This window comes from Bidens hawaiensis, unplaced genomic scaffold (assembly GCF_021521415.1).
Source record: "Bidens hawaiensis isolate Kalapana, Puna unplaced genomic scaffold, B.hawaiensis_p1.1 tig00006295_1, whole genome shotgun sequence".
Lineage (NCBI taxonomy): Eukaryota > Viridiplantae > Streptophyta > Magnoliopsida > Asterales > Asteraceae > Bidens > Bidens hawaiensis.
In genome coordinates, this window is record NW_027491420.1 from 1,128,669 (window position 1) to 1,200,757 (window position 72,089).

The window sequence follows — 72,089 nt, forward strand, 5'->3', positions numbered from 1 at the left end:
TTTATTTTTATAAAACAAAGTCATAGTCATATTAAAGATAAAAGAAACGTTTGTTACCATGGTGAACTTTTCTTTTTAAAAAATGACGAACGAAAAAGTTAAAGACATTTTAAAATGATGTGTGAATTCACATATGTCTTGCATGTGACTAGAGAAATATGTTTTTTTTTTCTTTCTTGTCCTTCTTCCTTTGGTCCCCACTTGACACATGACAATAAATTATAACTTCTTATTCTTCTCATTTTTGTTACCCTTTATAGAATAACTCAACCTCTCTCTCTCTCTCTCTATATATATATATATATATATATATGTATATTATAAAAATATGTTTTTTTATATTTAAACTCAATTACCCAATTCATTTAAACACATTTTTATGAAAGCAAATTTCACAAATTAATAAGCTAATTTAAAATTTTTAATTGTTTTAACTTTCTTGTTTAATACCCAAATTATTTCTCACCTTTGGCCCAAACATTTATAATTAACGATTCTTGAGGATGGCCCCGGATGTTCTCTCTTCTTAATGGTACACACCTGGTGGAATTAAATCGAGACCCCAGGGGTAAAGTTTGTGCCACATACGTGGTTCAAACCCTACTACATCCCCGTCATATGGCAAGGATTTTATTAAAACTTACTAGAAAGCCCCGTTGGTTCCAATAACTGCATGCCACTAATTTGGGAGAATACAATTTTTATATAAATGTCTTTTTTTTATTATTATTAAAACCATCACAAACAGGTCAAATAACAACAAAACAATTACAACATCTAACTATATTATTAAAACAACACAATTTTTACACTTGTCTTTAAACAAAACAATTACAACATCTAACTATATTATTAAAACAACACAATTTTTTCACTTGTCTTTTAATTAGACCTTCTAGGCTCCAAGTGTATAAGATTCCATTTTTACAATTTTCCATTCATGAATGATAAAATAAAAAATTATGTTATTGGTGGGAATTGAACTCACTACATTGCTTTTAAAATATTTATGGCTTACCATCTCAACCAAGATGAATTGATGTTAGTCTTCTCTTTTTCTTAATTAGTATAGAATAAGAAGCCTGAATGGTTAAGAGAACTCTGAACCAGTTAACTCTGTTTGATTGAACCTCTGAATAACTGTGCAAAATGACTATCTTAATACTATAAACTATTTCGTGTTGAATGAAATGAATCTGTCTGGTTAGAACTCTAAATGATAAATAATTATAAAAACAAACAACAGAGCATGAGAGAAAATCCAAGTACACATTATTACTTCAAAATCTATAGAATCATATTAAAAAATCCAAATAGAAATTAATAGTTTTATTCATGGAAACATATTGTTCAAATAAAGAAATAATATAAACTATCATTAGGAATAAAAAATAATAGAAGCTATAACTAGTTATTACTCACGCAATGCGGCGGGCCGAGTTAGTTCCATGTTCTCTACACATTAGAGAGTGTATCCTTTGCTAACTTTGAACCACAAAGCTTGTTTTATACACAATAAGGTAAAGGAAACAATAACAATACAATAAGAATACATTCGATGCATATTCGTCGAATTGGAATATGATTACATAGAATTGCTTGATTATGACAACAAAAAAAAATTAAAAATTAAATTCAGTCATATATTGTTAGACATGGAATATATGTCGAATTGGAATATGATTACATAGAACTAACCCTTCTTTAAAGATTTTAGAAACAGAGTGGTACACATGAGCCTTAAAAATTTCTTCTTCCAAGTGCGTAAAGTTTGTTCAAGATCGAACAAAGAAACTCGAGTAAAATTTTTATGATCAGGTTGTCAAATCTATCTTTATGACAATCAAATTGCTTGATTATGACAAAAAAATTCATTATAAAAAAAGTTTCGCAACAATATCCAACATCTAAAATGAGCCAGTACAAGAATTCATCAAGATTCAAGAACTTTGTTAGTATGTAAGTACAAAAATTCAACAAAGTCAAGAACTTTTAGCATGTAAGTGCCAGAATTCAACAAGTTCAAGAACTTTAAACATGTAAGCCCTAATCTCAAAAACATAAGAAAGAAAATAGAATAAGCGCTAATCTCTAACAATTATGACCAGTCATGTGCGTAGCAATGGGAGAACAAAGAATGAACCAAGCGGTTCATCAGTTTCAGATAACATTCGCAAATTGCTATTGGAGAAAAGAAATTACCTGGGTAGCAGATGAGATCGAAGGGTTTCTTGCTTCAAAGGACTGGTAGCAAGAGCATGATGTGCAAATGAGGGCTGGCAGCAACATCGATCGTGATTTGGGAGGGAGGAAGCAACGTTATTAGGCTAGGGTATTGTGACATTTATCAAATTTCATTATTAGTTGTATCCGTTTAATGAACCCGTTTTGTAATCAGACCTCCTTATTTATTAAGCACGTCAAAGTATTAATTATGTGTCTCGGTTTTGTCCTTATTGTGTTTTTACGCGTTAATAAATCATTAAAGAATCGAATATATGCGCTTTTAAACCTACATTATAATTTTTACCATATTTGCCCATCAACATAAGACCACGGACCTATTAGCATATATTTTTTGAAAAATACTATTTTTTTTATCTTTTCTTCTTTCCCCCGTTGATCTCACCGGCGACCCCCCCCCCCCCACCCCCACCCCCATTCCGTTTGGATGCAATTAACCTCATTGTAAAATTGATTATTTCGTAACCTATGCAAATCATAATCATAATTAACATCAAGTAATAGTCGGGTAATTAAGCTATTATAATCAAATTCACGAGAACCTTGTCCGCGGACCGTTTTGGTCTTGTTAGCCTATTTATACCAGTCAAAAATTCAATTAACATGCGCTACACCATCAGCTCATCATCGCAAAAAAAAAAAAAAAAAAAAAAAAAAAACCCTAACCTAATTGCATCATTGTATCAGTTCTTGGCCTCGTCTGAATTCATTTTTAGGCCAAAACCCTAACTCGTCGTACTCGTATAAATCCTAACCCTTCCAGGTAATTGAAATATCCTTATTGATTGCGATTCCATCCTATTCAAAACCCCTCTGTCAATTTTAATTGGCAAAGGTTGTAAGATCCTAAATTGATTCTAGGGTTCATATGGTTTAGGGGTTTATTGGGATTATAGGTTATATATTTTCAAGTTCTGTTATCTTAACGAGTTAGCCATTGCCCAGTTGGCTAGTGCACACCACGTTAAAACCAATCCCGACCAGGGGCGCAGGTTCAAACCCCCTGGTCCTGTTTTTATCCTTTTTTTTTTATTTACTTTGTTTTTCTTGTTTTATAAAAACTATATTCACTAGATTTTTCATTTATATTAAAACCCTATATTGTTTATACTTGTTTAAACGAACCAAACCCCGATAAGTTTCTAAAACAAACTCGTATGTATATATATATATGTGTGTGTGTGTGTGTGTATTTAGATACGTATATAATCAATTATAAATCTATATATTTTTACCTAAATAGTGATAATAATAATAATAATAACAACAACAACAACAATAATATAATAAATGTTTTCTTATCTGTCTTTTCTTGTTTAACAAGATTGAACCCAGTTAAACTATTAAAATAGATTACATAAAATGTTTTTCATATGTACATATAGATAAGTTGGTATTTATATTATAATGGTTTTTTTAATAATCAAATATGACTTTTCGTTCTTTTTCTAATATTTAATAAAACTTAATTACACTTTTATCAATATTCTGTAAAATATAACTATTACGTTAACGACCCCAAATCCGTTACCCATCCCTTGTGTCTTGTTCGTTTATCTCGTTTAAGTATTTATTTTATCTACGCTTTAATAATTAGGACAAATTGTCGAGAATTCTCATGGGACCAACCACTAATAATCTTCACTGTCTTCTCGTTACCATTCCAAGTGAGTTTTTCATAACCCCATTTTAACGTTTTATAATATTATGGAGTGTAGCATGTCACAAGTTTTCTTACGATAGTTATGCGCTTGTTTACAAACTGATTCGCTATTATCGTGCATGTTAATATTTTTCGTGCATATTGTTTATGATTATACGCGAACTTGCTTGTAATGTGTTTATTGTCTTTATAGTGGAAGTTTCGCAAACGCAAACGCGTACACATAGCCGGAGACCAACGGGACGTACCTGCACCGTCTAACGTTACGACTATGGTTGTTTACTTAAGGTGGTTCTCATTTCCCCAACTTCTACGGCTTCGGATGAATGAACGGGAGGAAGACAATATTTGATTTCATTAACATTATGTTTGAATATTTATTGCATGACGATCATTGAATCGCGTTTTTAATATATATAGTTATAAACGCAAAAATTTATGAAAACTCACCAACTTAATTGGTGACAAATATATTATTTTCAACATGCTACAGGTTAAATCGATGATGTGGTAAAGATGAAGATCATTAGTATACCTTAGGTCACTTGAATAAAGAACTTATTTACTTTTCGATGAGGTGTTAATGTTTTATTTTTATGAACAATTTGTGTACTTGTGATGATATGAAATTAATTAAATATAATGATTGTCGCTTTAATAGCATTACGAGATTATGAGTGATTTGTATGTTACACCCGGGCGTATTCCGCTTAAAGCCAGGGTGTTACAGATTGGTATCAAAGTCGTAACTATAATATAGGTTGTTAGACGTATCCGCCTAGTATAGTTATAGTTTATTTTAGGGCCTAAACTGCATGTATACTCTATGTGCTATGTGCCCGCACTTATATTAAAAAGTTCATTCGTACGCTTGAATTTATATTTATAATATTTTATAACGTCTCCTATACGCATATTCACATACAAACTCCAAGGCTTAGGCCTAAAACAAATATTTTCAAAACATTTTTCAATCGATTTTATGTCGGTTTTCCGATATTTCTTCTTCTTAAATATGGTTCTACGTGGAGGGTATGTAAAAACTGGAAGTGGGACGTGCTTGCTTTCTAAACTCTTGACACTAAGGTTATTGAAACCTAAGGATAAGCAATGCACACAAATCCTAGTCAGACGCGGGACCTGGTTGCTTACCTGGAGAGTTCAGAAAGGACATGAAACCTATTAGGCCAAAACGTACCACACCAAACGCCATACGAATCACAACTTTAAGCTTACAAACATGACCATGTCCTCTTTATGCATGGGGTATGGTTACACTCCTATGGATGTCATACAAGTCATGATGGTTCATGCGACGTATCATTCCTAAGTCTCAATTGTTTTATTATGGGTTTTAATTGAAAGGTTCAACAAGTCATGGTGATACATGAACACTTGAATTTTTCAATTCGATTTCTTTATGAATATTATGTTGGATTAGAAAAATCATGGTGATACATGAATATTCTAATTTCAATTTAATATAGTTTTTCATGCGATTTTAGTATTATGAAATTTTCTAATATGCATTTCAAATGGTTTAAGTATTTTACATATGAACGGCCCTCACACGATAACTCATACTCGTATTATTCTTATGTTATTCAGCATGTATGCTCCTTTCCCTCGTCACCCAGCAAGAAACTCCAGCAGCAAGATGACAGCCCAGATCACTAAGCAACTGGCTGCTATGCTTCCGGAGATGGTGGCTCAAATGCATCAAACCATTGCTTCCAATTCGAACGCAACTACTTTGGGTTCAAACTCCAACTCTTGTCTCTATAAGACCTTTACTGATGTGAAACCTCCTAAGTTTGATGGCTCCGAAGGTGCCACTGCTCTACTGCAATGGTACCAAAGTATGGAGAGTACTTTCCTCCATATCAAATGTCCTAAGGACATGAAGACCCACTTTTCTTCGAGTGTCTTCGAAAAAAGAGCCTTAACATGGTGGGTGTAAGAAAAATCCACCCATGGTGCTGAGGTAGCAGTAGCCATGGCCCTGCCATGGGAAGAACTTAAGGTAATCATGACCGCCGAGTTCTTTCCGCCCAATGAGCTCATGAATCTTGAGGTTAAATTTCGGAATCTCAAACAAGATGGTGGTGATAACGTTACTTACACCGCTCGCTTCGACGAGCTTAGCCTCTTGGTGCCACATCTTGTCATTCCTCTCTCTCTCTCTCTCTCTCTCTCGTGAGATTGGCAAGTATATTCGGGGTCTACCAAGGCAAATCCAAGACTCAGTTCAAATTAGTTCTCCTAAAACTCTTCACGAGGCTATTGTTCTTGCTGCATCCTTGTCTGACAACCATGTCAAGGAAAGAACCCTCAAATGCAGAAAGAAGGCTATTGAGAAACCAAGGCCAAACCCTCCAAAGAGGTCAAGGCCAAAGTCACACCCAAACCAAACCGCAACAGCAACAACCACTCCAAGAAGCGAAAGCAAAAATATGCCTTAACCCAACCAAACCCACCACAACTCCAATACCAACAAACCCAAACCCAAAACCTTCAAACTCCACCTCCATAGAAACCTTATCACGGTCCCCACCTATTTTGCCAAATCTGCCAACGACACCATCAACTCGGCATCCCTTGCCGACAATGCACCCATTTTGGCCATTTTGGACACCTTCTAGGCGCATGTTTCGAATACATGCGTACTCAACTAACCCTTACCAAACCACCCCGTACTTCCCACACCTTCAACCAAAACCATGTCTTAACTCAAGCTCAACCTATCTCTCAAGCTTACCCCACCCCTCGAGCCTGTTTCAATTGTGGAGATCCTAGTCATTTCCGCAATGCCTGTGCTCGACTCGCATATTAGGTCCAAATGGTCGCTCCGACTATGTATTATGCTCAAGCCTATAAAGTTCAGGCTTATCAACCCCCAGTTCTGCAGATTATGGCGAATCAAGCTGTTTAACCGGTTCAAGCCAACTAAGCCTCAACTTCTTAAGTTGCACCAACCGTCCCCAATGCTCGTAGGAGGGCATTCGTGATCAATTCAAATCAAGCTCAGCATAACCACGATGTGGTGAATGGTATGCTCTTGGTTAATAACGTTTATGCATCCATTTTATTTGATACCGGTGTGGATATGAGTTTTATGTCGTTCGATTTTGAGCATATGCTTTCTTCGTCTCGTTCTAAGCTTGAAAATTCCTTTACGGTTGAAGTCGCAAACGGTAAAACTATCTCGATTGACTCAGTGATTCGTGGTTGCACCCTGAATCTCAATGACTCTGATTTCTCCATCGATATCATTCCTATGCAACTCGGGAGTTTTGATATCATAGTAGGCATGGATTTGTTAGCTCAACACCGTGCCGAAATCGTGTGCTCTGAAAAGTATATTCGAATTCCACTTAATGACGATCGGATTTTGCGTATTTTCGGTGAAAAGCCTTCCAAAGGGCTCAAGCTTATGTCGTGTACCCAAGCCCAAAAATACTTACGTAAAACATATGTGGCTTTCCTTGCCAACGTTGTGGAAAAGAAACCAGAAAAGAAAAAAATAAAAGGCATTCCATTGGTTCGTGATTTTCCTGAAGTTTTCCCTGACGACGTTTCTGGTTTACCTCCTACTCCTGAAGTGGAGTTTCGTATTGATCTCATGCCTGGTGAGAATCCCGTCGCCAAAGCTCCCTATCGGCTCGCACCTACGGAAATGAAAGAACTGCCGAGTCAACTGCAAGAACTCTCCAGCAAGGGTTTCATTCGCCCAAGTTCGTCATCTTGGGACGCACCTGTTCTTTTCGTTAAAAAGAACGATGGTTTCTTTCGAATGTGTTTCGAATATCGTGAACTCAACAAACTCATGATTAAGAACCGTTACCTTTTTCCTAGAATTGACAACCTTTTAGATCATCTTCAAGGCGCGTCTTGCTTTTCGAAAATCGATATTCGCTCTGGTTGTCACCAATTGCGTGTTCATGAGGATGATATACCTAAAACAGATTTTCGAACTCGCTACGGTCATTAAGAATTTATGGTTATGCCTTTCGGCTTAAACAATGCACCTGCGGTATTTATGAATCTCATGAACCGCGTATGCAAGCCTTATCTTGATAAATTCGTGATAGTGTTCATCGACGACATTCTCATTTACTCGAAATCTAAAGTTGATCATGAAAAGCATCTGCATGATATCCTCGAATTATTGAAGAAAGAGCAACATTTTTCCAAGTTTTCCAAGTGCGAGTTCTGGTTAAACGAAGTCCAATTCCTTGGTCACATCGTTAACGAAAATGGCATTTATGTCGACCCCGTTAAAATGGAAGCTGTTAAAAACTGGAAGACCCCGACTTCACCCACTGAAGTTCGATCCTTTCTTGGTCTTTCTGGTTATTACCGTCGTTTCATTCTAAACTTTTCCAAGATTTCTTTGCCTCTCACCGCCTTAACTCATAAGGGTAAACCTTATGGGGGGGGGGGGGGGCGCTAAGCAAGATGAAGCTTTTCAAACCTTAAAGCGTATGCTTTACGACGCTCCTATCCTAGCTCTTCCCGAATGTAACGAGGATTTTGTTGTCTATTGTGTTGCCTCGAATCAAGGTCTCGGTTGCGTTTTCATGCAACGAGGCAAGGTTATCGCCTATGCATCACGACAACTTAAGGTTCACGAAAAGAATTATACGACACACGACCTTGAGCTTGGTGCTGTTGTATTAACGTTGAAAATATGGAGACACTATTTGTATGGAACGAAATGCATGGTATTCACCGACCACTAGAGCCTCCAACATATTTTCGTCCAAAAAGATCTAAATATGAGGCAATGCCAAACTCCTTAGCGACTACCATTGCAAAATACGTTACCATCTCGATAAAGCACACATAGTGGCTGATGCCCTTAGTCGCAAAACCCATGTTAAGAGCATTCTTATCCAGATCGTTGTTATTCCAACCGACCTTCAGCTAGGCGTCTTTGAGGCCCAACACATCTCGGTCACCGAAGGCAATATGTACAAAGAGATGTTGTGTGGTGCTAAACTCCAACTCGAAACCAAGCGTGATGGTTTGCTTTATTTTCTTAATCGTCTCTGGGTCCCAGATCATGACAATCTTCACACAATTATCATGGACGAAGCTCACAAGTCACGATATTCTGTCTATCCAGGTGTAGATAAGATGTACTTCGACCTTCGAACTACTTTCTGGTGGTCCGACTTGAAGAAAGATATCACTATCTACGTTGGGAAATGTCTAGCCTGTGCTAAAGTAAAATCCGAGCATCAAAAGCCTTCTGGTTTACTCATGCAACCTATTATTCCGGTTTGGAAGTGGGAGAACATTACGATGGACTTCGTCACAAAACTTCCAACCACAAAATGGCAGCATGATATTATTTGGCCGAGCATCAAAAGCCTTCTGGTTTACTCATGCAACCTATTATTCCGGTTTGGAAGTGGGAGAACATTACGATGGACTTCGTCACAAAACTTCCAACCACAAAATGGCAGCATGATAGCATTTGGTTCATCATCGATCGATTAACCAAGTCTGCCCATTTCATTCCCATTCGAGAGAAACTTCCAATCAATCAGCTCGCTCAAATTTATGTCAACGAGATTGTTTGTCACCATGGTATACCTTTGAGTATCATTTCTAACCGTGATGGTCGTTTGGTGTCCCACTTTTGGAAATCGCTTCAGAGCGCTTTATGAACCCATTTAGATCTTAGCACTGCCTATCATCCTTAAATGGATGGTCAATCCGAACGAACCATTCAAACCCTTATGGATATGCTAAGAACTTGTGTACTTGACTTTTGTGGTAATTGGGACACTCATCTCCCGTTGGTTGAGTTTTAGTACAATAATAGTTACCAATCGAGCATCAAAATGGCTCCATTCGAAGCACTCTACGGCCGCAAATGTTGTTCTCCTATTTGTTGGAACGAGATCGGTGAATCTCAGCTCAACGGACCCAAAATGGTACAAGAGACCACCGATAAAATTGTTCAAATCCGTAATAACCTGCTCTCTGCTAGAAGTCGCCAAAAGTCTTACGCCGATAAGCGACGACGACCCTTGGAATTCGCAGTTGGTGACCTTGTCCTCAAAGTTTGACCTTGGAAAGGAGTGGTCCGTTTCGGAATGAAGGGTAAACTAGCACCTCGTTTTGTTAGCCCATTTAAGATTCTTGAACGAATCGAAGATGTAGCCTATCGCCTCGAGCTTCCGCAAGAACTTCAGGGCATTCATCCCGTGTTTCATGTTCCCAACCTTCGAAAGTGTTTACCCGATGAGAACCTTCATATTCCTCTTGACGAAGTGCGCATCGATAAGACAATGCACTTCGTTGAGAGACCGGTGGAAATAATGGATCGAATGGATAAGGAAACCAAGCGTAGACGAATCTCTTTGGTCAAGGTTCGTTGGGAATCTAAGCGCGGTGTAGAATTCACTTGGGAACGTGAAGACCAAATAAAGACCAGCTATCCGCATCTTTTTTCGACGGATGTTAATTCCTAATTTCGGGACGAAATTTCATTAAAATTGGGAATGCTGTGACATTTGTCAAATTTCGTTATTATTTGTATCCTTTTAATGAACCAGCTTTGTAATTAGGCCTCCTTATTTATTAAAGAAGTCTAAGTATTAATTATGTCTCTCGGTTTTGTCCTTATTGTGTTTTTACGTGTTAATAGATCGTTTAAGAATTGAATATATGGGCTTTTAACCCTACACTATAATTTTTACCACATTTGCCCATCAACATAAGACCAGGGACCTATTAGCAAATTTTTTTTGGAAAATATTATTTTTTTCTCTTTTCTTCTTTCCCAGTCGATCTCGCCGGTGACACCCCCCCCCCCCCTCAATTCCGTTTGGATGCAATTAACCCGTAAATCATGGTAAAATTGATTATGTCATAACATATGCAAATCGTAATCATAATTAACATTGAGTAGCAGCCGGGTAATGAAGCTATTATAATCAAATCCGCGAGAACCTTGTCCGTGGATCGTTTTGATCTTATTAGCCTATATATAGCAGTCAAAAATTCGAGCTCATCATCGCAAAACAAAACCCTAACCTAATTGCATCATTGTTTCAGTTCTTGGCCTCGTTTGATTTCACCTTTAGGCCGAAACCCTAACTCGTCGTACTCGTGCAAATCCTAACCCTTCCAAGTAATTGAAGCATGCTTATTGATCGCGATTGCATCCTCTTCAAAACCCCTCCGTCAATTTAATTTACAGAGTGTGTAAGATCCTATATTGATTCTAGGGTTCATACGGTTTAGGGATTTACCGGGATTACGTGTTATATATTTTCAAGTTCTGTCTTATCGAGTTAGCCACTGGCCCAGTTGGCCAGTGCACACCACGTAGACACCAACCCTGGCCAGGGGCGCAGGTTCGAACCCCCTAGTCCATTTTTTATACTTTTTTAGTTACGTTGTTTTTCTTGTTTTATAAAAACTATATTAACTAGATTTTTCATCATCATCATCATCATCGTACTCAGTATATCCCACCAATAGCAAAGCTATAGTAGGGTCTGAGGAGGGTAAGATGTAGACAGCCTTACCTCTACCCCATAAGGATAGAGAGGCTGCTTCCGGTGAGACCCCCGGCTCGATAGTAGTTTTGCATCAAGCCTTGGACATAAGGCACATAGCACTCAATCATCGGGACACCGGCTGATCGGTGCATGTACCGTTGTCTTTCGGCTATCAACGCCACTACATGATGCCTGATTAACCGTCCGTCACTTTTAACGTTATTTTCACGAGATTAGTAAAATAACGTCAAAATTAGTGCAATTTCACTTTTGCCCACCCGAGGGTTCACACATATATACATCATATGTGCGCACCGCAAGCAGGGCTTATTAACTAGATTTTTCATTTATATTAAAACCCTATGTTGTTTACACTTGTTTAAACGAACCAAACCCCGATAAGTTTCTAAAACAAACTCGTATGTGTGTATATATGTATATAATCAATTATAAATCTATATATTTTTAACTAAATAATAATAATAATAATAATAATAATAATAAATGCTTTCTTATCTTTCTTTTCTTGTTTAACTAGATTGAACCTCGTTAAACTATTAAAATAAATTACATAAAATATTTTCATATGTACATATAGATAAGTCGGTATTTATATTATAAATGGTTTTCTTTAATAACCAAATATGAATTTTCTGTTTTTTTTCTAATAATTAATAAAACTTAATACACTTATATCAATATTCTATAAAATATAACTAATGCGTTAAAGACCCCAAATCCATCATAACCCATCCCTTGTGTCTTGTTCGTTTATCTTGTTTAAGTATTTATTTTATTTACGTTTTAATAATTAGGAAAAATTGTCGGGAATTCTCACGAGACTAACTAGTTGCTCTAATCTTCAACGTCTTCTCGATACCTTTCCAAGTGAGTTTTTCACAAAATCATTTTAACGTTTTATGATATATTGGAGTGTAGCATGTCACAAGTTTTCTTTCGTTAGTTATGCGCTTGTTTACAAACCGATTCGCTATTATCGTACATGTTAATATTATTCGTGCATATTGTTTATGATTATACGTGAACTTGCTTGAAATATGTTTATTGTCTTTTTGGTGGAAGTTACGCAAACGCAAACACATACACATAGCGGGAGGGTCCGACGAGACGTACCTGCATCGTCTAACGTTACGACTACGATTGTTTATATAAGGTGGTTCTCATTTCCTCGACTTCTACGGCTTCGGCTAAATGAACGGGAGGACAACACTATTTGATTTAATTTACATTATGTTTGAATATTTATTGCATGACGATCTTTGAGTCGCGCTTTATATTATATATATATATATATATATAGGGTGGGGTTATAATAACAAGTGGAGTATGTCTAAAAAGCATAGGAAGAAATCTGGTGCATTAGATTGGATGATCTAAGGGCCTAGATGAAAAGTGGGTTTTTTGATGGTGTGTTTTATCTTATAACTTGTTTTTTAAGTCTTATTTTTTATATTATATGTTCATTGTTCTCGCTCAAGCTCAACCTATCGTCTCGTTTTTTATATTATATATGGAAACAGCTATGAACCTATCATTATCATGTTTAATACAAATTTAAAACATAATACAAAGAACATCCTTGAAAAACATTATGAACTAAAACAATATAATTTAAATATGAAGAACTAAAACATACTATCTTGAGCATTATAAACTATATCTCGGTGTGCTTTTGATCCAAGAACAATGAACATAATTATATAAAAAAAACATAACTATTCAAGAACTAAAACACACTATATTGAACATCATAATTTTTTTGAATATAATTACAATAAACAAAAATATAATAACAATGAACAAAAACACTATAATTCATCTAACAATAATGAACAAAAACACTACAACTATGAACTAAAACACTATACAAAATCATTGACATGTTGATGACCTAAAACACACTCGCTCGCTCCGAGATTTGTGATTGTGTTTCACGAAACAATAACCAGATCTAGAGAAGAATAAAGCTTTATGTGAGAACACTTCATCCACTTCAACTACATCAACCAGAAAACCAATGTAAAGTTAACAGAATATATGAAAACACTAAATTTACTAAAATATAAAAAAAACACGGTATAAATATTATATGTTTAATTTCACTTTCAAATTGATTTACTCATTGAGAACATTCACGATATCATATATGATTACAATGAGTCAATGATAGATTCTACATGATATCATAGTTAAAAACAAACTCACAATACTTTATTCAATAAAAAAGAGTTATATATAATAGCTTCCAAATCAATAATGCTCACCACAAAGATTGTAACAAACCCTAAGACTCTACACCACCGATTGCTATCTCAACGTTCACAGACCGATGCCGGTTGAGGTCTCGATGTTCATAGAGCGCTCGATTGCGACTCCGATGACAGCCCTGGTTGAAATTCGATAGAATTAACAGGTGGAGTACTTGTAGACATGGTTCTAGGGGGCGAGGGAGAAGACACAGTTCATCCCGTAGGAGACGCTTAAGTGTTCTTGGAGTCGGTAGCGGCAGGAATGAGTCAAAGTTTTAATATATATGTGATATATTTATAATTGTGAATGCCAACAACCTCGTGCTTATTTCAAAGACAATTGATGATGATATTTGATAAATGTGATATTGTTTTAGTAAATATTGTTATTGATTTGCAAAATATTATAGATAACACAAAAGATTGTAACTGATTATTATAATTAAATTATATAGTTATTTACATAATTAAAAGGAATTGTTGTTTACAATCTTGCCTTTATAAAAAGATTTAGATCTAATGATTCAAAACACTTCTTAGGAAAAATCTACTTCATATTATAACATTGCTCTCTCTCTCTCTCTCTCTATATATATATTAGGTTAAAATAAAAACCCAATTGAGTTGTGAAAATTCTAGAAACTCATTCTCAACCACATGTTTTTAATTAAAGTTTGAATCTTATGATCCACAATTAAAGTTAATAAAAAATGTAAACATAAATAAAACGTCTTCTATCTCCTGAAAACATATATAAAAATTAGTAAAAAAATGTTAAAAAATAGCAAAACATTTTTTTTTTATTTTTTGATGTTTGTATTAAATGTAACAACATATATTACATGTGCAAAAAAAAAAACAAAAAAAAACGATGTTACATAGGGTTTTCACAACTCAAATGGGTTTTCATTCTATACTTCCCATATATATAATATATACACAAAACTTATGAAAACTCACCAACTTAATTGCTAACAAATATGTTATTTTCAACATGATACAGGTTAAATCGATGGTGTGCTAAGGATGAAGATCATTAGTATTTCTTAGTTTACTTGAATAATAAAGAACTTATTTACTTTTCGATGAGGTGTTAATGTTTTCTTTTATGAACAATTTGTGTACTTGTGATGATATAAAATGAATTAAATATAAATATTGTCGCTTTACTAGCGTTACGAGTTTATTAGTGATCTGTACGTTACGCTCGGGCATATTCCACTTAAAGCCGGGGTGTTGCAGGTATTTTGGTCCTCTTTCTCATTCAGACTTATTTTGTGTCTGACCGATTAAGAGGTTAGAAAAATTATTCAGAGGCAAATTTTAAACTAGCCAAACACACTTAATCTGACCGAATCAGATGTAGACGTCTGAATGGTTCCATTAAGTTCTAAACAAACGGCCCCTAAGAAGACGAGTCCACTAGATGCCTATGTTTGTATTCAAGATTTTTAAAATTTTGAATGTTTCTTCTGTATTTAACAAATACAACAATGATTATTTACAAGTGTGATTAGAAAACTTATTCCACTATTGTTCCTTTGTTTTTAGATTAATGAAAATTGAAAATAAATAATCTCATCTTTTATATATTGACCGATAATAATTTTATCTTTAAAACTCACCACCAACAGTTCAAATATTTTTTTTGTCTCAACGGACCTCCACTAAAAACGCTTATCATCGTTAAGTTTTTTTCCAAGTTTCAAAACGATGTTTTAGGGATTTTGATCGGAAGAAGGGTACGAGTCGACTTATGTAAAACTTATCTCGAAACAGTGATCCAAACGACGAAAAAATGTTTCAATTCGGGTGTTTGAATTTCCAATTAACAAAAATCAAGTCATTTGAATCACCGTTTCGAGATAAGTTTTACATCAGTCGGCTCATATTCTTCTTCCGATCAAAAGCCCTAAAACATCGTTAGAAACTCAGAAAAAAACTTAATGACGTTAAGTGTTTTTTTAACGGAGATCCACTGAGACAAAAAATAGTTGAATGGTTGGACTGTTGATAGTGATTTTTAAAGATAAGATTATTATCAGTCAATACACAAAAGATGCGGTTAGTTATTTACAATTTGCCATAGATTAATAATGTTTTTTTTAGTCACGCTGCATATTGATGCTTGTGTAATATCGTTATGTGCGTAAGCTTATTAATTAAGTGAAGAAGTGGATATGACAATTCAAAAAATATTGTTTACATAGAAGTTAGATTTAGGTACTAATAGTATTGTTAGTTTTTCGATCGTAAGTATTTGATTCGAAGAATATTACTTTTTATTATTCCCCGTTATGTACGTATTCAAGGCACAAGAAACAATTTATTATTGCAAAAGAAAACTGACTCAAAATTTCATTACATTAATTCTTTATTGATCATATATCCAAAGAATTTACGCTCGTCTTATATAGATATATTTAAAACTAACTTGGTAACCAAGATGTTACCACATTAATCATATTACAATTAAGAAATTATACCAATTTAACAAACTTATTAAATTGTGTTATAATCAACTTGTGAGTGTCTAGTATTACTACACACACTCCTACAACACAACAATTGGATAACCTGTGATGAAGATAGGAACAAATGGTAATCTGTCACTAAAAGTCATTGGAAGCTGGCGTGAGTAAAGAAACCTAGACGAGTATTCAAATCTACCAAACATAGGCATCTCACACTAGTTAATACTGAAGAAACACTTTTCACCCCTCAGTTTAATTACTTAGTCTTTGGGGTTGAGATCAAGTATATCTCATAGGGGTTAGATATAATATGGCCAATTTGAGTGTAACCACCTATAAAAGAAAACATCGTGAGCTCGTTACGAGGAGATTAGGGATCTTCTCGTAACCACTCTCCGGTGCGAGAATCAGCATGGAAGACTAAGTAAATAATAGATACAAGTTATCGCGGAGCACTAGTGAGTGTTCTCGTCAAGAAGTTCTCCCATTTTTACCGTCGGGGTTTGAGTGATATTTATAGCCGGATTGGAGGAGAGAATGTGTAGGTCGTCCGTCATGCCAGGAATTCCACCAATCAGAGAGTTCCCACATACGCCTAGAAGGTTGGTGGATAAATCAGTTGACTGATGGTGATGTTTGTACTATGTAGTACTACTGATTATGTGTTGTCACTTCCCTTGGTGCGCTTTGACGCTTGGGTGGGCTTGACACCCTACCTCTTCTGATGTAACACAATGTTTAAAGGTGCCCTTTGACGTTTGGATTGGTTTGACACCCTACCTCTTCAAATACCATAACCTTAAATTAGTAAAACAAACACTCTAGCCGCATTCAATGTAATGTGCTCGAAAGGTTCAGTTTGTGGTGCGATGACAAATGCAAATATAACACAAGCATGAAAATAAATTCATATACCACATTATCTCCACCGGGTTCGGCCGAACCTGGTATTTTTTTCAGTTTTATATATAACATATATTGTCAAATTAACGAGCGAAATCATTCTTTTTCGATGAGCAAAGGTTTCGTTTTAAAAAAATATATTCGAGCCTATTGGCTGTGAAAAATTTTGTTATATTTTTAGTAATGGATATTTCTTTTATAAAATTTAAAAAGCTTTTAAAAACCATAAAAATTATTAACAAACACCATATATAGGTCAATAATAACCCATATATAAATTATTAAAAAGCCCAAAATTACTTATAGAATGGTCAATAAGCCCAACCCAACTAACATTTTTAAACATAATATCAAAATAAATAAATAAACAAAAACATTGGCCAACGCCTCAGAAACCGATCAGCTTCTTTCTGTTACCAGACGACCGTTGCCTCATCGCCTTTGTTGGTTCGACTCAAGGTTTCAACGATCGCCAACAACCATGTATGTTGGTCTCTATCGGTTGTGAAATGTTTTTCTTCAATAAAGAATATGAAGACGGGTTTATGTAATTATTTGGGTAATATGATGCTTATACTTATTACACACACACACATATATATATATATTAAAAAATGAGTTATTTTTGAACATATCATTTTCAAAACATGAAAAATCGTATCTTTCGACTTACTATGACTTTGTTTTTTTTATTGATTGTTAATGATATATTTTTGTTACGATAGTGATATTGCATTTTATTAATCTGATCCAATGATTGACCCGGCCAGACCCATTTGCGTCCGAAACTTTTTCGCCGGAAAAATAACTCAAGCACCAGAAAATCCCAAACTCATAAGGAAAAATTCTGGCTCCGCCACTGATCTTACCACTTCAACAAATAAGTGAAAATAAATACTTTCATGAGTAATAATATTAATATATAGACATAATATATTAAATTCAACAATATTGAATTTTGTCACATGTTTTAACCATATTTTCAGACCTATTAGTATTTTCGTATTACATAAACAAATATGTGTACAAGTTCCAAGCATAATAATAATAATCCAAAACAAAATAAAGTTTAAATATTTTTATTTTTAATGTTTAAAGTCTCTCTATGTGTTCTTCACCTTAGCTTCAAATCAACTGACAACCTGCATATGCGTACAAAATAAACAAAGATTTGTCAACAACACATGTTGATTGAAATAATCACCAGTTTTCACACTAATATAATAAATGATAAATGCGCAAACAAAATAATGTGAGTAGTAATTAATCAAACCGTAAGCAAATAATGTGTCAGTTGACCGTTGCCTTGCGAATTGAGCATTGGCTACTATGACTAGCATACAAATGTGAGTGTCGGTTGACCATCGCCATGCGAATCGGGCTTTGGCTACTGAGACATATGATCATACTTTAATGTGATTATGATGGACCTCTCCGAATGCCATAAAATAAAAACTTAGTAGCAATTAGTATTTAACTGAAATACACACGATATTTATGTTTGCTAGTTTGCGTATATAGATAATATAAAAATATGTGTTAGTACACATATGTCCTCAAAAGTCATTAAAATTAGTAAAATAAAGAGCAATGATATATCTCACCTTATTGTTTAGGCGAGTGTACGAGAAATAAGAATAAAAACACGATTAAACGAGCGAACCGTCCTTTAACGTGCTGACTGAGATAAACCAAACATACCTGAAAATTAGAGATAATAAACTATGATTAAACCGAGAACATAGCCACTGGAATCGATCCAAACGAATGTCTAGAACTTCGGTTATGAGATAATTAACATTTGAGTGAGCTAGTACTGACCAGAATTCGAACAGCGGTTGGAAGTCGGGTTTTGGTCAGTAGCCTTAAAATCTCAAAAAAAAAATAAAACTCTTCTGGACCGAAAGTCGGTTCCGACCAGAAGTGTTAGAAATCAATTGGTCAACTTTGTTGACCAAATTACCCTTAAACGGGCCGGAGTACAATTGACCCGTTAAATCCCCTCAATCTTAGAAACTGATTGAGGCTTATTGTTCTTTGAATAGATATGAGTGACTTTACAGAAGAAAACTTACCCAGAAAGTGCTTGAATCGATGGGAAAAAGAAATCATGTGTACGATGAAAGTGACGGCTGAGAGTTAATATTTCAGTAACATTCTAGGATTTGGAGGTGTGGTTTGTTTAAATAACCAGTACTTCAACTTGTAGAATAAGAAATCGACTCGTTGAATAATATATTGATGACGAAATCGGGTCTTGTGATCTCCAATATATCGATCAAATCACAAGGAATGAACCTAGACACTTCTCAAAAGCAGATTAATTAACTTGTAGCTTAATTTTCGTGATTCATGGCCGTTTAGGGAAAGGTTTAGCATTAAACAAGAATCGTAAACGATTTTGGCTGAACAGACCTTCCTTCGCGCCGCGCGAAGGATCCAAGGTACTTCCTTCACGCCGCGTGAGGCGGGGGGGGGGGGTTATAAGCTTTTGATTTTTGGCAGTTTTAGTCCCTGAAGTTCCAAAAATGCATTTTAAGCGATTTTAAGAGTTTCTAAGGGCTATTTGGCATATTGAAAGTTATAAAATTATAAACTAAATTAAAAATAATTAACTACTAATAAATGCATAATTTTATCTTGTACGAAAGATCCGAATTACATTCCCGAATCTGGTAAACAAATACAAATACGAAAAATTCGAGATGTTACACACTGTGTTGTAATTTTTTATTTTGAAATAATAAAATTTCTCTCTCCTTCATTTCATTTTCCTTTCGTGTTATTATTTTATAAGATTACATGGTATCAGAGCGTGGTTATTAGACTTGCTCTTCGTTATAAACGGGGTTTTCATCATTTCTCCAATTTTTCTCTCTTCATAAGCCAATTTTTTTCTTGTTTCTTGATCCTTTGATCTTCATCTTTTCTTTCATCATGTGTTTCAACTAATATTCATCTTGTTTCTTCCTTCAAATCTTCTTTTCATTATTTTCAGAGTTTTTATCCGTCAAAACTCTTTCAAATTCTCTTAATATGTCATTTTCTTGTTTCTGAATCTTTCCTCAAAGTTTTAGACCTTTTCTCATTCATTTTCTCTTATTTTCTCTAATTTTTCTCTTTGATTGCACTTATATGCTGCATAAGTCTTTGACTTACACGGCGCATAAGTTTCTTTACTCTGTCATATACGTCGCTTAACTTACACGGCACATAAGTTCATTTTTACTTATACGCCGCTTATCTTTCGCGGTACATAAGTCCTTTCCAGCGCATAAGTTCTTTTCTCAACGTTTGAAGTTCGTTTTTCCGTGTTTTCCCATGGAATCCCAGAATAATTCTTTTGTTCAAAACATGACCATTAGTTCCTCGAATCCTCCGTATCTCCATCCGTCTGATCACCCTAGCATGATTCTTGTTTCAAAATTCTTTGACGGAAGTGGTTTTGGAGCATGGAAACGAGCAATGACTATTGCTCTTTTAGCTAAGAACAAACTAGGCTTCATCAATAACACCGTCACCATGCCAACTAATCAACCATATCTTGCTTATTGGCGATGATGGAATGATATGGTGATATCATGGATCCTCAACACTCTCAATTATGATATTCGTGATATCGTTTTGTATGCTGACACATCTCAAATCCTTTGGAATGAGCTTAACTCTCGATATGGACAGGAAAACGGTGCTAAAATTTTTCAATTACAAAAGAACATGTGACAAATTAATCAAGGTAGTAATGGCATTGCTACTTATTTTGCTAAGATAAAATTGAAATGGGACGAGTTGAATTCTATCAATACCATTCCTTCATACACGTGTGGGGCTGCTCATGCGTTTGCTAAAAGAGAAGAGGATCAAAGACTAATTCAGTTCCTTGTTGGACTAAATCCGAGTTATGATATGATCAGAAACAATATTCTGATGATGCAGCCTCTTCCCTCCGTTGATCGTGCTTATGGGATTCTCATACAAGATGAGAAGCAAAAATAAATCCACACCACCACCACTGATATCACTGCATCCTCTGCATCGATGCATGCAAGCAGTGGAGGACCTGTCAGTGGTGGAACATGAGAGAAAAGGAGGATTTTGGTGTGCACCCATTGTAAAAGGAACGGGCATTCAGTGAATAAGTGCAACAAATTGATTTGTTTCCCAAAAGACTACAGGTTCACTAAAGCAAAGAAATTTGCTAATCTTGCTGAGGAACAAGGAAAAGGTGATCAAACTCAATCTGATCAGCAAGGAATCACTTAGCAACAATATCAAGACTTGATGGTTTTGTTGCAACAGAACAAAATTCAAACTGGCCCTTCAAATACCTATGCTGCTAATAATGCTACAACCATCAATCATGATTCTTTTCGAGGTATAATATCTTGCAAATCTTCTAAATTTTCTTCCAAAAGGATCATTGACACTGGTGCTAACGATCATATGTGTCATGATCAAAATTTGTTTTCAAGTGTTTATTTTCTCAAAAATCCGATTTTCATCACTCTTCCTAATGGCACAAGCGTTACTGTTAATCAGTATGGGATTATTCCTTTAACTGATAAAATTTCTTTGTCAAAAGTTCTTTTGGTACCACATTTTAGAAATAATCTTTTTTCTGTATCAAGGTTATGTTCTGATACAGATGGTATTGTTCTTTTCTCTAAAAACAATTGTGTTTTACAGGCCCCTTTTCTGAAGAGCCCCCAAGTTCTTGGTGAAATGCTGAATGATCTCTATCTTCTTGAGGCAACTAAGCAGTTTATTGATACTTCTTTTGTTTCCAATAAAGTTTGTAATTCTGTAAATAGTGAAACTTGGCACAATCGTCTAGGACATCTGCCAATTTACAAACTAAAATAATTACCTTTCATTTCTACTGCTTTTTTCATATCTATCGAGCATTGTGACATTTGTCCTAAGGCAAGACAACATAAATTGCCGTTTCCAATTAGCAATATATAACAAACCATAATAAAGAATAAAATAATCAAAGAAAGAAATGAAGAAACGAGAAAGAAAAGAGAAGAAGTAAAAGGAAGAATGGAAAATATAAAGGAAAATTCCATCCCACATTGGTGGAGGAAAGAAAATGGAAGGCTTTCACCATGGTATAAATAGGATTTCTAACTCTTGTCCCACGTCGCTAGATTACAAAACTTGTAAGCTCTTTATAAGGAAGAGAGTTTACATGATAATATTCTTATGTGCCAAATCACGCCCAGTAGTCCTAGCGGAGGGTGCGAAGCACCCGAGACGCACGGGCTCGGGCGAAGTGCGATGGGCGCAATGTGGTGCTTTGATGGCGCACTTCGCACGCTCGCATCGCTGCTTAAGGGCCGCCTTAGTGTTTTTGCACCTTCGCGATACGTGAAGGAGTATGCTTAAGCTTCTTCGCGATACGCGAAGATGTGACGTGAAAGCTACGCAACATTGACACGTAGCCTGACACGTGTCGAGCCACGTGGCATAGCTAGGGCTGACTCGGCAACCCTATTGCAGCTTTGCGATACGCGAAGATGCTCAATTTCGAGTATAAATAGGGAGGCTTATTGGACTGCATAAATCGTTCAAAAACTTTTAATCTCTCTAAAATTTTCTTATATAAGGCTAGTATTATACCAAGTAATTGTAACGGTACCTCTCCGATTGAAAGGAACTTTTATAACAAGAATCCAAAAGCTCTACCTAACCAAGGTATGACATTGTGCTATCGTGTAAAGTTTCATGTCTCGTGATTATCGTTATGATTATGGGTCTACATTGTGTTTAATCTTGGTGCTTAACACCAGAAGGCTTGTTAAATATAAACTTGCAAGGTGAGACATTCGAAATTTTTGCATAACTCACATTTGCGTGAGACAATTGATTTTCCAACACTATCATGATGCTTTTCCAAAACCATCAAACTCATGACGGATAGTTTAAATATTTTCAAAGGATTTAAACTACATTACAGTGATTAAGTCTCTATAGACTTACGGGATTGTTACTACTGGTATTGTGGGGTTTTGTATACAAGGCTTGCCTACTGGGCTATTACACGTTACTTATTGGACAAGTGTTAGCCAATAAGTATTATGACCACAGTCACAGATACGGTCGAGTGAAAAGTACCTTTCGGTAATTTGTAAGCAGGCAGATGTAAAAACATCTTAATGCTGTAACTGTAAAATGTGTCATTTAATAATGAATGTACTCACCAGTATTTCCTGCTCATCAAATATTTTTAAACATGTTTCAGGTGACTTGTTAGAGACAAAGGAATGATGCATGCGGGCTTCCAGCTTAAATAAGTGGCTTGTCACCAGAATAAATAAACGTGTTTTGTAAATTAGGGATTATCCCTATAAAACTTATGTTTGTATAAAAATGGGTTTTTATCCCAGTTTATGAAATAAGAATTATGGATTTTTATAACTCTGATTAATTTTCCTAACTATGATTCTAATTAAATATTCCGCTGCAAATTATTTTAATAAACATCGATACCACCACTCAACGTTCACGGCTCCCCTCCTGGGGAATAGGGGTCGGGGGCTGTGATAGCTGAAGTGGTATCAGAGCCACTGGTTTAAGCAATATAGGTATTTTAATAATACCTAAGTAAGTGTTAGGAAATAAATGTATTAACCTATGTGTTAACTTATGTGTTAACTTTATGGATGAAATTTTAACTACACATAAATATAAATAATATGATTTTCTTTAGAGGTCGTTGTTTCATTGTTTTTGATTAAATAGTATGAGTGAGCATATAGAGGCTTTTGAGAACGTATCGGTCAGTACGGAAGAGATGGAGACAGTAAACCCAACAACTGAAGAAAAACCAAATGAATCAATGATATTCACTGCCCAATCCTCGACTTCAACCCCAAATCAACCAAAAAGAAGAAAACGATATATGGACCGGAGAAAAGGAATGAGAAAACAAAAAAGATGTTGGGACTTATATTTTAGATCAACGCATTGAATTATTATTATTATGGGTAAAAAATAATTAATATTTTTGGTCTCAACCAAGGGTGGATGGCTTAAAGACCAAGTCATGCTAGACTAGTATAAATAGATGTATTTGTTAATTTGTCCAGCATGAGTGTATTGTGTATTGTGTGAGATCTAGGGTTTTATCTCTTAGAGAGAGCCGCCACCTCCAGGATGAGCTCTCCTGGAAGTGGCTGATCTTTACTATATGTATGTGTATATGTATGAGTTCTTTGTATGACAATCTTTTGACTAATGAAATCATACTACCACTTCTTTATTTGTGTTTCGATTACCTATATTTGTTCATCCAGTTTATTGTTCATTGTAATCGATTCAGGCTCTCTCCCAAACACCATTCATCCGACCAAAACACCTTTCAAGAGTGAATACGATTCGATCCTAGCTCAGATCCGAGCTCCACCATTAATAACGACCATTATTCACGCTTCCGCACCGAGGCTCGGGTCTTGTCAGTTGGTATCAGAGCAGGGTTGCCGAATCGTTCAGACTAACCGCTGAATCTGAATCATCTCGCTCTTGAATCCACCATGTACGTTAAACCGATGAGGTTTATTGAAAAATTTTTAGGGTTTTGAAATTATTTGATGATTTGGGTAAAATTTATGTGGATTGATGTTTGGGTTGATGAATCGTTCGGAGATTCAACATCAATTTCATGTTTATTTGGTCATATCGGTCCAGATCTGCTGTAACAGTGTTTTTAGCTCGTTTTGGGGCAAAACTGTTATTGAAGATGATTTTCAGGTTTGTAACGGCTGTTGATAGATTGAAGATAGATGGTTGATATCGAGATGACTGGGATATTGCTACAACGATTAATTTCAGCTGAAGAAGCTTTGTTATTGATCTGAAAATTAGGGTTTTATGTGCTCATAATTGTTTCTGATATGAGTCTGCTGCTTGAACAGTAAAGGGAATATTGAAGAACATTGCTGCTGGTACAATCTAATATGTAGAAGTCAAGAATGAACAGGTACTAGGAGCAATCTAATCATTGTTCGTAGCAGCAGATGGAAAATGTAGAGGGAATATTCAAGCAGGTTATGTATTGGAAAATCATTGATTGATGATGCAGAAGAAAGGTCTATTGTTCGATATGTGTACCCGAAAGGTATCTTATCTATTGCTCGAGCATAATGGACAAGACTGTCATGAAGTATTACGAGCACAAGGAAATGTTTCTGCTGTTCGAGCGTCGATATGTTTACCCGAAAGGTATCTTATCTATTGCTCGAGCACAGTGGACAAGTCCTGAACTTTCATGAAGTCTTTCGAGCACAACGGAATGATTCTGCTGTTCGAGCATCGATATGTTTACTCGAAAGGTAGCTTATCGATTGCTCGAGCATGAAAAGTCGAGCACATCAAGTTTGGATTCGAGCACATGAACCCCGAGCACATCCTTATTTATCTCAACAATCTATCTTTTGGTTTCGAGCACACTTTTTTCTACTTGAGCAAACCTTCTTCGAGCACACTTTGGCTCCTGAGCATGCCCATGAAAAGAGAAAAAATTACAAGTGTTTTCGAGCACACTTTTGCTTTTGAGCATGATCAGGAAAAGACAGAAAGAGACTATTTTCGAGCAAGGTCTCGAGCATGGTCTCGAGCATACTCGATGACAGATAGAACAAGACTAAGTATTTTCAAGCAAGGTCTCGAGCATGCTCGAGTAAAGACGAGCATGCTCGAGTAATGACACAAAAATACAAGTGTTTTCTCGAGCAAGGTTTCGAGCAAGCCCTCGAGCAAGCTCTCCAGCATGCTCGATGAAAGAAAAACACAAGTGTTTTCGAGCAAGCCCTCGAGCAAGCTCCCCAGCATGCTCAATGAAAGACAAAAAAAAACACAAGTGTTTTCAAGCATGCTTGAGTAAAAACTGAGTATGCTCGTGAAGGGACTTTGACTTATGTGTGCTCATGGACTGAATCCATGCTTGTAAATGAATTACACTTGAGATTTTTGGTGTCGTTGACCATTTGACCAAGCTGACCTTTACGGAAGATATATACCAGGGGTATTTTGGTAAATTTTATCCAATCATCAACAAGCAAAAGGAAATCAAAGCCTTATCAATTTTTCACAAACTTCATCAAAGAGCTTTACAAGAACAAGTATTGACCAAGCTTACGGATTTAATCACTTATGAGTGTCAACCAACATAATGTTTTGTTTATCTTTGTTTATTACAGAATCAACAATGTTGATAAAGATGGTCAAGGTTGTTTCACCCATACTTAATTTGAAGACACAATTTTCAAAGACAATTGCAACGAAATTGGGGGAGTAAAAATTCTTGAATTTCATTGCAAATTGCTTGCTTCAAATCAAGTGAAAAGACTCAAGTTAAGGAAAAGTTGATCAAGATCGATAATCCAAGATTCTTTAGAGATGTTTCAATGTTTGTGAGTTTTCAAATTTCCTAGTACGGTTGAGAAGATAGAATCATCACTAGTAACATGGTGAACGGATGATCAGTAGAGTTTAACCTCCTATGAAAACAGTCACTTGAAAATCAAGAACGGGTTATGGTTGACTTGAATGCTATCTTGATTCAGGGAATGGTTTGAAGACAATTTACAAGGGAAGAAACAGATTTGAAGAATGGAAGATTATTTGATGATCACATTGAGTTTATTTCTTTTTGTGATGACCTTGTTACTTGAAGTTGATCTTTGAATTTCAAAGCCTCGTTCATATGCCCATACAAATGTATCCGAATGTGATATAGGAGAAATGATCTAAAATGAACAACGGGAGAAGCTTAACGTGAGGGAGGGAATTTCAATGAAAGACAAAGAGCTTTTTAGGTGATCATGGAAGAAATTCGATGGCATCGGTCTAAGGGGGAGATTGTTGGGACTTATATTTTAGACCGACGCATCGAATTATTATTATTATGGGTGAAAAATAATTAATATTTTTTATCTCAACCAAGGGTGGATGGCTTAAAGACCAAGTCATGCTAGACTAGTATAAATAGATGTATTTGTTAATTTGTCCAGCATGAGTATATTGTGTATTGTGTGAGATCTAGGGTTTATCTCTTAGAGAGAGCCGCTAGGATGAGCTCTCCTGGAGGTGGCTGATCTATACTGTGTGTATGTGTGTATGTATGAGTGCTCTGTATGACAATCTTTTGACTAATGAAATCATACTACCACTTCTTTATTTGTGTTTCGATTACATATATTTGTTCATCCAGTCTATTGTTCATTGTAATCGATTCAGGCTCTCTCCCAAACACCACTCATCCGTCCAAAAAACCTTTCAAGAGTGAATACGATTCGATCCTAGCTCAGATCCGAGCTCCACTGTTAATAACGACCATTATTCACGCTTCCGCACCGGGGCTCGGGTCTTGTCAGTTTTTTTCAAAGAAAACGATTCACTGTATTAAATGATTCATTAATGAAATAGTGAAAGGAATGTCTAGGGTTTCGTGTGACGGCGGCGGCGGATGTACGAGAAAACAAAGAGAATATTCTTTGGAATGTTTTTCTTATTCAGTGTGTGCCAGCCTGTAATTCCGTTTGGAAATCCGTGTCCTAAAAGGTATCCTAGGACCCCTATTTATAGACCCTGACATTCCTTCTAAAAGTTCCTAATCATTACATAATGAAATACAAAATAATACAAGTGTTGAGTCCTCGAGCAAGATAATAATCTTGCTCGAGCAAGCTCACTATGCTAGGTATGCTCGACGAGTGTCCTCGAGCATACTTTACTTAGAATATCTTCAGTGAAGATATTCCCTTCCAACAGACTTCATCCTTCTTGACTAGTCCATGCTTTGCTCGAACTCGTCCATCGAGCAAGCTCATTCTTCTTGATGTCTCCAGCTTTTCTTATTCAGCAATCTTTAGCATGCTCGGATGTAAATCTTGCTCGAGAATTGAGCTGTGCTCGAAGTCCTTGCTTTGATCACGTGACATCTTCTTATTGCATCCATGCTTGTCCCCATGTGCTCGATCATCCTGTGCTCGTAACACTTGGTTAAAACTTGTATGATCAAGCTCTTTGCTCGATTGGCAATCCATGCTCGATAGAAGAATACTCTTGCTTGTTGAAGTGTAGCTTGCTCGAAGCCTTAACACTTAGAAGAATTAGCCATTTAAGGTTCTCACAATTGGTATCAGAGCGGGTTACCGAATCATTCAAACTAACCGTTGAATTTGATTCAATTCGCTCTTGAATCCGCCATGGACGTTAAACTTTTAAGTTTGTTGAAGTTTTTGTGGGTTTTTGCATGGATTTGGATGAAGTTTGATGATTCGGAGATGATTCATGTGAGTTGATGTTTGAGTTGATGATTAGTTCGGAGATTCGACATCAGTTTCACGTTTATATGTTTAGATTCATCCAGATCTTCAATTTTTGGTTCGTTTTAAGTCGAACTCGTTTATATTTGATGTTCTAGATCTGATTGTTGATGAAATTGATGTTAGATTGGTGATAGAATGTTTTGATTTGGTGATGATTTGATGAGATTGCAATGATTAATTTCATATATCAAGTGTTAAATTTCAGATATGAGAATTTAGGGTTCCTATGTTCAAATTTGGGGGAAATGGTTATGTTAAGTGTTTGAGCAGATTTGGGTTCACATGTTTGCAGCAAATGATTCTTGTTCGAGCATATTGCATTCTCGAGCAGATTTAAGGGGTTATTTACCTAGTCTCGAGTAGTTGCACCCGAAGCAAATTCATGAGTAGTTGGGCTGTTGCACTGTAGTCCAATACTTAAACAATTGCTGCTGATTTCATTATCTGTTCGTGATGGCGTGATGTGTTCCCGAGCAGTTAAGACACCTGATCACAAACAGATAGATGCTCGAGTACTGGTTTGCTAATATGATAATACCCAAACATTGATTTTTCACTGCTGGTCCTGAACACTCATATTGCTGATATAATGACAAAGTAACGAGTTTGTTGCTGCATAGTTTTCAAGGATATATTTTTACTTTTGCTGTTGATACATAGAGTCCAAGCAGCTGCTGCACTATTACAATATATAATTATATTCAAGTTGTTGCAGCATGGGCGATATGGTCATTTTGCAGCCGTATGATGATATGCTGTTATATATCAAACATATAGCTGCACAATCAGTTGTTTGCCTGTATAAGTTTTCTGCAGAATGTACGGGCTGCTGCTGCATATTTTATTTCCCGAACAGATTACTATTCTGCAGCATGCACGAGTAGTCAGATGATTTCAGACTTATTCACGAATGCTCATTATTTGAACTGTTGTAAATTGAGTTAGCTGCTGTATATATGAACGAATGAGTTGCTGCTGCATTATTTTATGAAGGGCAGAATGGGGCATTTCAGTAATTGACCAGGGGCGGCTGCTGATGGATTTCGGCTAGTATTCACGAACAAATGCATCTGCGAATATGTTGCTGGTTAGTTACATGAGCATTCTGGTCATTTGTAGTTTGCTAATCACGTGTTTGAAATAGATGTTGTTGCCGATTTGCTTATTTACAAACACTTAGTTGGGGCTGCTAGATAATTTTTATTGGTGATGTTGCTGCTATTCGGTTTATATTGCTAATGCAATCTGACGCAGTGGTTGCAGCAGGGGCAAAATTGTAATAACAATGGTGCTGCAGGGGCTGTTTTGTACATTTGTTTCTGTAACTGGGGTACTTTCGTGTGTCTTATGCTGAAGCGAGTGTTCATGTGCTGAAACGAGTACATTTTCTTTTTAAGGCTGATCCCGAACACAAAAATTGCTGTTAAAACATGCTGTTAACGGGCCAAAATTGCTGTTAAAAGTGCTGTTAACGTGCTGAAATTGCTGATTAAAGCATGCTGTTAACGAGCTGATTGTTTGCTGATTATAAAGTGCTGTTAACGAGATGTTGATGCTACTGATTTTAGTGCTGAAATGCTGATTTTAGTGCTGCTGTTGGTGACTTTGGTGCTGAAAATGCTTACTTTAGTGCTGAAATTGATGATTTTGAAACTGAAACGAGTATTGACTTTCTAAAGTCAAACGGGCCAAGATAGAAAAAAAGACTTAATATTGGCTTATCCGTTGACTTTTCGACCATGTGTTCTAAATGAACGATGTCTGCCCAAGTTTGAGTGACCGTTTGGAATTAACTTTTCTGTTCAACTCGGCTGTTGACCGTGTCGGGTCAACGAGGGGTATTTTGGTCATTTTTAAAGTCTTTTTGAGCAAAAATTGGGCAAAATTCACCAAAACTTCACGACTTCAACAACGGGCTTACAAGATCAAGAAGGTTGATTTTCCGGATCATTTCATGAGTTGACCAAGTCAAACGTCAACTATCAACCACAAAGGTATTATTTTATTTCATTTATTTTGAATTTTATCAACAATTCTTGATAGGGATGGTCAAGATCGTTGGAATTGAAGAATTTCATGTTTTTACCCGCACTTGATTTGAAGACATGTTCGTTAAAGACACTTGCAACGAAATTGGGGGAGAAAAATTCTATAAATTTCATTGCAAATTGTTAGCTTCAAATCAAGTGAAAGACTCATGTAAAAGAAAATATGATCAAGATCGATTCACAATTTGATTTTCTTCAAAGACGTTTGTTGGTTTGTGAGTTCTAGGATTTCCTAGTACGTGTAAATAGTTGGAATCTCTTCCTAAGAAATGAAGTCACTTGAAATTCAAGAACGGGTTATAGTTTGATTCCTAATTCGGTTCTTAATTCGGGAAAGGTTTGAAGGGAGTTTGTGACAAGACCCGAGCCCTGGTGCGGAAGCGTGAATAATGGTCGTTATTAACGGTGGAGCTCGGATCTGAGCTAGGATCGAATCGTATTCACTCTTGAAAGGTGTTTTGGACGGATGAGTGGTGTTTGAGAGAGAGCCTAATCGATTACAATGAACAATAGACTGGATGAACAAATATATGTAATCGAAACACAAATAAAGAAGTGGTGGTATGATTTCATTAGTCAAAAGATTGTCATACAGAGCACTCATACATACACACATACATACAGTAAAGATCAGCCACCTCCAGGAGAACTCATCCTGGAGGCGGTGGCTCTCTCTAAGAGATAAAACCCTAGATCTCACACAATACACAATACACTCATGCTGGACAAATTAACAAATATATCTATTTATACTAATCTAGCATGACTAGGTCTTTAAGCCATCCAACCTTGGTTGAGACCAAAAATATTAATTATTTTTCATCCATAATAATAATAATTCGATGCATCGGTCTAAAATATAAGTCTCAACAAAAGAAAAGTTATGATACCAGTACCAAATCCAAAACCACAACCACAAATTCAACCACCAACTGAACCACAACCCCCTCCAACACAACCCATCGCTGAACTTCCCATGGAAGAAAGGCTAGGCCAATGCCTAGATCAGTGTGAGTTTTTCCAACCAATAGTTAACAACATGGGAGCAGGAACCTCGACCAACCCAAACCAAAACCAAGAAAACCCGCTTCCCCCTAATGACCTCATAAACCAATCTCAGTTTGAGGAGTGGTGGACAAACGATTGGCAATTCCATACAATGACCACAAACCCGTATGCACCATTCCAGCCGGAAACTGCCAACTACCCCACGATGACACCGCTGACCACACAACTCTGTCATTATGGGAAAGAACTTAATGAAACCGCCAACCGACTGAGAAACATCAGGGATAGCATGATCTGGCGATTTTACGATAGAGAACCCTGTATATAATATAAATAATATATATATATATGCTTATTACCGTAATTTCCTCTTTGTAAAAACAATATGGTGTGTATGTATAAAATATAGTGATGCATATATATAGATTAGATATAGAAGTGACGCATATGTATAAATATATATATATATATATATATATATATATATATATATAAACAGTAAATGTCGAAAAGCTCGACGATTTTGACATATTATATGCCTATGTGTTATCATGTTTTGTGCTTATGTGTGGATAATATCTTGCTTATTTTATTATTTAATTATGATATTAATATTCCTTCTTGTTGGAAATACAGATGTCAAATCAAGTTTCTGTTAACAACCGTGAAAATAATCATGAAAATTCCAATCAAGAAAATGCTCTGAATATAAATGCTATTGACGATATGATAGCCCAAAGAATTGCTAAAGCAATCCCACAAATTGCTGCAACTATTAGACAACCAGTAACTGTCATTAGAGAAAAAACCGGAGAGCAATAAACTAAAATCTGACACTGAAGCTAGTAATAGTGTGAATGGAGGAAATAAAAATAAACAACCTAAAAAGTTAAAAACTGATGGTTGTACTTACAAAGATTTCTTGGCCTGTAAACCAACCGAAATTTTTGGAAATGAAGGAGCTATTTCAGCACTACGCTAGTTAGAAAAGACAGAAGCTGTTACAAGAATTAGTAAATGTGCTGAAGAAGATAAGATATTATATGCTTCTAATCTCTTTATTAATGAAGCATTAGAATGGTGGAATACAATCCTCCGGGAAAAAGGAAGCAACATAGTTTACATTATGACCTGGGGTGAATTCAAAGAAATAGTAGAAAGAAAATTTTGTCCTCCACATAGAGAAAAGATTGCTACTATGTTCTTGAACCACAAGATGGAAGGTGTGAAATGTCGTGAGTATACGACAAAATTCTTTGAATATGCAAGAATGGTACCGGCTCTGGCTTCGCGAGAAACAGTACTAATTTCTCGTTATATTTGGGGATTAGTAAGTGAAATCCGTGATCTGGTAAAATCGGCTAGACTTCAGACTATTGAGGAAGCAGTTGAACTAGCCAATACCATGACAGACGGATTAATCCGAACACAGGAAGAAAACAAAAAAAAGGAATTAGCCCAGAAGATTTCTCAAGAATTCCGAAAGAAAGGGGCAGGGCAATCCTATGCTCAGCCTTTCTGTAAGGTTTGCAGAAAGAGGCATTCAGGAAGATGTGCTTTTAAAAAGAACAAATTCTGCAACTACTGCAAGATGGCTGGTCATACAGATGAATAATGTAGAAGAAAAGAAACCCGTGTTTGCTATAATTGCGGAGAACCTGGCCACATCCGTCCAGAATGTTCCAAGTTGATAAAGGTGCCTGACAGCAAAGCTAAGAATACAAATGGACCTAAGAGGTACGCACGAGCTTTTCAGCTTACTGCACAAGAGCCAGTAATGATTCCGGATGCCATTGTGGGTACGTTTCTTATTAATGACGTTTACGCTAAAGTACTATTTGATTCCGGAGCAAATCAAAGTTTCATAAACAAGAATTTTTGTCAAATCCTAAACCACCCATTAACCAAACTTAAACAAGTTTGCATAGTAAAAACAGCCTATGGAAATTCCACTTATTTTCATGAAGTACTTCAAGGAGAAAATATAGACCTATTAGGTCACAAGTTTAAAGCAAATTTGCTTCCAATGAATTTGGTCAGATTCGATGTTATATTAGGAATGGACTGGTTAGCAGCCAATCATGCTCGAATCCTATGTAATAAGAATTCTGTTGAGATTCGTACGCCAACAGGAGAGATTATTACAATTCAAGGAGACAAAGTTCTTAGACCTACAAAGTTTATATCGATAATGAAAGCGGCAAATTTCTTAAGAAAGCAGGGTATAGTATATATGATTTCTGTAATCATTAGCGCTAAAGGAAGGGAGCTAAAAGAAATTCCGGTAGTATCAGAATATTCTTTCTGATGTCTTTCCAGAAGATTTACCGGGACAACCGCCTAATCGTGAAGTAGAATTCAGAATCCATTTGATCCCAGGAACATCACCAATTGCTAAAGTACCGTATCGCTTAGCGCCAACAGAAATGTTAGAATTGAAAAAGCAATTAGACGATTTGCTAGAAAAAGTTTTATACAACCAAGCTCATCACCCTGGGGAGCACCAGTGCTGTTTGTTAAAAAGAAAGATGGATCGATGCATATGTGTATCGATTATAAAGAATTAAACAAGGTCACAATTAAGAATCGGTATCCCTTACCAAGAATTGATGATCTATTTGATCAACTTCAAGGAGCTCGATATTTTTCAAAGATCGATTTACGCTCAGGATACCATCAATTAAAGATACAGGAAGAAGACATTCCTAAAACTGCTTTTAGAACCAGATATGGTCACTATGAGTTTACAGTTATGCCGTTTGGTTTAACCAATGCACCAGCTACATTCATGGATATGATGAATCGAATATGTAAACCGTATTTGGATAAATTTGTGATCGTTTTTATAGACGATATACTTATTTATTCCAAAACTAGTGATGATCATGTCAAACATCTTCATACACTTTTAACACTATTGAGAAAAGAGAAGCTTTATGCTAAATTCTCAAAGTGTGAGTTTTGGTTACAAGAAGTGCAATTTCTAGGTCACTTGATTAATCAGGAAGGTATTCATGTTGACCCTGCCAAAATAGAAGCGATCATTAAATGGGAAATTCCTAAAACTCCTACAGAAATTTGAAGTTTCTTAGGATTAGCAGGATATTATAGACGCTTCATTCAAAACTTTTCCCGAATAGCAGTTCCGTTAACAAAGTTAACATGTAAAAATCTTAAGTTCGAGTGGGGAGATAAGCAAGAAGAAGCTTTTGTAACTTTGAAACAAAAGTTAACAAATGCCCCAATACTTGTATTACCAGAAGGAACTGAAGATTTCACAGTTTGTTGTGATGCTTCCAAGTCAGGATTGGGATGTGTATTAATGCAACGTGAAAAAGTTATTGCTTATGCATCCAGACAATTGAAGAAGCATGAAGAGAATTACACAACACATGATTAAGAATTGGGAGCAATAAATTTTGCCCTAAAAATCTGAAGACATTATTTGTATGGCAGTAAGTTTAATTTATTCACAGATCATAAAGGTTTAAAGTATATATTTAGGCAAAAGGAGCTTAACATGACGCAAAGACGCTGGATGGAAATTCTTAGCGATTATGATTGTGAAATCCAATATCGTGAAGGAAAGGCGAATGTAGTAGCCGATGCATTAAGCAGAAAAGAGCATGAGAAGCCTAAAAGAGTATGAGTTCTAAGATTAGAACTTCAAATCAGTTTAATTGATGAAGTGAAAAATTCTCAAAAACAAGCAATGGAAGGAAATAACATTGCTGATGAAAAAAGAAATGGTACAATTGACCAACTTACCAAAGGAAATGATGAGATCCTCCGAATGGGGAATAGAATTTGGATACCAATCATTGGAAATTTACGAGAAAGGATTCTCGAAGAAGCTCATAAATCCAAGTATACGATGCGTCCCGGAAAAGATAAAATGTATCAAGATTTAAAGAAAACCTATTGGTGGATAGGGATGAAAAAGGACGTAGCTAATTATGTTTTGAAATGTATAACTTGTTCGCAAGTTAAAGCTGAACATCAAAAACCATCAGGATTACTTCAACAATTAGAAATGCCAGAATGGAAATGGGAATTAACAACAATGGATTTTGTTACTAAATTACCTAGAACGAGAAGAGGTAATGACACAATCTGGGTGATTGTGGATAGATTAACAAAGTCAGCTCATTTCATACTAATGAAGGAAACTTTTAAAATGGAACAATTAGCTAAACTGTATGTAGACAAAGTTGTCTCATTACATGGAGTTCTAGCATCCATCGTATCTGATCGGGATAGTCGTTTACTTCTCATTTTTGGAAGAGTTTCCAAATAGCCATGGGAACAAGGTTAAACTTGAGCACAGCATACCATCCACAGACTGACGGTCAAAGTGAAAGGACCATACAAACGTTGGAAGACATGCTAAGAGCTTGTGTGATAGATTTTGGTGGAAATTGGGATGACCATTTACCACTGATAGAATTCTCTTACAACAACAGTTATCATACAAGTTTTAATACTACCCCATTTGAAGCACTTTATGGACGATAAGTGCAGAACACCAGTGTGTTGGGCATAAATAGGAGGAAACAATTATCAGGTCCTGAAATCATACAAGAAACTACTGACAAGTTAATTCAAGTCAAGGAAAGATTAAAGACCGCACGAGATCGTCAGAAGAGTTATGCAGATCATCGACGCAAACTATTAGAATTTCAAGTTGGAGATAAAGTGCTACTAAAGATATCTCCATGGAAAGGAGTAGTCCAATTTGGTAAGAAAGGAAAGTTAAGTCCAAGGTTTGTTGGACCATTCCAAATTATTAAAAGAATTGGACCATAATAAAGAATAAAATAATCAAAGAAAGAAATGAAGAAATGAGAAAGAAAAGAGAAGAAGTAAAAGGAATAATGGAAAATATAAAGGAAAATTCCATCACACATTGGTGGAGGAAAGAAAATGGAAGGGTTTCACCATGGTATAAATAGGATTTCTAACTCTTGTCCCACATCGCTAGATTACAAAACTTGTAAGCTCTTTCTAAGGAAGAGAGTTTACATGATAATATTCTTATGTGCCAAATCACACCCAGTAGTCCTAGCGGAGGGTGCGAAGCACCCGACGTGCACGGGCACGGGCTTGGGCGCAATGTGGCGCTTTGATGGCGCACGCTCGCATCGCCGCGAGCCGCTTAAGGGCCGCCTTAGTGTTTTTGCACCTTCACGATACGCGAAGGAGTATGCTTAAGCTTCTTTGCGATACGCGAAGATGTGACGTGAAAGCTACGCAACATTAACACGTAGCCTGACACGTGTCGAGCCACGTGGCATAGCTAGGGCTGACTCGGCAACCCTACTGCAGCTTCGCGATACGCGAAGATGCTCAATTTCGAATATAAATAGGGAGGCTTATTGGACTGCATAAATCGTTCAAAAATTTTTGATCTCTCTAAAATTTTCTTATATAAGGCTAGTATTATACCAAGTAATTGTAACGGTACCTCTCCGATTGAAAGGAACTTTTATAACACGAATCCAAAAGCTCTACCTAACCAAGGTATGACATTGTGTTATCGTGTAAAGTTTCATGTCTCGTAATTATCGTTATGATTATGGGTTTATACTAATAGAGATATACTACATTGTGTTTAGTCTAGGTGCTTTACACCAGAAGGCTTGTTAAATATAAACTTGCAAGGTGAGACACTCGAAATTTCTGCGTAACTCACATTTGCGTGAGACAATTGATTTTCCAACACTGTCATGATGCTTTTCCAAAACCATCAAACTCATGATGGTTACTACTGATATTTTGGGGTTTTGTATACAAGGCTTTCCTACTGGCTATTACACGTTACTTATTGGACAAGTGTTAGCTAATAAGTAATATGACCACAGTCACAGATACGGTCAAGTGACAAGTACCTTTCGGTAATTTGTAAGCAGGCATATGTAAAAACATCTTAATGTTGTAACTGTCAAATGTGTCATTTAATAATGAATGTACTCACCAGTATTTTCTGCTGATCAAATATTTTTAAACATGTTTTAGGTGACTTGTTAGAAACAAAGGAATGATGCCTGCGGGCTTCCAACTTAAATAAGTGGCTTGTCACCAGAATAAAGAAACGTGTTTTGTAAATTAGGGATTATCCCTATAAAACTTATGTTTGTATAAAAATGGGTTTTTATCCCAGTTTATGAAATAAGAATTATGGTATTTTTATAACTCTGATTAATTTTCCTAACTACGGTTCTGATGAAATATTCCGCTGCAAATTATTTTAATAAACATCTATACCACCACTCAACGTTCACGGCTCCCCTCCCGGGGTATAGAGGTCGGGGGCTGTGGCACACTACATCAACTAGCAAAATTTTTGAGCTAATTCATATTGATGTTTGGGGGTTTTATTATACAGCTACTTATAATGGCTTTAGATATTTTTTAACCATTGTGGATGATTATAGCAGAACCACTTGAAGACATTTGGTTTCCACTGAAAGCAATACATTTCCCATACTTCAATATTTTATTGAAATGGTTAGCAACCAATTTGGCACCAATGAGAAATGCATTAGATCTTATAATGCTTTTGAACTGGGGACTGGGTTAATCCAACGTGCTTACTTATTAAGTAAAGGCATTATTCATCAGACTACTTGTGTATACACAAGTCCCTCAACAAAATGGTATTGTTGAAAGAAAGCATAAGCATTTGCTTGAAACCTCGAGATCTCTCATGTTTCAATCTAAACTTCTTGTTCAGTTTTGGGTTGACTATGTTCTAACCGCAACACATTTAATCAATCGGTTTCCCATTGAAATTCTTAACAATAAAACCCCCTATGAGGTTTTAACAGGAACAGTTCCTTCTTATGATCACATGAAATATTTTGGTTGTCTTGCTTATGCTTTCACTTTGACTCAAGGAAGAGACAAATTCAAACCAAGGGCTGTACCTTGTGTTTTTCTGGGATATCCTCTTGGTAAAAAGGCTTACATATTATATGATATTGACACAAACAAGGTTATCATATCAAGAGATGTTGTTTTCTTTAAAGCTTTATTTCCTTCGATCACCAAATCTAAAGAACACTTTGTTTTTCCATCCATTGACATCATCAAACAATTTTTCGATGATCATTATCCATCTTTCGCTACTAATTTTGTTCCTCCTACTCCAATTCCTGATCTTTCTTTTTCTGATTCTCTTCCTAATGATCCACCTGTTCGAAGGTCTTCCAGAACTTATATTCCATCTTCTTATTTGAATGACTATGTTTGTAATCACTTTGATTCTTCTCATCATTGTTTCCATACCGTTACTAATTCGTGCTGGTCTTCTGCCTCTTGCTCTTCTTCTCATCTTCTTCCTTCCAGTCAATCTCTCACTAAAGCAATATCTGATCTACATGAGCCTACTTCGTAAAAGAAAGCTGCCAATAACCCTGAATGGCAAGATGCCATGAAAGCTAAGTTTCAAGCTCTTGAAAATACTAATACTTGGGCTGTTGTTGATCTTCCTCCTGGAAAGAAGGCTATTAAAAGCAAATGGGTGTTTAAATTCAAACACAAAAAAGATGGAACGGTTAAGCGTTGTAAAGCACGATTGATGGTAAAGGAGATACTCTAACAGAGGGGATTGATTATACTGAAACTTTTTCTCCTATTATCAAGATGACCACCATATAAACTCTTGTTGCTGTTGCTACGAAAGGAAGTTGTCCTCTTTTTCAACTTGTGTTAACAATGCTTTTTCTTCATGGAGATTTAGATGAGCATATCTATATGTGTAACACCCCGGCTTAAGTGGAAACACCCGAGTGTAACGTACAGATTGTTCAAACACAGGTGACACTATTAAGTGACCATAATATCATTAATTCATTTAAAACTCCAAGCACACAAGTTTATGACAAACAAAATGCATTCAATAAAAGTAAAACATAAGCAACTTGTCCATTATTTTTGTAACCTAATTCTAGTGTCTTCTTTATTCAGCATCTAATAATTGTACATGCAGCATGTATATAAAATACAAGGTCAACTAACAAGTAGTTGGTGAGAATCACACAGTTTGATATAAATACGTAAGAAATCATACAATTATGTGAACATGTGTAACAACGCAAGCAGGTTCTTTCCAGTTGGTAACAATCAATGCACTCAGATAAACGCATGCAAAGGTCCTTTCCAGTTGGGGACAACCAACATACTCGGATCGGGGGTCCCTTTTCCACTTATAGCACGGTGGTCTTGAGTGCAAAGAGTGGCGTATGATCATACTTTTCGAAATCACCACTTGAAATCAACGCAAGTAAGCAAATAAACACACAAGTCCATAATACGAATGTAACGCTCGTAAATTTCCGTTAAAATCCTTAAACCTTGTAAAGTTTGTATTTTAACCGAGACCCGTTCTGACGTCTTTAGGGGCCTCTTGGTCGTTCTCGTAAGTTAAATTTCCTAACTTTTCATCCAAGTATTACATTCTGTCAAGCTGGAGGGCCTAAATGTAACATTTGTATTAACATAATAAGTTAACCCTAACCCCCACCCTAAGTTGCGATCGGCAGCAGCTATACAGGGGTCCTTCTCGATTTTCGTGAAAGTTCCGGCCATTCTCCAGCCTCCCGAGACTAATTCCAGGTCGGCTCCAGCCTAATACAACTCCTTTTCACCCTTAAACCCTTTGTTGAACACGTTAGGGTTGAGTTTTGATTGTAACAGTTTCTGACAGATTCGTATATGTTTATTGTATGGTCTGTAACGCGATGATAACCCATTGTTTTTGATCGATTCTTGTTTCCATGATGTTCTAATTTGAGTCTAGTTTCCAGAAAGGTATAATATGTAATTTTTGGACGAGATTTGAATGCATTTTATGATTTTATAAAATCGAGTGTCAAAGCTGATGCGGGATGTCGGATTCTGGTCTGTCTTCCCGACATCATAACTCTTTTTCAACAAGTCCAAATTAGTTGGTTCCACTTCTGAAACTTAATATTTTGAGTTAAGAATCAAACCCAATTGGAATCGTTTAATTTGGTTTGGTAATGAATTTTATAAAAATAAAACCATTTTGTTGCGCACAGAAATAGCTGCACGTACCTTGCTGTGTTGGAGGAATTTTTATAATTTTTTTGTCCACTAGAAAAATATAATAAAAAAATTTTTATAAACCTAAGACATTTATGAAAGTCTAGTAAAAATTTAATAATTTATTTCAAAGGTTATCTATGTAATTAAATGCATCTTCGCATGCTAAAATCTGTACGTTTTACTTGTTATTGATCGATAAGTTCGTTTTAGGCTTAATCGATGGATGTTCAATTGTGATCGTGTCGGGGCTGTTTGAAGTGAGTTTTGCACCAACATATTCCTAGGTATGTCTAGAATTACATACTTTATAATCGTGTCCATTGGTGTTCGTTTGATTGGTCAACTTGTTGTAGATTGAAAACTAGTTTTCGGTTGTCTAGAATAGTGTTTAGTTGCGTTTAACGCAAGTGTTGAAGTAATTAATGACCAATTCAGCTCGGGTGACTTCGGTTCGGTTTAGGGACTGTTGGAAAATGATTTTTATGGGTATTGGGGTTGAATTGGTTGTCGGTTATTCAAACAGGTCGATACAACGCGCATTCGCGTTTATTGATTAGTTGGTGCATTGTGCTTTGAGTTACCGACCCATTTGACTCGTGCAGCATCGTGTGGACTTGTTGGCTGTGAAATTATCATAACGGGTCCACACGAGGCTGAGATGAATGTTAATTGCCTAAACAACTCTTAAACGCGCATACTAGTCCCACCTAGTGCTTCCGGGGGTAATTTGGGAATTTTTTATTCCCGGGAGTATCTAAGGGTTGTTTTGGCGTATACAAGGCCTCAGGGGCTGTTATAATTGAACTTATTGAGGTCGAGGCTTTAGGCGACTCGAACCCTGTTAGAACGCCTCGTAGGATAAACGAGTCGATTCGGTACCATTAGTAATTATTGTTCGTAATCCGACAGGCTTTTGAGTTGTTGGAGTACTTAAGGGTCCTCTAGCCCGTTGTGATTGTGTGCCTCGTGTCAGGTGAGTTCATGATGCCCCTTTTTAACCTTTTTACGTTTTGGGCTAGCATACACACCTTATTATGATTTTAACCGATTTTATTCGTTTAAACTATTGGGTTGGTATTGTATGATCTTGTTTGTGGTTGTGCCTTTAAGAAGACATGTGTAAATTATATTTTATGCCTTAGGATATTTTAGACTCGTTATAGGGTCATATATCCCTTAAGGTTATGCATATTACTTGGGCTCTAAGCCTCGAGGTTGCTATTAGGCTTAGTATTGAATGCCTAGATTTATGGATTGTATGTGGTGATATTGTTGGTTGGATGTTTGAATTAGATGTTTGTATGTGTGTATGTGAATGTGTATGTGTTGGTAAACTGTGACCGGGTCAAATATATTACTTGGGGAAGACCCGGGGTGAGGAGGCCCGTGTTGCATGTTTATGACGCTGCCGGGTCAAATATATTACTTGGAGAAGACCCGGGGTGAGGAGGCCCGCCGTTCTGAAAACCGTGGTCGGGTCAAATATGTTACTTGGGGAAGACCCGGGGTGAGGAGGCCCGTATCACGTGTTTGGGTATGTTAAACCGCAACCGAGTCATATATATTACTTGGGGATGACCCGGGGCGAGGAGGCTCGTGTTGCGTGAATTGTTTTATTTAAACTGTAACCGAGTCAAATATATTACTTGGGAATGACCCGGGGTGAGGAGACTCGTGTTACATGATTTTAATGGTTTTGTTAAACGGCGGCTGGGTCAAATATATTACTCGGGGAAGACCCGGGGTGAGGAGTCCCGTGCTGCGCGAAAAGATGTTTAATGTTTTATTTACTTATGATTTGAATAAGAAAAGCTATTTATGATTTTATGGACTTATGTTTTGACCAAGGGAAATTATGTAACTAATTACTCATGATTTTCCCCTACATTTCTTACTTATGGAATTTAAATTGTTTAATGAATGTCGTTTATGAAAACTTGAACTCACTCAGCTCTAACTGACTTTGTGTGTATGTTAGATTGATTTTCAGGTTAAGGATTGGAGGTTATCGCTTGGACGTGCTGGGGACTACTCGGAAGGTTGAAGGCATTTCTGGTCGAGGATTTCCAATAAAACGGATATTATATTTGTATTTGATTTTTGGACACTTATACCCATGTTTGGGATTCTCTTTAAATAATTACACTTTTTCCGCTGTTATTTAATCTGAACTTGTTTTAAATAAAAACGAATCGTTTGGTTTTAAATTTTTGTGAAATTGTGGATGTGATTACCAACTGTAGGATTCCCGGGATTCGGGGTCTTACAACGAATTATAGTTTGAATAAAGAATACTAAGTAATTGTTTGAGTAGGATATACATGCTACCCCTAAAATGTAAAAAGTTTAAAAATAGAGTGTGAGAAACTCACCTTAGAAATTAAAGCGGAAAATAAAGGTAAAAGCCGAAATGCGTCAAAGGAACTGAAACAAACGATCCGCACGAACTACAAATAAAAAAAATATGAAAATTTAAAGACTAACTAACCGAATTATTAAAGTTAATTATTGTATAATTTTGTTGGGAATATATATTATTTTATTATAACTTTTATTATTTTTAGGCATGGATTATTTTAATATTATTTTTAAGCTTAACGGAATTTTATTGATTTGTATTATTTTAATATTATAACTAACGCTATTGTGAGAGCTATGGTGTTTATAAGGCACGGATTTTATCTCGAAGAATAATTATGTTATTGGATTAAAACTAACGAATTATAAATCTAATGAATTATAGTTAACGAATTAAAAGCTAACGAATTTTAGTTAACGGAACTAATATTAATGGATTAAGTTAAGGAAACTAATATTAACGGATTAAATTTAATGAAACTAATATTAACGGATTAAAGTTAACGAAGCTAATATTAACAGATTTAAGTTAGCGAAACTAATATTAACGGATTAAAGTCAACGAACTAATATTAACGGCTTAACGAATGTAGAAGTTAGGTTTTAGTTGAAAATGATAAATTAAAATTTACAAAAATTATATTTAGTTTAAAAATAATTTTATTTGATTTATTATGATTTTTTTAATAATTAACTTGATTTTTATAACAAAGAAATGGTTTAAAACAAGTAACAAAAAATATTGCATTGACCAGGGTTCGAACCTGGGTCTGAAGTACCACACCCAAGAGACTTAACCAACTGATCCAACTCAGTAGTTTGTAATATAACAAAAACAAAAAATATAAATGTACAAGTTCTTGTTCATCTTCTTCCCTAACTAGCCCTAGGTTTCAATTCAAGAAAACCAGATCATATTTGTTTAATTAATGTTAGGGGTTTCAATTGTTGACCAAAAACTAAAAAAATCCATATACTAATTACCTGGAAGGGTGTTGCTTTGACAGAGAACAAAAACTCACCAAAGACGAACTTTGACAAACTAATTAACGATTATGAGAGTTTGAAAGTGTATTATGAGATTGTGAACGAATTAGTTGGAGTGCTGGATGCTATTTATAATAATTAGAGCGCAGGCTCGTTAATTTTCGTTATTGATTCTGGTCGATTTTCTGGCGAGTATTATGGTGGTCACAGAATTAATTTGATGATTTGAAACCGTTAACAGAATTATAGTGTTGGTTAATGTTTATTATCAAATTCTAATGCCGTTACAAGAATAAATTGGTCAACACATGTGAATTAAGGTGTTGTTTAGGGTAGCCGGATTTGCCGGAACTTTGGCCAGGGGTGGCTGCCGGGAAAACTAACTAAATGGGGGGGGGGGGAGGGTTGGATTTTTATTATTTTAATATATTTTGATATATTTTAATATAATAGTTTGAATAAGTTACATTTTATACCCCTCAATTTTCATATTATATTAAAAACAGAATTTAAAATATTTACTCTTAAAACCTTGAATTTTGGAAAGTTATTATTAATGAAGTCAAATTAATATGCTTGAATAATTTTCACATTATACCCGAATTAGTTTGCGAATTGTTTTAAACATTTAAAACTTTAAATTCCAAGTTTCGCTAGTTGATCGAAAATATTAGAAAACAATGAACGAAAACTTAAATCATCGGAAATATTTTATTAATGATAAATAAAATATACTGAAACGACACAACGGGTTGGTTTAACGAATTCAAATATATATATGAATACAACTACGAATAAAAATTGACGAATGTCACAATATGCTACCACCACCTGGTATGCATCTCCCTAATCATTAAGTGCTTAAACTTCAAAAATCCTTATATGGTTTAAAACAAGTTTCTGGACAATGATATGGAAAATTGTCATCTGCTTTGAAGTCAAAAGGGTATATGAGTTCTTAGAATGATCATTCTTTATTTCCAAATCCTTGGGCTCATCAGTGGTTTATGTTGCTGTCTATGTTGACTACATTTTAGTCACTAGAAACAATTTGGAAGAGATAAATAATCTCAATCATTTTTTGGATTTGTCTTTCAAAATAAAAAATCTGGTACGACCTCAATTATTTTTTGGGAATGGAGGCTCTTTATACCACTAAGGGTGTTATCATGTGCTAATGCAAGTTTGCTAAAGGCATGCTTTTGGAATTTGATACTTCCAACATTGCTATCCACAATTCTCCGTTGCCTCGTCATTTGCAGCTGAAAGCTCATGAAGGTATCGCTCTTGATGAACCTTTACGATATAGGAAAATTTTTGATAAACTCAACTACCTTACTCACAAAAGACCTGATATCGCTTTTGTAGTTCAATTTTTGAGTCAATTCATGCAAGATCAAAGGATGTCTCATTGGAATGTTGCTCTTCACACTCGTTCATATGTCAAAGGCGCTTTATCTCAAGGATTATTTTTCAACAACAATCTTTCTTTTGACTTACAAGCATTTTGTGATTCGGATTGGGCGGCTTGTCCTAATACTCGACGATCGTTTAGCGGTTTTTATATTTCTTTTGGGGTTCTCCACTTTCTTGGAAGTCTAAGAAACAACCACTGTTTCTTTAAGTTCTGCTAAAGCTGAATACCGATCGCTACGCTGTGTAACTGCTAAACTTGCATTGTTGACAAGACTTCTTATTGAATTTAGTGTTCATAATATTATTCATGTCACCCTCAAATGTGACAGTCAAGCTACAATTTGTATTGCAAAGAATCCTGTCTTCCATGAACGAACTAAGCACATTGAGATCGATTGCCATTTTGTTCGTGATAAGTTACAAGAAGGTCTCGTGACTTTGGTCCATACGAAGACGACCGATCAGCTTGCTGATATTTTTACCAAAAGCTTACAATGGCCTTATTTTCACAGGATTATGTGCAAGTTGGGGTTTTCTCAACCTCCAACTTGAGGGGGGGGGGGGGGAGTGTGAGCACATATGTTGAGTTTTCAACATACACGCCGCGTATGTTATGCGACGTGTCTACTATATGCCGCATAACATATGCGTCGCATATGTATATGTATATATATAGGTTTGCTTGTTTCATTGTATCGTAATTTTTAATTTTGAGATAATAAAATTTCTCTCTCTCGCACCTTCATTTCATTTTCCTTTCGTGTTATCGTTTTATACGATTATATTTCTCGAGGGAACACCCAAGCCAAACTCTAAAGCCAGCGTGGGCCCACAGTATGGCATCAGGACTCTCCTAATTTGAAGAGTGCAATAGCCTAGATACAAGAAAGTCGTCGTTTTAAAAAAATAATCATGAGGATCATCATCAATCACTTTGCAAAAAAAAAAAGTTTGACTTTCCATATATGCCATGTTTATTGTACTGAACGATTAGCATCTAACAAAAAAAAGTTGACTTTCCATTTATTGTCCTAAACGATTAGCATCTGATCACGTGAACCGCACTTATGATGTCAACATGTCACATCATCGTTTCCGTTCCAATCTATGTGGTGTAGGCTCAGGAATTTTTCTCCACAGGTAATCAGGACGGTGATAGGAATTTTTTACATAAGTATATAACTAGAAAAATAATTAATTGAAGGTGGGCGGCCACCCCTTAAACGATACTAGGTTCGACCCTGATCTCACTTACCAAATTATCCATAATCTCTCGCTCTATCTCCATCACCAAGCCCTCCACCTCTGCCTTGAACGCCATCGACGATAACCACCCCATGCTCCAACCGGATAGATTGGTGAAAGAATATGAGTTGGCCTTGAAATTGTGAGTGTCACTTGAGTAATTGTACGATGTGTTCTGATTATTAGGTAAGGACACCTGCAATATCAGGTATTCCTCAAAAATAATTTAAACCAATAATCACATCCTATTTCAACTTTAAACTCATAGTACAATACAAAAAAATAATACAAAAGTTTTCATTAAATAAAATTGTCAAAAAAAAAAGAGTTAACGTTGATATCAGGAATACTTTATGATGGAAAAAAGATTCTTACTGACAAATGTATAAAATAAAAACAAAAAAGTAATTCTCTTTTCATTTATTATATTTTGTTATATCAACCTAGATTCATGAAATATTATTTATTTATATAATAAACAATTAAAATCTAACAAATGAAAATATTTATAAAAATAGTAATAATTCAGAAAAAAAATGTCACACCTGCTGCTTCTGTGATAACTTTGGTGTTGTTGAGCAAGATGACGTCATCTCTTTTTTGAAAGAAGTCAAATTTCTTGTAGTTGACTTGTTGTTGGTCACAAACACCTTCTCTTGTTGATGCATCTTCTTTCAAACTTAAATCATACCTTTCACTTACCCTTTTCTTAATCTTCTCATCTTTCACCACCTTCAGCTTCATCACTGGCTTTGATTTCACCTCTTCGATTGTTGTTGGCCGTGCATTTAAAACCGGTTTATTAAGATTTCCGCGCGTTCGTTTCACATAATGGAATAAAATTGGAATTTGTATAGGTTTTCCCGCTGTCTTGATCACCAGAGCCTTAACAAGATTCAAATCTCGTCTCTGATATTTACTTCTCGCCAGTGACACCGTGTTTGTAATGTCGGTTCCAAGTCGCCGACTGATTCTTTCCCTCATCTGTTTGGTAATTTCTTTAGCATTTTTTTCCTTACAGTTGTGATAATTTTCATTGTCCATTTGGAGCGATGGCCGGTGATGGTGGAAAACGTTATCAGCTGACTTTCTACTAGCTGTTGATAACCTTGGAGACGCGGGTAACGAACGACTAAGATGATCAGAGTTCGCCTTAACGGAGGAGGCAGATGGTCTCGGGGACGAATATTCCGGGAGAATATCCAGTCCCATTAATCTAGCAACAAGATTTGGTGTTTTAGTGCCCGGAGAGATACATGTTTCGGGAGAAAAGTCGTCGGAGAAGCTTGACCGGTTTGCTTTAATCTTAATTCTACCCACCTGCAATTCAAAAAAAATAAAATAAAACAAATTAAAATATATTCATGATAATAATCAACAAATTTGTATTTTATTCCGGTGTTTACAACAGGCAATAAGTTGAGTTGCTGGCCTTTGTTGGGTAGCAAATAAACTAATGCAACGAAAATACGAAATGCCAGCATACCGGTATGTTTAAGTTTGTTTGTGCGTTAGCTTTCGATGATGTGTGAGCAACTTTCATGGCGGATTCCGACGACTCCAAGCTATTCCTCGGTGCTTCGATGCCTGTTAAAATAAAAAATAAAATAAAAAAATAACGAAAAAGTATTACCATTTTTTAAACCCTAAAAACAAGTGCAATTTGTTACATTTCTTTATAAATAATAACCTTGAAGAAGACTAAAGCTAGTGTGATGAATATCATCAAGAATGGCGGATTCAGCCGGCACGAAAGGCGGGTTATGAAATCGAAGCTGATGGTGGTGTGGAATATCAAACAGATTGTAAATGGCACTCATGCAACCGGAGGACGAAGTATTCTTATAGTTTGCTTTTTTTGTATTTACGGTTTTACCGGCCGCGGTGGATGGTGATTTGGCACCATATCGGCCGCCACCGATAGCTTTGTATAACCATTCTCTTCCCATGATCCGGTACTAAAACTATTTCGGCATTTCACCTTGGTGCCTTTTTTTTTTTATGAAAACTACAAGGTGGAGATGATGGTGGGGGTTGAATATATATTATATATATTGGTTAGTTTACTGGGGATCCGAACCAGATACCCGTTTTATTTTGAATCGGACTGCGTTGCTATTTATTGCCATTTTGACTCTCTTGGTTCAATCCAAGCCTTATCGTTTTTAGTGGTTTATTAAAATCCAAAATAAATAAAGAAGTTATGATGTTTGAAAACGAAACATATATACTTCATATGGTTATTAATTTATTACAGTGGTATACTTCAAAATAAATTCAAAAACACATAAGGGTATTCGGAGTGAAGCCTCATCTTCACAAACTTGATGAGGAAATTGAATTTTTAACTGTTTAACAGTCCATCTAATAATTATAATCGAAAAACAAATACTTTTTTATAAAATCGATACATCTTTTACCCTTTTTTACACAACGCAAATGACATTCCTTATTTTTATACCCTCTAAAATTTTTAACCATCTTCTATAATTTTAATTTAAAAAAAAATAGAATCAAGGAAGAAAACTTCACGCTTGAGAAGGCAGTTCGAGCAAAAAAAAAAGTGTCCCGCCTGAGAGCCGATTCGAGCCATTCCCAACCGAACGTTCGACGCAACTATTGAAACCGAACTCCATATATCCCACATCATTCTACCATACCTAGATCATAAACTTGCAGTGGCGGCCAAGTACAAATGGTCTTGTAAATTTTAGATTTTTTTATATTTAGTTAATTTAATGTATTTTTATTTATGGAATTTACGTTTTTTTTATTTTTATTTGAGTTAATGAATTTTATGTTTATTTATTTAGTTTATTTACTATTTATAACTTTAAATTCAGAGAGTGCGGAAATCTAAATACAAGAAAGTCACCGTTATATATATATATAGAGAGAATCAGGATCAGGATCATGTGGGAACTTTTTGGGAATTGAGAACTATGAGAACCATTTTGGACCACAAAAAAACCCAAAAATAAAAAAAAATCATAAAACAAAAAAAAAACACAAAAATAAAAGAAGTAAAAACACCAAAGTTCTTATTCATCATCCCGGTTTCTAAAAAAAACGTAAAAAAAAATTTCTCGGTTTAGCTAACTTATACATATATGTATAATATGTACATATATATACACACATGTTTTTTTCCTATACACATATGCATAATTTAAGGTAAATGATAATGTACATATGTGTACATTACGTAACTAGAGATTAAATGAAAGTATACATATGTGTATAGGTATAATACGAATTAAAAAGAAAAAAATCGGTTTTTTTATTATACATATATGTATAATATGTACACACATGTTTTTTCCTATACACATATGTATAATTTAAGGTAAATGATAATGTACATATGTGTACATTACGTAACTAGAGATTACATGAAAGTATACATATGTGTATAGGTATAATACGCATTAAAAAGAAAAAAAAATTCGGTTTTTTTTAATGAAACCGGAATGAAATATAAGAATTGTGGTTTTTTTTTACTTTTTAAAAATTTTTGTTTTTTTTTTGTTTTATAATTTTTTAAATATTTTTTTATATGCTTTTTTAGTGGTCCAAAATGGTTCTCAAAATTCTCGATTTATCAATGGTTCTCTTAGGATCCTTACCCTGTACACACACACACACACACATATATATATAAAAGAATCACTTCTGAAATGAACCTAATCCTATATATATGTATGTATATATATATCCTATATATATGTATGTATATATATATATGTATGTATGTATGTATGTATTAATGAGAAAGTTAAAAGAAAAATTATTTGACCAACTAAAAGTTTGGTTCGCCTAGCGAGTGGTAAAAGAAGATCCTTGTTACATTTATTATACCTTTGTATGTAGATTAATAAACAAGAAATATTCAAAAATGAATTAAAAAAAATAAAAAAACCGGGTCTAAAGGGTATTCGAAGGTTCGGCTTTGTTAAAATTATAATTATTAAATGTTATAATAATAATCATATCTAAAAAATAAAGTTAAAACATTAAAAAACCGTGCCTGAGGACTCAAACCCGCGCTCGAGACCGGTTCTCAAGTCTTAACGGAAAACAGGCTGGCCAGCACCTTAGTTTGTTTAGTAGATGGAAACAGAAAATGATAAACACACCCGGTTCATGCTCTTCCCCAAATCCTAAACCCTAGAATTTCCAAACTGGTTAGTTTGTTTACGTTGATTAAAATTGATTTAGGGGTAACGTTATTAGATCAAAACCGAACATAAGGCATGTTTCAATTACCTGGAACGTTAAAGAATTGATGGTGATTGGTGTGTTAGAGTTTTCGGCCAAACTTGGATCGAAAATACTCTAGATGACTTTGTAACTAGCAATTATGTTAGGGCTTAGTGTCGTGATAGGTTGAGGATGTTGTGGAGCCAATGAATTGCACAATGCTCGTGGGTTTATAGTGTAACTGGGTCTAGTAAGCCGCGGTTGTTAGGAACGAATATTCAATTCGATTTTCTGTCAATTAATCATATATAAAGTATCATTTGATCTCATGATGGACAAGAAACATGTAAACAAACCAAATCCCGGGAATTACGGCTTGGATTGATGCCAGAATTAACGAGGGGTGTGGGGGTAGGCCATCGGTGGTGATGTGTGGGGGAGGGAAAGGTTTTTTTGAAAGGATTTTGAAATTTAGTTCCTAGTCTTGGCTGGTAATTTAGGTTATGGTAAAACATAGTTAAGGGTGGATTTTGTACATAAATGATAGTTATAATACTTTATAAACTAAACGAACTAGAACCAAGTGTCGCATAATAAAGTGAACAATAATTAACCATGTAAAATACTAATTCGTCGATCTTATTCAATAACAAACATTCGAACAATTTATGAAATGAAGAAAAAAAATAAAATCACGAATGTTACAGTATTCACAACTTTTACCCAAGTCACCCGGTTCTGAGTTATAACATACAACCGTATTCATTATGAGTCCCATGTAAGGATTTTGATAATTATGTGTGCACTCATAATTATTTAGATTGTCGCATGATGCACATAGTTCGTACCGTTGTGTGGGTTCGAAAACAAGGTAAAAGAAAACTTTTTTTATCAATATTTAAATGTAATTAATTTATCAAGAACAATGAAACTAAATAAATGTATGAAATTTGATGACCATAATTAACTAGTAAAAAAATCTTTTAAATACAATGACGAAGTTGTTGCAGTTAACCATCGAAAGTAATAACAATAAAATGAAGTGAATAGATGGACGAAATTTTGAAGCTATATAAGTAGCTTACACATTTGATGTATAGAAATATTGGAGATGACAAGAAAATTCAAGAATAATTTAATCCATAAAAATATGTTCACACAACAAACAAATCACATGATTAAAGGAATATAATAATAGACGAGGCTTAAAATTAAGATTATAAAATCGGATTAGAGGAGGAAAGAGTATTATGAAAGTGAGGTGAGTTTTGGGAATTTGGGTAGCCATGTATTAATATATTGGAATAAAATTTGTACATATGACTCCTATTAGATAACTATGTACAACACATGTTCATAGTCCCAATTTCTAAAACAAAACGTTTGTAGGAAATCGGTCATAGGTAGTTCGTGATGCAAATACGGTATAATTAGATAACCATGCACATAGTCCCAGTAAATAACCGGTCATAGACCACTTGAAATGTGATAATAAATTGCATAACAATAAATAGTGCAATGAACGACATAATAGAAATAGATGAGAGATTGAATTCAATTATAAATAACCATGATTCTCATTCATAACAAAACTTGATATTTAAATGAAGTCATTACATTACGTTTAAAAAAAAGAACTCGATAAACTAAACGTCTCTTATGTGGCATGTATTCTTGAAAGGTGATTCTTAGACTTGGGAACCATTGATGTAACATACTTGTCCTTGAGTACCTTGAGCAACTTGGTGAACTTGAGGTTGGTTGGGTGGGTTTTGGTTGGCTTGGGTATTGGGAATAGATTGAGCTTGAATTGCTTGAATGGGTTGGGCTTGGATTGGTTGAGGTCAATTCACTTGGGCTTGGTTGAATTGGGCTTGGGTAAAATGGGTTGGATAAACTCGGGCTTGATAGGCTTGATATTGAGTGGCTTAGGCAGGGTAGGATTGAATTTAGTTCATGTGTGCAAGTCTTGGGCATGTATTGCGATAATGGCTAGGATCTTCACAACTATAACAGGATCTAATAGTTGAGGGTGCTTGGTTATACAGTTGAGCATAAGGTAAAGCTTAGGGTTGGGTAAGAGGTGTGGTAAATGGTTGAATCATGGGCTGGTTGAGTTCACGACATGTGGTAAAGAGGTGACCAAAACGACCACAATGAGTGCATTGACGAAACTTGATGTTAGGCGAATGGTGGAATTTACATGTATCACATAAAGGGTGGGGTCATGTGTAGGGATTCTTGGTGGGTTGGGCTTGTTGGGCTTGCGATTGGGCCAAGACCTAGTTTTAGGAATTTGACTTTTTTTTTGTTGTTGCGGTAATGGGGTGAGTTGTTGTTGTGTTTGAAAGATTCGGGCTTAGAGGATTCGGTCTTGGATTTTTTGGTGGGCTCGGTTGCAGGCCTATCAATGGGCTTCTTGGAATTCTTCCGTGTCAAGGTCCCGACCTTAACGTGGTTTTCAGTGAGGGCACCGATTAGGGTAATGGCATCATAAAGACCCTTCGGGTCACGACTTAGGACAGAATCTTGGATTTGCATCGGCAAACCCATGATGTAATTGTCAGTGGCACACTCCAAAGGAGTGACCATGTGCGGAATGAGGAGGCTCAGTTCGTGGAACCGGTCATTGTAGGCGGTATTATCACCGCCCTCTTGCTTCAAGTTTTCAGAACTCTTCTTCCAACTTTCGGAGTTCATGTTTCGGGCAGAACCTTTTGAGCATGAGTTGTTTGAGGTCATCCCATGGCAAGGCCATAGCAAATTCAGCCCCAATAGAACGATTCTCACTATTCCACCAGTTGAGGGCATTCAATTTAAAAACGCTTGAGGCGTACGTGGTCTTTTTGTACGATTTGGTATGACGATTACGGTTGATGAGCCGGGAGGATGACATGCTACAAGGACGAAATTTTGAAAAAATTATTAGGTTTTGGGATAAATTGTATAACTATGCAAAATTTCAAGTTTTGTGAAAATCCATAAGGGTACAAAATAAAATATTTATTAGCCTTAACTTGGAGTATTAATAAAATTGATAATTAAATGAAATAGTAAATTTAGGTGTGAACACGTAAAGGGATATCACGTATAGGGACTCTATGCATGCAACTAGGTCGTTATATCTAACCACCTATCTTATAGCCTTTGGCTCTGACACCAATCTGTCACACCCCGACCAAAGGCGGTGGAACATGCCGGGGTGTAACGTATTGATTGGACAATAGCTCAAAAGACACTAATTAAAGCGACAATAGTTATTTAATTTCATTAACATCAAACAAGTACACAAATTCAATAATTAGAACTAATACATCAATATTGAAATTTAAATAAATATCCTAAGGTCAACTAACTATATTCGATCTTGAATACATCAAATACTTGAACCTGTAGCATGTATAAAAATAGAGTTTGTCAACACGATTGTTGGTTAGAATACATAAGTTTTGTTTTATACATAGATAATTAAATCACAATTCATATGTATATGGTGAGCATTACAATTCTTATGAAAATGAAAACAACTAAATAGACGTGGACCCGTTCCTATTGATACAAAATCAATGTACTTGGGTAAATGTATGATCATACTCGATGAGATTAGATGATGATGAGATACCAACCACCAAATATAAAATAAACATTTAAGCACATAAAGAAAAATCATTGAGCATGCAATAAACACCCATAAACATATACTGAATTGTGTTTTGAATAGATGAGAAAAGTGAATAAGGTATACATGCTACCCCCAAAATATAAAAAAAGATGAAAAAGAGGGTATGTAAACTCACCTCAATGAATGGTTTAATGAAAATGAGATGACGATAAAATTAAGATAAAAGCGGTCAAGCTCCTCGTAATATGCCAACAAAAGTCCTAGTTGTTAACGATAATATAAATTAGTTATAACGGAATTATTACAATTACAAGACATATGACCGATTTGGCCATTCGATCGGGTTTAAGTAAAACTTTAACTAAAATATTATTAGTTTAAATATCATTAAATTTTGTAAAATAATATACGTAACTAGAGAGTACAACAACTAAAATAATGCAGCACGACTTTAACGTTTCTAACCGGTTCAAAAAGACTTGGAGTCCTTTAAGGTTTAAACTACTACTACTACTATAATTTTGCAATTCGGTTTGATTTTCAAATAAATATTAATTGTTGATATTATGATAATATATATATATATGTGTGTGTGTGTGTGTGTATTAAGGAGAAAGTTAAACGAAAAATTATTTGACCAAATAAAAGTTTGGTTCGCCTAGCGAGTGGTAATAGAATAGGGATTTGAAGGTTCGGCTTTGTTAAAATTATAAATATTAAATGTTATAATAATAATCATATCTGAAAAAATAAAGTTAAGAAAACATTAAAAAACCAGGCATGGGTACTCGAACCCGCGCCCGAGGTCGGTTCTCAAGTCTTAATGGAAAACAGGTTGGCCATCAGGCCAGCACCTTAGTTTGTTTAGAAGATGAACAGAAAATGATAAACTTTCCCAGTTCATATTCTTCCCCAAATCCTAAACCCTAGAATTTCCAAACGAGTTAGTTAGTTTACGTTGATTAAAATTGATTTGGGGGTAACCTTATTGGATCAAAACCGAACATAAGGCATGTTTCAATTACCTGGAACGTTAAAGAATTGATGGTGATCGGTGGGTTAGAGTTTTCGGCCAAACTTGGATTCAAAACTGGTCTAGACGGCTTAGTAACTAGCAATTACGTTAGGGCTTAGTGTGGTGGTAGGTTGAGGATGGTGTGGAGCCAATGAATTGCACAATGCTCGTGAGTTTATAGTGTTACTGGGTCTAGTAAGCCACGGTTGTTAGGAACAAATATTCGTTTCGATTTGCTGTCAATTAACCATGTATAGCTTATCATTTGATCTCGTGATGGACAAGAAACATGTAAACGAATCAAATCCCGGGAATTATGGCTTGGATTGATGCCGAAATTAATGAGGTGGGTGGGGCTAGCCCGTCGGTGGTGATGTGTGGGGAATGAAAGGTTTTTTTTGATCGGATGTTGCAATTTAGTCCCTAGTCTTGGCTGGTAATTTATGTAAAACATAATTAAGGGTGTTTTTGTACATAAATGATACTTATAATACTTTATAAAATAAATGAACTAGAACAAAGTGACGCGTAATAAAGTGAACAATAATTAACCATGTAAAATACTAGTTCGTCGATCTTATTCATTAACAAACATTCTAACAATTTATGAACTAAAGAAAAATAAATACATAAAATAACGAATGCTACATTCTACACATCAATTTGATTGATTAAATTATCATTTTTTTATCAATTTTAAAAATTCTTGATGTTCAACGATGTTTCATTTTGATTTTGGTTTTTGACTTTAGATATTTTATACTTTAAGCTCTTATTAGGGTTTAGAAATTGAATGAGATAGAGCGATGAGTTTAGAAACTGGATAAGACAGAATTTGGATGGAAATGGATTTGTAATCGATGAATTTGATCATGAACTAATTTGGATTATTTACGAAATTGCCACCACCGCATGTTTTTTAATCCAACGCACTGGAAGGACGCGTACTTAATGTACCATAAGCCACTATTGTACAATAACCCACCTCTGTCTCTCTCTCTCTCTCTATATATATATATATATGTATATATATAAGGTAACTTTTAAAGTAAAAAATAAAAATAAAAACTTTCACCATACTTCACTATAATTACCCCCCCCCCCCCCCTCTGTCTCTCTCTCTCTCTCTCTATATATATATGTATATATATAAGGTAACTTTTAAAGTAAAAAATAAAAATAAAAACTTTCACCATACTTCACTATAATCCACCTCTGTCTCTCTCTCTCTCTCTCTATATATATATATATGTATATATATAAGGTAACTTTTAAAGTAAAAAATAAAAATAAAAACTTTCACCATACTTCACTATAATCCCCCCCCCCCCCCCACCCTAAGACCCTTCGTTATGGGCTTTAAAGGGGAAGCACAAGCTGAGTTGGCATGGGCAATGCTGCCCCAAACACTGCCAAGAAAGTAAGGTGGAAGCAGCATCCATGGATCCAGTAAAATTTTATTGGGGGCGGCAAGGATGTTTGTGGTGGGGCCAAGGCTCTACAACGGTTAAATGACTGTTACTTTAAAAAAATAATTAACTTTTAAATGTTATATATATCTTAATTTATATATAAACGAAACCTCCCTAAATTCTCTCAAGCTACCAGATTGCTTTATTTGTAAGTGAAGGTTTCCCATACATTTAATCCGAATTCATGGTATTGGTCTCACCAAACCCAGAAAGCTCTTAAACGGGTTATAACATCGTTATATTAAAAATTAATCTTATCAAATATTTGATATGAAAATCCTATAAAATATAGATGTACTAAAAATTAATATCCGTTCTTTTAAAGAGATATTATTTATAATCAAGAAACAATTTTAAAATAAAGAAAATAAACGGGTCATGGGTATCACCAAACACAGAGATAACTTTTAAACCGGATTATAACATCTCATTTATTTATGAAACTATTTCATCATTAAACCCCAAGTAAATTAATTATTAACTTTCGTACAATAAATAAAATTAAAATCCAAAAAATATATATAAGTATTAGAAACGAATAATGTAAAACAACCCCCGTAATATGGGAGATAAATCTGGTGTGTATATATATACACACATATCTATATATATTATCGCCTACACAAAAATCCTATGTGTCGAGATGTGGTTGCTCCCCACCCCCTCTCGGGCCACCAGATTGCTTCATTCCTGAATGGTGGCTTCTTATGCGTTTGTGAAACCCTTTTAACATCAAACCTTAATATAATTTCTCTCATCTACATATTCCGTGTCGCCGGTCTATCCTCTACCGGTTTACTTATGATTACCATCCACCATCATCAAGTTCCCCTCTCATGCATCAATCACCATCGTAATCTACATTAACCACCCCTTTTTCATAAGACAAATATTTGTATTCATGTTTGTTCGTTTTTAAAAAAAATCAGCATATTCGTGTTCATTTATGTTTGTTTGTTAAAAATCTAAGAAACCTACACATCTCAATTGAAAGAGCCCTAACGTTAAGTAAATATAATTAACGTAACAAGCTACTATATACGTATTCAATTAAAGAGTAAGGTGCCAAAATCGTCCCTAAGGTTTGTTTAGTTATGCGACTTTCGTCCAAAATTTTGTTTTTGTGCAACTAGACCATCGAGGTTTATCAATTGTTGCCAATATCGTCCAAATTGCTAACTCCGTTAGAATTTCATCATTAAGTAAAGGGCAAAACCTTCTTCAGTAAGTTTCTTTATTTTGTTTAAATTATTTTAATAGATGCCATCATAATTAACATCACGTATACCATCATCATCATCTAGCCATCATCAATTCATTATCCTCTCTTCCCTACACCCACCACCATCACCACCACAACCTAATTAACATTTGAGTCTTTAACATCATTCAGTTACTCACTACTACCAGCTTACCGTCGGCAACCGGCCACCACCCACCATTATTCATCTTCATAATTCTATAGTCTTCAACACCCACCGCAACCTCAGCTGACCCACCTTTCTTCTCCAACTACCAGTGCCTCCACTTTTCGTCTTACCCTAATTTCAAAACCCCCATGTTAATCCAAAAATCGATTAAAGCAACCGACAATGACAACCGATCGGAGATCTTGTCAATCCTTTATCCGGAGATGCTGTAACTACAAATTAATCACAAAATCTTGCTAATAATTTTTCCGGCGATTGTTGCGTTTGTGGCGGGGATGATGGTAGTGGTGCACTAACCGTAAAATCAGAGAGAAACACGGGTCGCCCAGATATGGAGAAGGTGTAAGGAGATGGTTGGATTAGACGGTGACCTCAGATCAGGTAGCGACGGTAAGGTATAATGATGGTGGTGTCCGATATCTTTCATGAATGTGGTAACTCTTCGGTGATGGTTTTTTATGGTTGCCGGAGAATGGACGTGGTGGTGGTGGTCTTCGATGGTGGCTTGAAAACGGCCGGGGAGAATGGCTGGGATGGTTGCAAGAGAGAGTGGGAACTAGGAAGGGTTTTCTTTGTTTTTTTTACTAATTTATTTATTATTAGCTTTATTGGTTTTTTAAAGACTTAAATATTTTCAAAACAATGATTTATTAAAAAATACGAATATTTTGGTCTTTTTAAAAAAAGTTAATGGAAGGTTTGGATAGAGTTAGTGCTTTGGACGATATTTGCAGTAACTGAAAAACCAAGATGGTCCAGATGCAAAAAGAAAACTTTTTGGATGAAAGTCGCATTATTAATCAAACCTCGGAGATGATTTTGGCACATTACTCTAAATTAAAACAAAGCTACGTTAAAAATAAAACAAATTATTACAAAATATAAAATGCAAAACGATTAAAAACCTAAACCTAAATAAAATCCCCCGTAACACTGGGGCTAAAACCTTGTGTGTGTGTGTATATACTAGAAAGGTTCCCGCGCGATGCGGCGGGATACGAAAACCTAGTAATCATGTAACAATTATGGATGTTCAATGTTTTTTTGAAACCTTGAAAACGTTTAAACCGATCACCACTTTTGGTCAGCCGGTTTTCGATGTTCAAACCATAGCAAACAATTTGGTTTATGGTTTATACCGAAAATCTGCCATATAAAACCTGACAGGACTATAAACTTATTATTGAAGCTCAGTGCGTGAAACCAAACCTGTAACGCCCGCAAATTTTCGTTAAAAGGATCTATGTGTTGTAGAGTTTGTATTTTACTGAGACTCGATCTGGCCTTCCTCGGGGACCTCTTTGTCTTTCTTGTAAGCTTATTTAGTTAACGTTTAATCCAAGACAACGTAATTTATGAGTGGAAGGGCCTAGATGTAAAATTTTTATAACATAAACCCTAACTTGCTTCCATCCTCCTAATTTCCGATCGGCAGCCATGGGAGGGTCTCCTCCTCGATTTCCGTGCAGGTTTCAGCTATTCTCCGGCCTCCCGAGTCTAATTCAAGGTCGGTTCTATCATCATACAACTATTTTTCACCATTAAAACCTTTGTTGAACATGTTAGGGTTGAGTTTTGATTATAACAATGTCTGACAGATTCGTACTCGTTTATTTCTCGGTCTGTAACTTGATGAAAATATATTGTTTTTGATCGATTCTTGTTTCTATGATATTCTACCTTGAGTCTAGTTTCCAGAAAGGTATAGTACGTAATTTTTGGACGATATTTGAATACTTTTTATGATTTTATAAGATCGAGTGTCAAAGCTGATGCGGGATGACGGATTCTGGTCTGTCTTCCCGACTTCATAACCCTTTTTCGACAAGTCTAAATTGGTCACTTCTGGAAGTTAATATTTTTAGTTAGGAACCAAACCCAATTGGAATCGTCTAATTTGGCTGGGTAATGAATTTTATAAAAATAAAACCATTTTGTTGCGCACTGAAATAGCTGCACATACCTTTCTATGTTGGAGGAATTTTTTTGATTTTTGTGTCCACTAGAAAAGTATAATAAAAATATTTTTATAAACTTAAGATATTTATGCAACTCTGGTAAAAATTTAATAATTTAATTCCATGGTTTTCCTATGTAATAAAATACATCTTTGCATGCTAAAATCTGCATGTTATATTCGTTATTGATCGATAAGTTCGTTTTAGGCTTAACCGGTGGCTGCCCTTTCTCGCATCTTTCGGGGCTGTTATAATTGAATTTCGTGCTCCGTCATCTTCTTAGGTATGTCTAGTGTAATATACTTTAGTATCATGAGTTTTGGCATTCGTTAGATTGGTCAACTGTTGATGAAGTGAAAACTAGGTTTCGGTTGTCTAGTTTGTCAATTGTTGCGTCTAGCGGGTTGTTTGAGGGAATTAACAACCAATTCGGATGTTGTAGCCTCGGTATGATTTGTTGGCTGTGAAAAACTATATTTTTATGTTATTGGGGCTGAATTGGTTGTCGGTTACTCAAACGAGTCGGTACATTTAGTTAGTAATCTTTGTGTGTAATCCGACAGGCTTGTAAACTGTGGATTGGCTTTGAAGTTCTCAAACTCTTTGGTGTTTGTGTGGCTCGTTTCAGATGAGTTCATGATGCCCCTTATAAATATTTTTTCGTTTTGGGCTAGCATACACATCGTAATACAATTTTACACGATTTTACTCGTTACAACTATTTGGATGGTATTATTACATAGCTTTACTTGTATTTGTGCATTTATAAAACTATGAGTGGACTATATTCTATGCCTTAGGATATTTTAGACTCGTTATGGTCATATATTCCTTAAGGTTATATACCTAATTATGGTCTCGACTCGATGATGTTAATAGGCTTGGTAGTAATTGAATACGAGTAGACCTATTTACTTAGTTCATGTATTGGACTGATTATGATATATTACCTTATGGCCCATAGGCCTACTTGTAATTTGGAATGTCTTGGGATGATATATATATATATATACACACATATATATATATGTATGTATGTATGTATGTATGTATGTATGTATGTATGGAGGTATGTATGTATGTATGAGTATGTGTTACCTTATAGCCTACGGTTGTGTGATGATATTTAGTTCCTCGTGACTAAGGATGATGTGAGTAGGCTTATTGATGTGTGTGTGCATGGTGATCACGGCCGGGTCAAATATATTACTCGGGTTTTCAAATCTCGTGGTGGAGAGGCCCGTGTGGCATGATTATCATTTTGGCGGGTCAAATATATTACTCGGGTTTTAAAATCTCGTGGTGAAGAGGCCCGTTGTATGTTAAGCCGTGATCGGGTCAAATATATTACTCGGGTTGTACCTGTGGTGGAGAGGCCCGTATCACGTGCTTGGATGTGTAAGCTGTGACCGAGTCAAATATATTACTCGGGTTTGACCCATGGTGGAGAGGCTCGTGTCACATGCTTAGGTCTTACCGCGTCCGGGTCAAATATATTACTCGAGTCTTGACACGTGGTGGAGAGGCCCGTGTACGTGTGTTCGACGATGAATGTATTATTTGGTGAATTATATTAATTATTTTATTATTATCCTCTCTATTGTTTAGAATTATAAGTTTTGAAATAAAGTATGAAATATTGTTTATGAAAACCTGAACTCACTCAGCTCTAGCTGACTTTGTGTGTATGTTAGTTTGACTTTCAGGTTAAGGATTGAAGGTTATAGCTTGGACGTGCTGGAGACTACTCGGAAGGTTGAGGCATTTCTGGTCGAGGATTTCAAATAAAACGCATATTTTATTTACATTTGATTTTGGACACTTGTACCCGTGTTTAACTTAAACTTTTTCCGTTGTTATTTACTCTGAACTGGTTTTAAATACAAAGAATTGTTTGGTTTTAAATTTTTGTGAAATTGTGGATGTGATGACCAACTGTAGGATTCCCGGGTTTCGGGGTCTTACAAAACCATTAGTAACAATTCATTTTAAATTTTCAATGGTTCAGTTTTCGGTTTTTAATGATAAAAAATCAAACCAACGGTTTGGCTCACAGTTTAACTCGGAAAGCGTTAAAACCGAATTGTGAAAGCTCATACGTTGCGTGTTAATTTTTTTTAATTGAAAAAAACTATAGCAATACCATACCCAAAGTAAAGACGATAAAATACTCATTTTTATGGTGCAATTATTAAAAAAAATATATTAACGTATGAAAAAGTTACGGCCACTAGAAAATCGTTGGTAAGAAGTTGGTTTATAATTGAAATCAAAAGGAATACATGGGTAAAGTTGAAGGTTCAAAGTTGTAACTATTTCTTAAATTTACAAAAGTTGAGTAAAGTTGAGGAGGAAATGTTGTAACTATTTCTATGCATGCATTTTGTAATGGACAAGTTTGCCCCTACCTTACATGCTATAAAATGTGTACCTTATGCTTTACAACTTGTAAATTACTTAAAAAGTAGGTGTCTTAATTTGCCCATGTATCATGTAATATATATATATATATATATATATATATATATATATAGGGGTGGAGTTATAATAATAAGTCGAATGTGTCTAAAAAGTGTAAGAAGTAATCTCGTGCATTAGATTTAGTGATCTGATGGTCTAGATGTAAAGTGTGTTTTGTAGGTTGTGTGTTTTATTTTAATACTTACTTTATAACACTCCAGGGGCATAATCGTCTAGTGTGTTAAATTATATATGGAAACATTATTAATCTATAATTATCATTTTTTAATCCAAAATTAGAACACAACACCAAGAATACAACAAGATATATAACAGTGTGATTTAAATCAAAATAATCAAAATTTAAATAAACGTCAGATTTTAATCTAAATTTAAAAAACAACACCAAGAACATCAAGAACACCAAGAATAAAAACACACTTTCATTAACAAAAACACACAAGTATTAAACACACAATCACTAGACATTCAGATTACAAAAGAGATTAACTAAAACACAACAATCCAAGCAACCAATCATGTCTTCAATGTTCTCCTGCGATGAAACAACACCTTTCTTTGGATTTCTTGGAGCCATCTTCGTCCGCCATGCTACTCTAGAAGCGCTACTGGCCACCGCTACCGAAAATGAAGCAGTTACCAGAACTATTAGAGAATTATTTTGAGACTCAAACGACGAATAGAGAAACGATTTAAGAAACAATCGATGACCACGTAAACGATTTGGGAGATGATTTGATTTTTATGTTAACATATTGGATTTAATTATAGAAACTGATTGATTTATAGGGAATGATGATTTGGGATTATCGGTCTCTTCCAAATATCGTATATAGTTTCAGTAATTAATAATACATACTAGTAAATGTAAAATGTTCCAATGAAGATATGAGATCAAATCACAACATGTGAGGATGGAGAAAGTGATAAGAATATTTGATTTTAGTGAAGAATGAGTAGGTAACAATTTTTTGCTAGACACTATTTTTCTCTTTTTTGATTCTATACTGACAAATACATAAAAATTAACAAACATTAGTTTAAATCAAGAAACAAAAGCATGTATAGAAAATTATTTTTGAATTAGTCACCGTTCTTCCTTAAAAGATTGTAGACAGTGAATCGAATGATGAAAAATTTGTAAGAAGATATTTAGATCCATTAAACTAGGGGTATTAATCACCTATAATTTCCAAAAATAATAAAATACCTATGGACCATCCTACCCTCCTTTGTTATATTTCATCTAATGACCCATATAACTTCTTCACTTTTTAGGAAAAACCGCTTCTTATTGTAACCTTGCTCTATATGTATATCGCATTTATGCATAACACACCACCAAAATTATCCCTACTTCTTTCTATACTATTACAAACATAAATTTTTCCAAGTTATGGACTCCGATTCTTCAATACCCGATGTTATTACCCTAATGATCGATGCCGAAAGATCAATAAAAAACATTTATAAAATACCTTTAACAACAAGGGCAAGGAGGGTGTGAATCCACAGGAACCAGTTAAAACTGCAGCCACTGTCATGTTTTATTAATTAATTAACTAAGACGGACAAACGATGCCTAGAAGTTTGAAATTTGATTTTCTAACACAATATGAGAAAAAGTGACTACACTTCATGTTAGGGTAATGCAATGAACTGATAATTGTAATTTCTATCTCATGGATAACCACATAGACATGGTTCGTTAATTAGATTTGATAAATAATTATTGGACGCATTAGTTTGGTTACGATGAATCACAGAACTTAATCCGACGAATTGACACAACTAGACGTAGTCTACTGAATTACCAATTTATTAGTATAGAACTCCAAATTAATGATCAAAGGTAAATGGTTCAATGACAATAAGAACTAAATCATAAATGTTGATGAACACAAACCAATTGATTGATAAGAAACTGGAATCCCAGAAAAACAACTGTTTAATCAGTTTAAATAAACATAAGCTAGGTTAACCGAATGATTAAACCAAAACTCAATCCAATCATCATTAGATGTCACAAAAACAATAGTTCACACAAAGCCTACACCTGAGGTGGTCACAAGAGGTTTCTGCGTTTCGGTTCTCTTGATTCTTGGTTGGAAGGATGAATTCATGGATTATTTGGTGATTGGAAGGTGTTAAGATGACAATAGATAGCCCCAAAATCGTCCCAAGTATGATAAGGTATGAAGGATATTCTACCTAGCGTTTAACCGGGATTAAATATGGAAGAAAAACCCAAAAACGAAATTTTGCATCAGGACCATTGTAAGCTACGGTAGGGCCACCGTAGCTTACAGTGGTCACTGGCCCTTATGGTGACGAGAAACCGCCTTATGGTGGCATTACGGTGACATGAACCCAACCTCCACTGTAAGCTATGGTGGAGCCACCGTAAGATACGTTAGAGATGAGACTAAGAGTTTTCCATTTTCAGATTAGTCTTGTCGAGAAACAGAAAATTCATATATTATAGGTCTCGTAACTCATTTTCTAGCCCAGGATATGCCCGTTTTACTTTTAAACGCACACGAATCACTTCTGAACTCCCCTGGACATCAAAGCATGAACAAACTCTAATTAGTATCTTTAATGCTCCAAATTAATGCCTTTAAGCTCCAAGCACCTATAATCATAAAACTAAACAAAGTAACCGTGTCTGGTAGATATAACTACTAAAACACACAATTTAATGACTAAAAGCACATCCTTTAGCCCACTCATCACACCCCCACACTTATCCTTTTTCATCCCGAAAAAGAATTAGAACGGAATCAGAATCAAAAACTGTTTTCACAAAACACACAAGTTATTTAATGAAAAACATATTAACATAAAAACTGCAATCATCGGTATTTTTGTCCAATTAAACTCATGCACTAATACTATATATTAGTTCATATGATTAAGTGGGACCCACGCTAAAAATCCCTGAAGCCTCCTTACCACGTTTCATTATGGTTTTACTAAACCAGGCCACCCCAACTTGAATTAAACCTTAAAATCAGTTGATCATAACTTTGCACAACATTGGGTACAATTTTTAAACACATATGTAATAGCTAAGACCAATCAAGGATATTGCTGTCCGCCTAAACTCAAGCATTAAAGTCTACCAGAATGGCCATTAGATACAATTATGGTAAAATTAGGTAATTATATAGCAAGTGGTCCCCACTACATGACATACCCTCATTATCAAGCAACACCCCACAGCGCATCATCCCAGGTGAATATGCACGATTTCATGTGTAGGGTTCATGTACATCAAATATCAGGTAGGTTCTTTCTTACTGGTATGGAACACGCGAAAGAGACCAACATATGACTGACAGCGAGATTGATCAACTCATTATTTAAGTGCACGGTGAAGTATCTAATGATCATTCATGACTTTTTATCACTATTTTGAATAAGTGATATGCATTGGCTATGTAGCTTTTGCTGTTTTGACACTAGTAACTGCGGGTTTAGATTTTTAGCTCAATTTAATATTTGTAAAGCCACTTAGGCAATACAAATACCTAGATGACAAACCGCATAAAGACCCAAAATTTCAGAATCCTGAAACATTCTATCAATACATGATTTAATGTCATAAAACCATACGCCGTGAAGCATTAACCACTTAAACTAGAAGTATATTCATTGTAGTTTATATCACAAGCCATCCAGCGCACTCTAACGTTAAAACTATCCAAACATATTACAGTAGTATATTCATATTTTAGAAAATATTAATCCTAATTTGGTGATCAAATTGACAAAAGGCTTGAGTATGTTTCCCAGTAAAATCGAACAATTATAAGGTTCAATTGAGTCGATAACCAAACCGTCCTTTCATTCTTAAAAGGCCTACCAACACATACCAAGTTAGGTATGTTTCTGTCTTTTATTATCTCTCCCACACACACACACACACACATATATATATATATTAGTTTTGGAAAACAATTCACAATTTTTCTATCATATTCCATTGTCTTGCAAAAACTTCTATTTTTTTTTAAATTCATGACATTTTAAAATTTTTTTCACCATTTTTCTTAAATTCAATCCAACATACTTTCTCACATCCTCACACTTAAACTTTATATTGTCCCCAATGTATATTTTCATTTAACAATCGAGTGTGGTACACGATAACTTAAACTATTTTAACAATCAAATCAAAGGAAAGAGGCACAAGCACCTTATTCAAATCCCTCTTGTTAAACGGGTCCTGCTCCTGCTGATGAGTACTGTTGCAACTTTGACCCGCACTCCTTGAACTATGATATGAAATATCTACTCCACCGAATCTTGACTAGACCACCATGAGCTTCCCCACACTTAGTGTTTACTATGACTGCTAAACACAAACAAAAAATAACACAAAAAAAAGCAAAAAATAAATAATAACAAAACAAAATAAAATAAAGGCCGAGTTGCCTCCCGGTCAGCGCTAAGTTTTTGTTAAGGCCTTTAGCCAAACCGTTACCTCATTTTGCGGTTATGATGGTCTAATGGAACATTTACTTACCTATTTTCTCAAGTAAGCTCGGTAATTAAGATGCCTCGGCTTTGCTTCCTCTATCATGTTCAACATGTCCAATGAACCAATACGGGCCGGTGTGAATGCACATTTTCCCCTTGAATTTCCCACATACGCCCTATAGTTAACAAATCTAACCCTCAACCTCTTTCTCATCTTCGAAGTGTCAAATGTTGATCGGGGGCGAGCCGAGCATTTTGCCATCGAGTTTCCCATGTAATATTATTATTTGACTTTGTGTCCGGACTTGCTTCCTCATGGTTGACATATCTATAGAACCCACATGAGCTCACTTTTCACCATCTTGCCTATTATTCTTCATGTTCACCTTCCTTTAATTCAAGTTTAAACCACCATACTGGACCTTATCAGTATGAATAATGTGTAATGGAGGATGATTTGGATAATCTGAAATTATTTTGGTATCTGATTCTTTAGAATGTGATATCTCTTCTTCTCGGTCTAGGTATTTAACTCAATGCTCCAACAGCTTTAGATCCTCTCCTACTACATCATCTTCATCAAACAAAACCAGGGTTACTTCCATCATCGATTCTTAAAAGGTTGCCATATCTTCAACAGAGTTTAAACTTTCAACTCCAAGCCCTAAAAGATCCAAACTTTGTCCCTTAATATCATCATCTTCAACCACAACCATTGCATTATTTGACTCTTTAATAAATGACAGAGTTGTTGTGGTATTAATCTCCACAACCTCCTCCTCCACTTTGTTCTCTGAAAGCTTAAGATCCTCATCTTTCACTTCATCATCAATCACAATATCACTAGCCAACTGCTCCTAGTCATGTTCAATTTGAGCCACATCTTGAAATAGTTGACATATTAGTTTTTCTTAGACAACATTTAACCTTTCTTGACTTTTTTTGAACTCTTGTCGCTCCTCCATCACCCCTTTCATCGACATCATTAATGCATCCAATTTAGTGCTCACATCATCATGGCCATGGTTATATTTTTCTTGATCCTTATATGATGGTTGAGAGTATTCATGGTAGTAACAATCCTCCTCCTCTTAATATCTTACAAATTTTGGCGTCTTGAATTCATCACTATCATACTCATCAGCTGACTCATAATAACCCTGATCATCAGGCGAAGACGATGAGTAATTCTAGTACTGCATGTTGCGAACCTGCTAGTTGAAGTTCCTTTGGTTATCTGAATTGTAGCATCCTTGAGAGTTTGATGAGGTAGTTCATGATATGAATGTGGATGGTACGAGTCGTCATCCTCTATGGCCTTATATCCTTCGTGTGGGTCATAAACCCAACTCCACGTTATCCTAAGTTACCTGCAAACATAAGACACAAAAATACCGAGCATAAAAATGACAAACAATAAAATAAAACTGAAAGTAAACAAACATAAAACTGGCACTTTGTGCGTTGATTCCCTGATAATAGCGCCATTTTGATCGATGTCGAAAGGACAATCAAAAGAATTTATAAAATACCATTACTAGAAATGGCAAGTAAGGTGTCGAATCCATAGGGAATCAGTGGTAAGTGCATGTCAAGGTCATGTTTTACTAATTAATTAACTAAGGCGGACAAACAATGTTAAGCTGTTTGAAAATTGATTTAGTTATAACACAATATGAGAAAAGTGACTACACTTTAGGTTCGAGTAATGCAATGAACTAATAATTGTAACTCCTATCTCATGGATAACCACATAGACATGGTTCGTTAATTAGTTTTGATAAATAATTACTTGACACATTATTTTGGTTATAATGATTCACAGAACTTAATCCGATGAATTGACACAACTAGACGTGGTCTACCTAATTACCAGTTTATTAGTATAGAACTCCAAATTAATTAATGATTTTTCAATGACAATAAGAACTTAATCCTAAATATTAGTGGCCTGAAATCAATTAACAGATAAAAACTCAACACATTCAATTATGAAAAACTGTTCAAGTACACAAACAAGCATAAAGATTTAACTAATCGAATGATTAACCAAATCCAAATCCAAAATGAAAGTTTAAATCATTAAACACCAAATATAAACAAAACCCTACGCCCGAAGATGGTCATGGGAGCTTTAGCCTCTGCATCTCGGTTCTCTTGATTTTTGGTTGGAAGGATGAATTCATGGATATTTGGTGATTGGAAGGTTTTAAGATGATTAGAGATAGCCCAAAAATCATCTAATAATGTAAGGTATGAAGGATATTCAACTTTGGGTTTAACAGGGCTTAAATATGGAAGAAAAGAAACCCAAAAATGGAGTTTTGCATCAGGTCCACTGTAAGCTACGGTAGGGCCACCGTAGCTTATGGTGGTTATTGCCCCTTACGTTTTGAGAAACTTCCTTGCGGTGGCATTACGGTGACTTGAACCCAATCTCCACCGTAAGCTATGGTGGAGCCACCGTAAGCTATGGTGGAGATGAGACTAATATATTTCCATTTTCAGATTCTTCTCGTTGAGAAATCTAAAATTCATATATTATGGATCCCGTAACTCATTTTCTAGCCCCTGATAGCCCGTGTTACTTTTAAACGCATGTAAATTACTTCTGAACTCCCATGGACTTCAAAGCATGCATGTAGCAGCCTCCAATTAATATCTTTAATGCTCCAAATTAATGTCTTTAAGCTCCAAAAACCTATAATCATAAAACTAAACAAAGTAACCGTGTTCGATAGATACCCAACTAAAACACACGATTTTAAACACTAAAAACACATTCTTTAACTCACTCATCGCCCGACCCCGGCTCTCTTCCAGATTCGGATTCAAAGGATGAAGCGATATTTGTTACAATTCAAGAGGCGACTCAACTATTAGTCGACCAATGAGAAAGCTCACAACCATGTACACCTCCACTTGAACGGGACTGTTAGGTTGCTCATGATCCATTGATGAAAGGTTATCTTTCCACATACCAACTTTATGATTTGGAAAAATTACAGCGCCATTTTGGGATGATATGCCAATTATTCTTAAGAATTGTTAGTGATTTAGAATGTGAGTTTTGATATTTCCAACAAAAGGAGGATGCGATACATAAACTAGGATTTTCTGCTTTGCTAAAATGCACAGATGCAATTTGCCAACTAACATACGGGACTTCAAGCGAGGACATGGACGAGTATATAAATATATCAGAAAAAGTGGCTCGAGAGACCCTTCACGTTTTCTGCCAAGGTAAATATTATTATTTTTAAATTTTATTGTTAACATTTTTATTGTTAATATTTTTATTGTATTTTTTAAATAGTATTATTTCTATTTTTAATATTATTTTCAGGTATTATTAAACTTTATGGTAAGAAATATATGAGGAGGCCAACCTAAAATGACATACAAAAAGTATAAGAGATCCATCAACAATGACACGATTTTCTCGGGATACTTGGTAGCATTAGATTGCATACACTAGGATTGGGAAGCTTGACTAGTTGCTTGGCAAGGTCAGCATCATTAGGGTGATCATGTTGGTACAACACTAATACTTAAAGCGACCACATCATTTGATCTCTGGATAAGGCATTAATATTTTGGTATATCCAACGCAAACAATGATATTGTAGTCATACAATCGTCTCCTATTTTCTAACACATCAAAGACAGAGTTTCACCCAACACATCGTTTTATGTAAATGATGTCAACTACGAATATGTGCATTATCTAGTCGACGAAATTTATGTGCAGTGGACCACTTTGGTGCTTAGTTTTTCTTGCCCAGATGATGATAAATGTAAATGTATTTAAGAAAAATCAAGAGTAGGCAAGAAAGAACATCGACAGGGCATTTGGGGTATTAAAGAAATGATGCAGTAACATTAAACAACCGGCGTGCATTCACTAAAAAGATAAATTAAGAAACATAATCTATGCTTGCATTATCTTATATAATATGATATTACTCATACATAGCTATTTGCCAAAACGAGTACAACGAGGTACCAGATAAGCTAGCATGTCGTGCATACCCGTAGACGATAGACACAAACATGATAAGACACGAACACGATAAGACACAAGCACGAAACATGTATACATGTACACGACAAGAAAACTTATCGTGTACCTGTATCCCAAACCCGAACACGAACCTGTTAATATCAGGTATACACAATAAGACGCAAACCTGCTAATACCAGTGGCCTCGCTGCAACTGCGAGTATGCCGAACTGCCAGAATATAAGAGATTTGAAGAGGTAGACCGGAGAATTGAAGGGCTGCGACTACCGGAGATTTGGAGGGTAACCACCGAACTACCCAAGATCTGGTGAGGGAAAATCGGAGAAAGGTTTGTACGCTGTCTACTTGATGTTGGATTGAAATTATATGCGTTGTGTTCAATTGTTTGGTATAAAATTTAGGGTTAACCATTTAGGGCATATAACATATTATATTTTTATAAATTTTTATTTATAAAAAAATCTAATCAGGTAATAACGGGTACTTTACAGGTAAACGTGGTATTTTACTTGTTTAGACACGAAAATTAACAGGTTGATTCGTATCTACCTGCTTAGTTCACGAAACCTATTAAGGCCATACCTGATACCTGTTAAATTCATGTAGGTTCATGTTGTGTATTCGTGTCTCGTGTCTAAATTGTCAGCCCTAGTACTAGAGACTGTCTCAACACTAGACGATGATGAGAGACTAGCTATTTTTTTAAAAATACAAAAGAGAGACGCATCATAATCTTCGATAGAATTTGGTTGAACATATTTGAAGAAACAACGAAATAATTACGATAACTAAATTAGTTTCGATTTTTATTACTTTTTTTATTATAATTTTATTAAGAATAAAGTGCTAAAATCGCCCTTGAGG